The 55,934-nt window shown below is 37.0% G+C and overlaps 8 protein-coding genes and 1 non-coding gene across 14 annotated transcripts; 4 read left to right on the forward strand and 5 right to left on the reverse strand.

Annotated features, from left to right (window-relative positions):
• Positions 1–299: 299 nt before the first annotated feature.
• EMB1138 (DEAD box RNA helicase (RH3)) lies at positions 300–5,217 on the reverse strand. The gene is made up of 10 exons (XM_011089282.3): positions 4,690–5,217; positions 4,197–4,330; positions 3,702–4,113; positions 3,309–3,407; positions 2,965–3,189; positions 2,114–2,491; positions 1,627–1,770; positions 1,437–1,532; positions 1,043–1,359; positions 300–794 (listed from the first exon to the last, which is right to left on the reverse strand). Exons 1-10 carry the CDS (start codon positions 5,116–5,118, stop codon positions 716–718), a joined length of 2,313 nt encoding a protein of 770 aa, XP_011087584.1. The 5' UTR covers positions 5,119–5,217; the 3' UTR covers positions 300–715.
• A 934-nt stretch (positions 5,218–6,151) lies between these two features.
• On the forward strand, positions 6,152–10,562 carry LOC105169413 (putative disease resistance protein At4g27220). Of its 4 annotated transcripts, none has more exons than XM_088884305.1 (3): positions 6,152–6,333; positions 6,735–6,868; positions 7,115–10,562. In XM_088884305.1, the coding sequence occupies exons 2-3, from the start codon at positions 6,866–6,868 to the stop codon at positions 10,223–10,225; spliced, it is 3,114 nt and encodes a 1,037-aa protein (XP_088740431.1). In that variant the 5' UTR covers positions 6,152–6,333; positions 6,735–6,865; the 3' UTR covers positions 10,226–10,562. The 4 variants fall into 4 exon arrangements, with proteins under 4 accessions (XP_088740431.1, XP_088740432.1, XP_088740433.1 ...); XM_088884306.1 differs by having other exon boundaries at positions 6,770–6,868; XM_088884307.1 differs by having other exon boundaries at positions 6,853–10,562.
• Positions 10,563–11,115: 553 nt separating this feature from the next.
• Positions 11,116–13,796, reverse strand: LOC105169025 (uncharacterized). The gene is made up of 3 exons (XM_011089283.3): positions 13,070–13,796; positions 12,147–12,581; positions 11,116–11,428 (listed from the first exon to the last, which is right to left on the reverse strand). Exons 1-3 carry the CDS (start codon positions 13,617–13,619, stop codon positions 11,235–11,237), a joined length of 1,179 nt encoding a protein of 392 aa, XP_011087585.2. The 5' UTR covers positions 13,620–13,796; the 3' UTR covers positions 11,116–11,234.
• Positions 13,797–15,500: 1,704 nt separating this feature from the next.
• LOC105169027 (uncharacterized) lies at positions 15,501–28,008 on the reverse strand. Of its 2 annotated transcripts, XM_011089284.3 has the most exons (14): positions 27,713–28,008; positions 27,529–27,613; positions 26,758–26,797; positions 26,419–26,667; positions 25,287–25,386; positions 25,115–25,189; positions 21,621–21,719; positions 21,333–21,449; positions 21,115–21,230; positions 20,828–20,927; positions 20,373–20,728; positions 18,373–20,128; positions 16,736–16,873; positions 15,501–16,663 (listed from the first exon to the last, which is right to left on the reverse strand). In XM_011089284.3, exons 1-14 carry the CDS (start codon positions 27,842–27,844, stop codon positions 15,878–15,880), a joined length of 4,149 nt encoding a protein of 1,382 aa, XP_011087586.2. In that variant the 5' UTR covers positions 27,845–28,008; the 3' UTR covers positions 15,501–15,877. The 2 variants fall into 2 exon arrangements, with proteins under 2 accessions (XP_011087586.2, XP_088740225.1); XM_088884099.1 differs by lacking the exon at positions 27,713–28,008 and having other exon boundaries at positions 26,419–26,657; positions 27,529–27,612.
• A 1,143-nt stretch (positions 28,009–29,151) lies between these two features.
• On the forward strand, positions 29,152–39,114 carry LOC105169414 (uncharacterized). 2 transcript variants are annotated; one of them, XM_011089806.3, is made up of 13 exons: positions 29,152–29,375; positions 29,662–29,876; positions 31,030–31,159; positions 31,241–31,343; positions 32,831–32,954; positions 33,711–33,776; positions 34,605–34,643; positions 35,012–35,092; positions 35,225–35,272; positions 36,739–36,789; positions 36,895–36,963; positions 37,939–38,178; positions 38,414–39,114. In XM_011089806.3, exons 2-13 carry the CDS (start codon positions 29,727–29,729, stop codon positions 38,660–38,662), a joined length of 1,350 nt encoding a protein of 449 aa, XP_011088108.2. In that variant the 5' UTR covers positions 29,152–29,375; positions 29,662–29,726; the 3' UTR covers positions 38,663–39,114. The 2 variants fall into 2 exon arrangements, with proteins under 2 accessions (XP_011088108.2, XP_020552138.1); XM_020696479.2 differs by having other exon boundaries at positions 29,155–29,309.
• A 1,613-nt stretch (positions 39,115–40,727) lies between these two features.
• On the forward strand, positions 40,728–43,986 carry MLO13 (Seven transmembrane MLO family protein). The gene is made up of 14 exons (XM_011089285.3): positions 40,728–40,896; positions 41,149–41,206; positions 41,310–41,500; positions 41,578–41,694; positions 41,853–41,913; positions 42,016–42,098; positions 42,178–42,252; positions 42,341–42,429; positions 42,516–42,565; positions 42,666–42,706; positions 42,802–43,008; positions 43,100–43,167; positions 43,263–43,323; positions 43,557–43,986. Exons 1-14 carry the CDS (start codon positions 40,774–40,776, stop codon positions 43,788–43,790), a joined length of 1,458 nt encoding a protein of 485 aa, XP_011087587.1. The 5' UTR covers positions 40,728–40,773; the 3' UTR covers positions 43,791–43,986.
• Positions 43,987–44,173: 187 nt separating this feature from the next.
• On the reverse strand, positions 44,174–44,247 carry TRNAV-AAC (transfer RNA valine (anticodon AAC)). The gene has a single exon. It is a non-coding gene; the product is annotated as a tRNA-Val (tRNA).
• Positions 44,248–46,455: 2,208 nt separating this feature from the next.
• LOC105169415 (endoglucanase 25) lies at positions 46,456–50,536 on the forward strand. The gene is made up of 6 exons (XM_020696347.2): positions 46,456–47,079; positions 47,732–48,042; positions 48,380–48,835; positions 49,333–49,468; positions 49,549–49,721; positions 49,807–50,536. Exons 1-6 carry the CDS (start codon positions 46,704–46,706, stop codon positions 50,206–50,208), a joined length of 1,854 nt encoding a protein of 617 aa, XP_020552006.2. The 5' UTR covers positions 46,456–46,703; the 3' UTR covers positions 50,209–50,536.
• A 207-nt stretch (positions 50,537–50,743) lies between these two features.
• FRO7 (ferric reduction oxidase 7) lies at positions 50,744–54,607 on the reverse strand. Its single transcript, XM_011089286.3, has 9 exons — positions 53,917–54,607; positions 53,728–53,821; positions 53,443–53,640; positions 53,006–53,240; positions 52,492–52,819; positions 52,129–52,405; positions 51,757–52,012; positions 51,238–51,661; positions 50,744–51,077 (listed from the first exon to the last, which is right to left on the reverse strand). Exons 1-9 carry the CDS (start codon positions 54,146–54,148, stop codon positions 50,908–50,910), a joined length of 2,214 nt encoding a protein of 737 aa, XP_011087588.1. The 5' UTR covers positions 54,149–54,607; the 3' UTR covers positions 50,744–50,907.
• Positions 54,608–55,934: the final 1,327 nt, after the last annotated feature.

A 55,934-nucleotide genomic window follows, 5' to 3' on the forward strand; every position in this document is an offset into this window, starting at 1 on the left:
GTGGCCAATACATCCGCACAGCACTTACTCTTGTCCAACGGTTGTTTGCATGTAAGATCCCTACGGGTTACCTTCTATCCAAAAAAATCTGGGAACATCAAGCATTTCATTTCAAAAGTGGTTAAAAGGAACTGGAACATCATATGCATACAATATTAGCTAAGTTTAGCGTGAAGTGTTTAGAATTGAATGGTGTGAGCATCAATTGAACCCCACAAGACAAATCAAACTTTGCCCAAAAAGAGATTAACTGGAAAGGAGAGAGTGTAAAAATGCACTGATTCTATCACACTCTGGCATGTCTTCCAAAACAACGCTTCCATAGTATTTTATATATCAATACCACAATTATCCTGGTTAGTAACAGCCGATTCTATAGGTGCTTTGTTACTCAGAAACACAAATTATTTCCAGTTACCCAAATCATCACAACCCAAGGTAATAGGCTTCTTTTGGCAAATTGGTGCAGTGATCAAAAAATTTAAATAATCAACCCGCCAGAAAGTACTAAGTGGATCATGGGTGGTACTCGGATTGTAGATGCCGCAAAAACGGGAAAGTTGGAAGCTTGTGATCCTCCATGATGCCTTTTTCACCCAATATGGACTTGGATCTGCTAGTGGAAAGAACCAATCAGCCCAAGGCTTTGTTTCTCAACCGCAAGGTTTTCACATTTTCACAAGCTGCAACAGGAGGAGGATGATCTGACGGTAAACTAGTAGTCTTTCTTGTTGGGGCATTCAGATGCACGGTGGCCAGTACGCCCACAGTTGAAGCATGCACCTCCAAAGTTTCTGCTTCAGTAATATCATCAGATTATATATGAGCTATATAGGAAAAGTATAACTTATGTGCTGCGATACACATTTATTATACCATGACAGCAAAAAGATTTGAAGTGTGATTCCCAGTTGGAACCAAGCAATTTTGTCAATTTAGATTACCAACTACTATGAAAACAAGATTCTTTAGGATAGTTATGAATAGAATGGTTTGGGTTTTTTTCTTAATTGAGTAAAGATGCATTTGAGTCAAAATATACCTGTCCCTGGACCCAAAAGATGGTGACCGACTCGATTGCCTATCACCAATCAACCAATCACTCCCACTGCTTCTCGAGTTCCTAGACCACCTGTTCTCAGTTCTGCTGCTGCGACTACCTCTCCTGGAGTTATCCTCATCGTCAATGTCATCCAACCAGTCCCTGGAAGATCTAAAACTTCTTCGGTCCCTTGAACCTCCTCTTTGGTCCCTTGAACCTCCTCTTTGGTCCCTAGAACCTCTTGGTGACCGTCTATCACTGTTTGAAAACCTGCCGTAAAAATCGCTGGGAGGCCCATCATCTTGCAAAGGAGGCAACTGCAAACAGAAAGTTGGCACATTGATTTCAGTGAGACTAAAACTAGTCTTGATAACATTGATAATAAGATTCTCACTTTAGTGATCTTGGAAATAGTGTTTCCAGGTGGTAGTTCCTTATTCAGCAACTCTTTTGCAATCTCTTCTGGAAGATCAAATACTGCTCCTTGAACCTGACAGGATATCCATTTGCTCAATTAGATCAAAACTCTCATACCAATGCAGTAACAGCACAAGGTTGAGTGGACATCAGTGATATATACTTACATTTTGATCAGCAATTAGGTGTATTTTGCCTATTTCATCTGCGGCAGCATAATAAACATCAGACAGAAATCCTGTGACAGATCTAGCAGATAGGTATCCTCGAGAATAGGCAGTCTCACGTGTCAACTGTAGTGTAACTAAACCCTGCAGTACAAGCAAACAACGCCAAAGCAAGCACAGATGATTAGAAACCTAGTTAACATTGCTTGAAAAAATTTGCAAAGTCACCAATAGTAGCAGATACGTCAACATCGTATTTAAGAAAGCATACATGGCTATGAACAACATGATGCAAGAGAATATCAAAAGACAAAATTCCAAGAACAATATCTCCTCCATGGACACTCTGTGAGCTAAGTGTAAAGCCAAAAAGTAATATAGAATTGCATTTAGGCATATTTTTCCACAACAATCAAACTTATGATAAACACTCATATTGTAGTTCTTCAAACAACCAAGTTCTCTAACTACATCTGCTATCATTTACCTGTTCATGAGTAATAAGAGAACGAGAGGATGGTGGCTGAGAAAAACCACTCAAGGCTGCTAGAGCAGAAGCAAGAGCATCAACTCCTTGTTGTTCAAAGAGTTTTTGTGCAGTTGGAGTGAAGTACTCAACAGATTCAGGATGAACACCGCTAAGGGTAGCAACTACTTGCTCAGCTGATGATTCCAAAACCTCTTGAACAGATGGTGGACTAATAAATTCAAACTTGCACCCAACATCACGCTCAAGAGATTTGACAGTCCGCCTTTGGCTACTGGTGAACATCAGAACAGCTGTACCTTCTTTTCCTGCACGTCCTGTTCGGCCGGAACGGTGCACAAATGTCTCTGGGTCATTTGGAAGTTCATAATGAACAACCTAGAGAAAAAGTGGTCCAAAAGACACATGTGAATTACGAAGTAAACAAACATCTCGTCAATCAAGCAATATTTCAACTATGCAGCCAAACTGCCAAGAATCCCATCATCAAAACAAACTCAAAGACATCAACTGAAACAACAAGTTCCCAGAGAGTACAATCAGAGCAGAGATATTGGGCTAAAGGAGATACAGTAAACAGACATGCGAAAAATGGATAGCTCCTGAAGCATTTCATGGAATAGAAAACCCAGATAAAAGCAGAACAATAGATGTCACTATCTGCTAAAAACATCAACACCCTTCACAATGTTCTCTATTAGTACATAGTCCATACAACTTATGCCTTTATCATGGGAAGCATAACATACCCTCCTTCCAATATCCATAAAAGTTGCCAATGAAAGAGCAAATACATGCTTTATATCCAGAAGAACTCTTAAGCAGCATCATGAAAATTTAATTGAACTTACAAGGTCAACATTCGGAATATCAAGCCCGCGAGCAGCAACATCAGTAGCAACAAGCACTGTAAATTTTCCTTGCCTAAAACCATTTAACGTTCTTTCCCTCTGGTGCTGAGAAATGTCGCCATGCAGTGCCTCCGAAGCAATGCTATTTGTTAATACCAACGAGACTTCATCAGCATCTCGTTTAGTCTGTGTGAAAACAATGGTTTTTCCACCCTTCGCATAGACCTGGATTTAAAAATTTGATTTAATGGTTAAATCGCTACATAGACATTTGTAAGCTTCAAACAACTCAAACTAGAGCACGGCAAAATGAAACCTCAACAGAATAAGCAATGAATACATACTGTCACGAGATCCCCAAGGATAGTCCGTTTGGATGTTGCTGTAGTTGGAATAGCATACAACTTAATTCCTTCAGCCAACTTTTCTTCTTGATCACCAACCTATAATGTAGAGGCAAAAGACATGGAGAGAGAATATCAAACTTTGTTGATATTAACTTAACAGGAGAAGAGAAAGAATCAGCTGAAACCTGAGAGTAACCATAACATGGACATATGATTCTTATATAAAAATGAAATGAAGCCAACATCATCAAAGTGAATACAAGCAGCAAATAGAATTAATAGATCATGGCAAATATATTGTTACCATTATTTTAGTATAGGAAATCAGAAGCAAGACCCACGACATACAACAAAGAACTCAGTGATACTTATTTGATGAAAATGACTTACTAGGTCAATGGTCAGAGGATTATTCAGAAATTTCCTGGCTAATTTTTTAACCCAACCAGGCATGGTTGCTGAAAAAAGCATGCTTTGCCTCTCTGAAGGAAGCTTTTCCAGAATGACTTCGACATCTTCCTCAAATCCAACAGCAAGCATTTGATCCGCTTCATCAAGAACCAAATATTGAACTTCACCCAATTTCAAGCTGTTGTTATTGATCAGGTCAATAATTCTACCAGGAGTTCCAACCACAACATCAACTCCACGGGAAAGTGCACTCTCCTGTGTGACATATGAAACCCCTCCATAAATGCAGACAGTGTTCAAATATGGAGCAGACTCTTTGAATTCCTTCTCCACTTGCTTAGCCAGTTCTCTGGTAGGTGCTAGGACCAATACCTTTGGAAGCCGTCCCCGTCTTCAAACAAACAAAATGTTGTTATTACACAGATAGAAGTAAGTAACACCATGTGAAGAGTTTACAAATCGCATGTGATATACCTCAAAGAACCTTTTTCCTGTTCAGCATCGAGTCCTTTGATTATTGGGATACCAAATGCTAATGTTTTTCCGGTCCCAGTCTTTGCGCGAGCGATAATGTCACGACCTTCCAGTGCTGGCACTAAAACAGCTCTCTACATAAGCAAACATAAGAGCAAACTCAATCAGAGTTCGTATTATTCATAAAGCCCAGTCAATCAAAAGAATATCAAGAATACCCAAAATATGTACTTCCAATGAGAATGAACCATTAGTAATTCTATTCTGGAGTTGTGTGCTATACCAGTATACTTTTATGATTAATCTCCTCGTAGACTAAACTACTCTCTTGCTGTGCTATATTTCAAGCTAATAAACCGAGAAATTCATTTCAATAATCTCCAGACATACATCTTCCACTTCCACAAATGGATAAAGTTTCTGGTAGACCAACTCTCAGTACCACTACGCAACATTATGATACAAGAAGGAACTAAGAGCGAAAAAGACAGACCTGGATAGGGAAAAGCTGAGTAATCCCACGCTTCTCGAGCGTAGCCACAAGGCGTTGAGGCAAACCAAGTTTAGAAACATCTAGTTCATCCGCACTTCCGGCCTCAATCTCCCCAAATTCCTCTTCCGACTCTTCGTACTCGCTCCCGCTAACGTCCGAGGCGCTCCTTCCGAAACCCCCAAGCCCCTTAAACGCCTCCTCGCTCAAAACAGAGGAGTTGGGAGTGACCACAGCTGAAGCAACAAAAGAATTGGACGCACCAGCAGCCGCCTTGAGGCGGCCGGCGAAAGAAAAAGCTCTGAAGGGGTTATGAGCGGCGGAGAAATGGAGAGCTAATGGCGGGGCGGAAGTGGGGCGCTTGGAGTGGTCAAGAGATGGATTGGTCTGGTATATGGAGGAAACTCCGATGATGGAGGAGGAGCAGGCCATGAGTGGCGGTGCAGGGCGGAGAGGAGGGGATAAGGGTGGAGAGGTTTATGTATGGTACAATAAACTTCCACCTCAGTGAGAGAGAGGGGGGGTACAGTGCTGGGCTGGGGGATATTTATAATTGGGGGGGTTGGATTTGATATTTTTTGGGAAAACTTATCTTCATTTATTTTACAGTAAAAAAATAATTAAATTTAGAAACTTTACAAACCAGATATTTATCTTTATCTTTTGATTTTTCTCTTCAAAATATTTAAAAAAGATATTCAAAATTTGCATCTTATCAACATAAATTCCAAAAAGAAAAAGAAAACTATATAAATTTATAGAATATCAATATCATATTTACATTCTGTATTACGTGAATTAACATCCACTGCAATATAATAAGATATATGCTATAAATAATATTATAATGAAATTAATTTTGTAGCTAATGAAAATGGACTAACAATCCATGTTCCTGTATTAAAAATGTTCGAAATAAAACGAGGTATATAGACAACGAAACAACTACACATATTACACTTTTATTGTCAATTTCTATTGCTAGTAAAAGACTTGGCTATAAAGTTTTGGAATAAATTTAAACATAAAATCTGTAAAATATCTTAATTTACAAAATTATTTTAGTTTTGAAAATGAAAATTGCTATGAAGCCTTATTTGCAATAGATAAAAAATTAATGTGTTATTGAACAATATAGAACTTTTATTTTTATATTAACGACATTGTTACAGAATTTAATAAAAGAATAATTATATTTAATATTAATAATTAATTTATAATGAATTGTTCGCTAAAGACAACAAATGTGGGTAAATTACAATTTTCATTCCTATGTTTTTGGTCGGAATATGATATTGATCCTTACCTAGACATCATAATAATTCATAAAAATAGTGAATCAACATTGTACATAAAAGAATTTAAGGACTAAAATCAATTTTCACTGAAAATATAGGGACTGATCGTGTAATTTAACCCAAGAAATGACTTCATAATCGCCAGAACTACAAAAGGTGCTAAAGCCCATGTGGATAGGTGATGATCTCGTTGACTCCCACAATTCTTCAACTCTTCTTTCACAATTCTTCAACTCTTCTTTCAGCCATTTTTACACAAACGCAGGAAGTTCAAATTTTCATTTCTGCAAAACGCGGTGATACAGTTGATTATTAATCCTTCATTTCCAATCTTCTGTTCAAGAACAGTGTAAGCGTATTACTGCAGTTTGGTAAAGCAATTATTTTTAGTCTTACATGAAACTACTTTCGTGGCTGAATGTGTGCAGTCTCTGGGATTTTTAAGATGAATGGCATTTCTTGTTTCTTGAAAATTCTGATGATTTAGACTTTGAAATTTCAATTGCTTTTCCGGGCTTACAGATTTTGCGTTGTGATCTGGATTCTGTTAGATTGCTTTTACATTGAGTAGTTGAAAATGTGTGTTAGAAGTACCTTTCATCATTCACAGAGAACGAGATTTGATTTTTACTTACTGCGTAGATGCCTAAGGGAGTTATGGACCTGTAAAAACTGAGAGAATTCAGGTTTTATTATGATATATCCTTTGTTTAGTACTTTACTATCACACAATTATGTTGGTGGATGCAGAAATGTTAGAGACTTTCTCCACAATTTTCTTGCAGAGTCTTATGGATATCATGTGATGGGAAGAACCTAATCTTTCATGCGGCGTGAATTTGCTCACAGTAGATTTTGATTATTGCAGCACTTGAAGCTGGATGGTATCCAAGTTTCATATTATCAAAGTCTTCATCCTGCTGTAGGCGAACTGAAAGTTGATCAGATTGATTGATAGTGGAGAGTTTTTTGTTTTGTTTTTTCAGACCTAAAATCTGTTACGGAGATCTGTAGTGCCATTCTCTTCCTTCACCATCTTTTAGCAACAAACATGATATTTTGGAGTTTGATAACCTCACACATTGCAGATGATTCAAACAGTTTGAAGAGTTTATTTGATTGATTTTCAGGCAGTTCTTATGGCTGAGATGTTGTCAAACATGGCTGAGAAGCTGGCAAATCTTGCTGCAGAAATGCTTCTTGACTACACTGGAATTAAAGAGAAGATGGAAACTCTAAGAAATGACATCCAAGTCTTAGAAAATCGTGCTGCGGATGTGCTTGCAGTGATAGAGGAGGAAGAAATTTATAACGGTAAGAAGCGGAAGAGAGAAGTTGAAGACTGGTTGGCCAATGTAGATAGGAAGAAAATAAAATGCGAGAGCTTGAACCAAGAAGTGCAGCAGACGAGGTTTTATAATTTTTTTTCACGTCTGCATTTGGGAAAGCTTGTCAAGAAAACTAGGTTGGAAGTGGAGAAACTTGCAGAGCGTGGTAAATTTTCTGAGGGGCTTTTTCTTGAAGTTTGTAAGACAAAGGGGAAGCCTTTGGTGACAACAGAATGGAAATCTCAACGCTCTCTAAAACAAAATCTGAAGACAGTTTGGGCATGGTTAATGAATGATATCGACTCACGAATTGGCATTTATGGTATGGGTGGAGTCGGTAAGACGACTTTGGCAATGCATATCCACAACAAACTTCTAAATGATCCTAAATGCAAGGGCCGTGTGTATTGGATTAATGTCTCACAAGATTCCAACATTCACAAGTTGCAGAATGACATTGCCAGTGTCATTAATCTAGATCTTTCAAGTGAAGATAATGAGAATCTGAGAGCTGCAGAGTTGTTTGAGGCATTGAGGAAAAGGAGAAGTTTTGTGCTCATACTGGACAATGTATGGAACAATTTTGATATTGAGAAGATAGGAATTCCTCTTGGAAGAGATGGAAGTAAGTTGCTCATAACTAGTCGATCGGTTGATGTTTGTCATAAGATGGGTTGCCAAAGAATTATAAAAGTGAATGTTCTGAATGAGGAAGAATCTTGGGAATTATTCCTAGAGAAACTTGGGTATGGGATAAAACTTCCTTCCGATACAGAAGACGTAGCAAAGGAAGTAGCAAAAAGATGTGCTGGCTTGCCACTTGGGATTATTACGATGGGTGGAAGCATGAGGGGGGTAATAGACATACATGAATGGAGAGACGCATTGGAAGAACTGAAAGAATCTTCAATGGGGCCAGATGACATGGAAAACAAGGTATTCCCGCTACTCTTATGCAGCTTTATACGCTTGAGGGATCCAAAACTGCAGCGCTGTTTTCTCTATTGCTGTTTGTATCCCGAAGACTACAGAATACCCAGAGAGGAATTAATTAGCAAGTTCATTTCTGAGGGTTTAATGGATAGAAGAAATAGTAGACAGGCCAGCTTTGATCAGGGCCACTCAATATTGAATAAGTTGGAGAATACCTCCTTACTGGAGAGAGCTGACCCTAAATATGTAAGGATGCATGATTTGATCAGAGACATGGCCCTAAGGATTGCTAGAAATGACACTGGGTTCATGGTAAAAGCTGGATTGCAGCTACATGTAATTCCAGAGGAGCAGGAATGGGAAGAGGATCTGGACAAGATATCATTGATGTGTAACAAGATATCGGATATGACTCATTGCATGTCGCCCAACTGCCCAAGGCTCTCAACCCTGATTCTGCGAAGAAATCCCCTGGAGAAAATTCCAGATGCTTTCTTTGTGAACATGCGTGGTCTCAAAGTCCTTGACTTGAGTTACACTTGGATTGAGGAGCTGCCAAATTCCGTATCTGACTTGGAGAATCTCAATGCACTGTTGCTCACATGTTGTATTGAGCTCAAATATGTGCCACCACTGACAAAACTCAAGGAATTGAAAGAACTGGACCTTAATAAGAATCAACTCAAAGAATTGCCTCAAGGCATGCAAGGTTTGGTCAATCTCAAGTCCTTGAATATAGGATTCATGAGCTGTATGGAAATGATACCGGCTGGTATACTACCGAAACTCTCCCATCTGCAACGCCTCATACTTCCCGATCATTTCCAAGTGCGAGCAGAAGAGCTGGAAGGGTTGAAAAACCTGGAAGAATTTCAAGGCTTGTTTTATGATGTACATGATCTCAATCAATTCATCACATCCCAACAGAAATACGGGAAACTTAGTTTTTACAGTATTATTGTAGGTGCTTACGATTCTTGGTCAAGGATTCATCCAGATAGCAAAAGATTAACTGATAAACTGCTGACCATAAAGGGTTACTGTTTTAGGAGAGGAAGAGGGGGAGAAGATAAAGTGTTGCTGCCCCAGGACATCCAAGACTTGAAAATTGTCAGGTGTGACGGCCTAAGTAGCTGCTTCTCAGATATGTTCCCATCACTAAATAGCTTAAGAAGCTTGAAAAGTTTCAGAATCGGTCATTGTATTGAAATAGAGTGCATTTCTACACTATCCTCCTCCAGTTATCTGATGGAAGAAAAACAAGACTCCTGCTGCTTCCCATTCCAAAGCCTCGAATATTTAATTGTCTCATGGTTGCCTAATCTCACTTCTCTCATACAGTGGGATGTAAGAGCAGCTGTACCTCCAACCGGAACCTTTTCTCATCTTAAAAAGCTGCGAATCGAATTTTGCAACAAAATCAGGAAGCTATTCACATTAAGGACGATGCAGAATCTTTACAGCCTTGAGGAGGTTTATGTCTCTGAATGTGCTGGAATGGAGGAAATTATAGGAGAAGACGAGGGTGAACTGGAATCAAACAGCAGCAGTTGCTACCCGGCACCAGTTTCCTCCAGTTACAATGATCAAGCCATTCTGACCCTACCAAAGCTGAGGGCATTATCTTTGAAATGGCTGCCTGAACTGAGAAGCATCTGCAGGGAGACGGTGGTTTGTGATTCAATTGAAACCATCGGCATGTTTCAGTGCCATAGAATAAAACGGCTGCCATTTTTCATGCCCCAGCTGAATGGACAACCATCTCCTCCCCCGACTCTCAAGCAGATTAGAATAGGTAAAGACGACAGAGAATGGTGGGAGTCACTGGAATGGAGTCACTCCAATATCAAGAACATGCTTCAACCTTTTGTTAAATATTTGGAACTAGGATTCCAGAAAGGCCTCATTAAGCCAGATTGGAAGAAGTTGGTGCTTGTTTGTTTGTTTATCAGGCGTCTCCAAGTTCAATCACGTTCCTGATGAAATGGAAGAACTGAGTTCAAGTCAGGTTCAGAAAGCTCTAATGATTATGTTCTGAACTACAGTTATCGTTTAAGATCTTCTGCGGGACAAAATAGAAGGAAAACCTCTGCGGAATACCACCAAAGACGTATGGATATATATTATTCAGAGGTGATATGACAGCCTACTGGTATTTTTTGACCTGTAAAAGTTTAATGTACGAATGTCAATGCATGTATATTTTCAAATAAATTTTCATGATTTTCCTATGTATAATTTATTTATAATCATTCGTTGTAAACTGCCTCTTCAGGCTGCCGTTAATAGTTGACTCAGTTTTCAACTTTTAGGCGTCTCTTTAATCGGCTAATTATGTCTGACATTTTTACTTCACATTTATTCAAATGTTAAATGACTAACTTTAAGTGTTATTAAGGATATATTAAGTATATTATTTAGACAAAATTTACGGGATCAGATGGCCAGGTTTTGCTACCTTCTTGTCCATTTACTCCCTCATTTATTTGTCTGTCTAGAATTGTCGGAAATTGATAACTTTGCCAGAATAATTAATTCATTAAGGAACTTACGTATTTGTTTAGGTTGTCGTTTCATTCAAATTTATAAGTTTATTATCTTAATAGAAACAAAGTTAACCCTCTGAATCAAATATATAGACTTGAGGCTTCTGAATTCGAATTATATAAATATTTTTAGGACCCTCATCATCGACATTACAGACGAAGATTAAGATCCTGAACTTACTAGCATCATCACCATGGCACTTCCCAAGTTCGGGGCGGGAGAGTTTTCTAATTCTGTAAATATATGCACTGTATTCTTGCCAAGCATACCCCTGAAAGCTGTTATACCATTTCTTGGCAAAATAAGGAAAACTGACACAATAGTTACGCAAACGCTGTTCTATTAGATTGATAAAATAGTCACAGGATGTAATCTGCCTACGCCCTAGCTAAACGACTTTAGAACATAAAGGGTGAATTTAAAAGTAGAGATACAAATTAGGCTAAGAGGTGGTGGAAGGGCTGACACTAGGGTTATCGGTTAGGTCGCCAGACTTTAGCGATGATAGATATTTACTTGTGAGTGGAATGCATGAATATGCAACGAATGAAGCCCCTATGGCAATGGACAATCCCATCAAACTCCATATCCACCTCCGGCGACTCTTCTTCCGTTCTTGTTGCCTACGTACAACCTCTGCAAAAGTTGAATCAAGAAATTGGACAGAATAAACGCAAAACAGTCCTTACATGTTTAATATTGCAGACAAACAGGTCATGGGTCAGAGTTATGTCTGAAAAGTACTCCAATGTAATAGATGCAGAAGATCAGAAAATATTTCATAACTGATTGGAAAAAAATTGGGAGTAGCATATGAGAGATTTAGAAGTGCCTGGACCTTTCCGGAATTACAAAGCCCCAACACTATACAAATATCTTACTTCCTTATGACTTACTAAATGATTTCCAATAACCCGAGGAAGCAGGATGGCAATCAAAAGAGAACCAGACACTTTATGAGGATCAGCAGATGATGATATGAGAACTATCCAAATGAAACAATTCCCTGGTCTCAACTTGAATTCAGCTTTCTTCTGTAAGGTTTTTGCTACTTGCCTAAGTGGACATCTCTCTCAATACGATACCTCTTATCACCAATATAACTACCCTGAACAGATGATAATACTTCTGTAAGGGGAAGAACCACGTTAACACCCCTCAGAAACCACAATTACAGATGAAGCGATCAATTTCGAGCAAATTAATCATAAAGGGCCCACAGACAGCATCAAGTTAGTTTTAAGTGGAGGCCAAGGTAAAAATGCAGAGAGCCAGTTCTCAATCAAGTCATCTTTTTAAGGGTTGTCATTCCAAAAATGCTGATATAATAAGGAAACACATTCAGAAAACGTACCCACAAGCTTCCTCTGTGACAATTCATGATTAACAGTTTCATAGTACTGCAGTCTATCCCGTAATCGTAATATTTCCTGGTCTTTTGAATCAATGATCGTGGCAGCAGCTTCTTCAGCTTCAGCACGTGCTTGACCCCTTCCAATTGCTTCAGCGACAAACCTGGCAACTACAACTTCCTGCGAAAACTGATCAATTGAATTGTCATCGAGCTGCATGTTATCACTAGCAGTTGGGGGTGCAGGAAATTTTAGCCCAGCCTGAGACATAAGGTTACTGATCCTCTCCCACTGACTGCGGATCAAAATAAGATTGTCTTCTACAGTCTTTCTCCTTTCAATTTCCACAAGAATACTGAGTCTTGTGGTGCGCAATTCTGATTCAACTCTAGAACCACAGGAAGGTATATTTGAAAAGGACCCATCTGAGGAGAAGCCTGTGAATAGAATTGTTAGAGGGAAAATCAATGTCGAGATCACTGACGCGAAACAGCATGCAATCTTGCTGACCAGTTGCTTAGTGCATCAAAATTTCACAAGGCGGAAAAATTGATAAAATTTAGAATCATGGCCCTGCCGCATGGACATTAAGAAGGATGTTAAACAAGAAATACCATGAAAGAAATCTTATTGGGAGACAAGAAATCCTCGAATACAGAGTACCTGATCTTTAATTCCTCAAGTAAAACAGGATGGTATTATACAAAACTTCTAAGGAAAAGAGAGACCCCCATATGCTTTTTGAACTTTTTAAGGTCTTTTTCTAGTGTTTTCGCCTCAAATTGTTCAAAATTAAGTCTCCTAAAATTGAGGAAGACGGTCCGAACAATAAATTGAGAAAATCACGCCAACAGTTGATATGTGATATACAGATTGATAAGTTGTTCCCACACACACGTGTAAAAGAAAATAAGTTCAATTTTACCATCATCTGCATCAAAAAACTCCCCCGGAGCAGAAACAAAGCTGCAGCTCTCGATTCGCCTTCCAACACCGAAATCATTCGCCTCCCCTTCAGTTCCCACGCCCATGGCTTCACTCCTTGGATCACGAAACACCTCATCATCATCGTCGCCGTCATCAACATCATCATTCGCATTTAAGTCCTCATTCACAAAATTGTCCCCCACCTCCTCCTCCACCTCCACCTCCAAACTGAACCCACCGGCCTCCTGCAACTCCTGAACTTCATCCGCACCAACTCTCCTCGTTTCATGTCCACCACGACGGCGCTTGTGGTTGACGACGTAAGGAGAAGGCGAAAGCGGGTCGGTGGAACAATACTCCGGTATAGGAGCCTGCACCGGAGTGACATACAAAGCCGGAGATATGTACAAGTGTCTCGGCCCCCCATTTCTCTGGTCGGGGTCCGGTTTTGGGTCTCCCTGGCGTGTTCTCAACAGGGGCTTTTTGAGGGAACCTCGAGCTCCGGGCTCCAGCAAATTTTCCAACGGGACAGTAGCAAAAGTGGGCATGTCTTTTTCTTGAAATGGAATGACCCAACTGGGCAGTATTCAAACAAAGGGGTTTGGGCTTACTGCTCACTGCTCTCCCTCTGCTTTCACCGCCATAGGAAGGGAGACGGAGGGTTTTAGGTGGGAAAATGCAAAGACTGTGAGCAGCGGTGACTGCGGTTCCATTTTTTTAAATTTATTATCAAATTAAATTGTCAACGTTGATTTTATAAAATAATTTTTTAAATTATTACTTTTAAAATCAAAATTAAAGGTACAATTTGATGCGGTTGCGACAGTTTGGTGGCCCAATAGTGTGGTGCAATTTAGTCTAAATTTAGAATTTTAAAAAATAAATCATAAAAAACTGTTTGATTCAATTCGATTCAAACGATTTTAAATTTTTTAGATCAACCCCTAACTGCAAGAGAGAAAAAGATAAATTTTTTTAAAGCATTTCGTTGTGACTTTGGTTTGGTATGATGAATTGATTATCATATGCGACAATTACACTCTCCTCCTCTGAAGTTTGGTGTAATTATACGTAAATCCTTTATGATTTGAAAAATTATATCTAAATCCTTATATTTGCTTTCGTCTAACGAATAAGTCTCCTAATTAGTCAAAATTCACCGAATTCGATGATATTAACAAAAATATAGAATCAAAATTGATATTTACCCTTAATTGATTAAAACTGACTTATTATAGATTAAAAAATTCTTTTCGAACGAAACTACTCTTATAACGTTGAGGTTATACCTACCCACATGTATTAACGTGTGAAAATATATGAGGATAATTTGGTCATAAAAAGATTTCTTTGACATACTATAAGTCAGTAATAAGTCAATTAGGGGTAACTATAATTTTTTTTTTAATTTTTTATTCATATTAATAAATTCAATGAATTTTGATTAACAAAAAATTTATTTGTTAGACAAAAATAAATTTTAAAAATATTAGATATAATTTTTTAAATCGTATAATTACGGCCAATATGGGAAAGCGAGAGTAATTCTCCCTTAGCATATTTATTATTATTCATATGAATGAATGCAGGTCTGATTGAAATGGTCAAGTCATGTGGCTTTCTTTGACTTGCATTACACTTCAAGAAAGTTCTTGCTCTAACCCATTGATCAAATTTTTTAGTCTATGCAATAAAAATGGAGCCCTAAATTTTGGTCGATATTAAGAAATTAATTAAATTAAATTAAAAAGATTTTTGGCTAAAAATTACTTGAAATATATTATAAGCTTATAATTTTATTAAATAATTTTAAAAATTATAAGATGTTAGATTTTATTTTAAAAATAAATTTGTGAACAGTTTGAATAAAATTATGAAACTCCTCAGCATTTAGATAAAATAAAATTATAAAACTTATAAAATCTTACTGATCATAATTTTGTAACTAATATGATAAAAAACGATGAAATTTGTTAAAAATTTTAAAAATAAGTTAAAGAGTTTTTTGCTGTTTCTAAAGGAGCCTATGAACTCCTAATATCTTATTTAAAGATTTTAGAAGTTTAATTTTGAAAAAAGAAAAGTTTTCAAATATTTTTCTACAACTTATAAATTTTCAAACAGGCATAAGATGTTTTGAAACATGAAGAAATGGTACAGTGAATGAAAGATAGTTAATGAAATATAAATTGATAATTTTTTGCATTTCAGAATCAACAAAATAATTAATGAAAATTGGAGTTCTTGACCCTTGCAACGTGTTTGGACCGTTTAGCTGCTGTGTTGGCACACCAGCCAGGCAATATTTAGGTTAATTGATGACATATTGTTTTGGTTGTTTGTTGAAATAGGCTAGATTGAGATTTTATAATACCACGATGTATGTTTAAACAGAATATACTGTTTGTCAGTTCTCTCGCAATAACATCTCAATTCTCAAAATCTACTTAATTTCAATCTCATCAGTAAAGAATGTTTAGTAGAAGCGTAGTAATGAATGATTTGGAACAAAAATCAACACGGATGTAGAAATGGAGAGAACAGGAGAAGGATATGCGGCTGCAGTCAAGCATGAAAGCTGTTGACACCACCACCCAACCGCGGCACAAGTAGGCGCCTTCAAAAATTGGGATATCAGAATGCTTCTAATTCTGGTGATGTACCATCATAATTTTAATTTCTCGAGAAGTTCATAGATATGTTGAATGTCATTCAAATGCCAAAGGAGTTAGGGAGGGCACGATTGTTGAGTGTTGAATAGATATTCGGCAGAAATTCTGTGTGCAAGTGTCAATGGAAATGCTTCTCAAGTGAAGTCGATCATAGAAAGTTCAGCACGGACTCCTGTCCCTTGATTGTTTGATTGTTGGGGACCAGTATCTGTGGTATCTGGACTACTCAAGGATGCAGGTGGGTCACTTCCTTCTGTTCCACTTCCAGTAGGCGCTGGAACACTAGATGCTGACAGTGCCTGTTCCTTATTTTCTACAGCCATATCACTCGATGGCAATGGAGCTGGATCACTTGACTCAGTAGCTGGGGGAGCAGAAACATCTTGCTTTGGTTCTGATGGTGCGCCTGATTCTGAATTTGTAGTGGCAGGCTCGGATTTAGGTGGATCGACTGGAGCCACTGATTCTGATGTGACTGGAGCCGAAGCAGCAGAGTTCTGTGGAGCACCTGATTCAGCTGGGGGCGGAGCACCTGATTCAGCTGTGGGCGGAGCACCCGACTCAGCTGTGGGCGGAGCACCCGACTCAGCAGAAGCGGATGCATTTTGGGGTGTGGCAGCGGGACCTTCCAATGCCAATGGTTTGGCAGGTTGCAACTGTGAACTCTGTAGGGGAGGCCCAGGTTTTTTGGGACCGGACTGACCAGGATTGGGACCGTATAGAGATGCCATTCCAGGTGGTAAAATTTCGATGGGAGGCTTCTTTGCTGAATCTTGCAGACTTGTGATCTTAGATTCCTCAAGGGAAGCTAAAAACGCAGTTGCAGCATCTATTTTGGTGGACGGAGTGTGCTCCAGGTCTTTCTGCAGTGTTTTGTTCCATGCCTGAACCAAGCCCCTTAATGTTGGCCGACCATGAGCCTGAAGAAAACCAGAAAGTTAGATATGCACTACCTTCAGCATTACTTTTGAATAAGACAAACCAAATCATACATGAGCATGCAGCACAGCCTCAGCAAGCATTCCAGTCTCCTGCCAAGCCTTTTCCATGAGAACGTTGTCCCCCAAGAGAGCTGCTGCAAAAGCAGCTTCTCTTCCTGAACCAACTGATACCAAATTGTTCACCAGATTCTGGAAAAAAATGGATAGTGATGATAAAATAGACAGAACTGGATAATCTATATAAATATATTGAAAGAAAAATAAGGTTTGCAATTCTTAAACAGCAGAATAAATTCAAATGTAGAAAGCAAATTAAAAGAAAAGATATATTTTAGTGCAATTGCAATTGAGGGTATGAAATCCACCATAAAGCCCCGTCAAAATTTACACCATGTTTCCCAACAACTTTTACATGGGAACTAGATTCTGAGAACAAGTTTTGTTATTTGGAATAGGATTTGACTCATAATGGACGCTTATTCCAGTTTTTCAAGAGCAATAAGAAATACATAATAACCATGTATTAATATTAACTCCTTGAAAGACAGGTTACTCAGCATATAACTGATTGTCCAAATCTTTCATGCACACTTGGAAAATGGCAAGTCAAAAGTCCAGCACTTATAATTAAGAGAAGATGTGGAACTTTGTAATACTAATATCCTGTCAGCTGCACCTGTCAATTTGGAGGTTAAATTTGGTTATGGCCATTCACATGAACACATCTCTCGTAGTAGAGAGGGACAGAGAATGCCTGTGAAAGAAGACAAAAAATTGCCCCAACTCCCAAGCATAATAGGGAAAGAGTGACTTGGTTAAGTGCATTGCCCATGCCTGTATGTCAAATTTGCGAGAAATTCCTGCATGCTTGCTTACAGTTATTCTTCTTACTCTTTGCTCACACTTCACCATTCTTCTCTATTCGGTTTCACCCATCATGAAATAATACGTACATATAACAGTACAGAGCTGGTTACACTGGTGGTTCACATTTGTAGCAGTTAACTTGATGGAGTTTATCATCCGTTTCAACTATATCTTTCAGCCAAAGTGTCATAAAGTTGTCACAACATACATAAAAATGTTCTTTTTCTTAATATTTCCAGATATTTTTCTTTCCCAAGATGTCTAGACCAGTCCAGACCATTTGAGCATGTAAAACACAACTTGCAAATTGACATCCAAGCATGAACTGTTGATATTTAAACAGCAATCTCTAATTGGCTTAAGAATATTTTATTGAGTCATCAAGAAGACCAGCAACAATCTCATAAGAGCATACAAAGAGAGTCATTGCCATTCTCATGGCATCCAAACTTGAATGATAAGGGCCCAATCAAAAGGTTTACAGGCACATTTGTTTCTGCATCATCTTGAGATGCTATAGTTCCATCATTTACTACAATGCGTTGATTAGTTTCAATGAAAGTTCGAGTAGACTAGATGGACAAAGTTTGATTTTAGGAACAAAGAAATATAGTGCTGAATTGGAGAATCCGGTTTTATATATCTAACCAGCTTGTTCAGTTAAGTGGAATGATAATGTGAACTTGTAAATTCTTCTCCAGCTAAGTTTTGACATAAGCAGAAAACTTCTCTCTAAGATATGGGGGTTAATGATTTGTAGCACACATAAGAAATGGTAACAGAAAGCATAACCATCCAACAGATAGGACATATATACATACACTGAGCCGTGTCAACTCCCCATGGTTCCCTTGGCGTAAAGCAAGCCCTCTCAACTCGTGGCCTTGCAGAGCTCCTTTGACTGAACCTGCAGCAGCTAATCTTTTAAGAGCTTCACGAGCAATGTCAGCTTGTCCAGTAGCATCTGCTGCATCAATAAGGTGAAGAAACTCCTTGGCAAATTTAGCTACTCCTTGAACAGCATCCACGACATTTTCCTTCTTTGATGACAAATTCATAATGTCATTCAAGTTTAACCCGAGAGATTCTTGCCCTATATCCCTGCTGTTGCTCATCGTTAGAAGGCACTGAAGGGCTCTTTTCAGATCATTACTCTGTGTTGCAAGGTCAAACTCCAGCCTCTTGGATATACCAGGCAAGTGAAGTGCTTCTGTGGCATACCCCATCCCAAGCATAAATTGTGCTAAATCATCATGATGTTCTCTACCAAGCCTACTTGCCCATTTTACTGCACTAACAGCATCTCCATAGGCTGCAAGACATCGACAGCGGATACCAGGATGGCTAAGTGATATTGCATGAGCACACATGTACCTGTCAATTAGCCAGAGAGCTCCATCTCTCACCCCTGCAAGAACAAGAGGTCCAACCGGCCGTTTCTGTTCTGCTGGAAATCTAGTAACAGCCGCGGCAACCCCACCGCCACCAACAGCAACTTCATTAACTTTCCTTTCTTCAAACTCCTTTGGTATAGGTGAATCATCACGGTCAACCGTAGATTGTTTAGGCAATGTCAAGAAAGGAGGTATAGAAGGAGCATGCTGAAAAGAAGCTAGTCTGACAACTTGTAACATAGGGGGCCTCAGTGTTATCCTCTCTTGTGATGTTGATTGTTGACTATCAACTGTTATGAATGCTAATTCTCCGTGTTCTGCAGCAGCTTTTAATTGTGCCTCTTTAAGCCGCATCTCTTCTTTCCTTCTCTTTGTTTCAATGTCGATAGGAGCAATACCAGCATCCACAAAGACACACTCAATCGTGGTTTGGGTAGCAACAAACAATTGTCTTCGGTGCCAAACAGCCCCAGTAGCATATGGAATTGCCACATCTCCTAAATATCGAAACTGAGGGCGCAAGGAAGATATGACGATATACAGTTGATAGCCAAAAGCACAATATTCAACAGTTCGGTCCCATGCTGTCCATTCTGGTTGAGGAAGAAGACCGCCCACTGGTTGAAAGGTTTCCCAGCTATATAATTGAAAGTTCGGTGGTGCTGCTTCAGCTGAAGATTTTTTTGAAGAATATCCATCATCTATGGAGCTCAACGAAGAATAGGAACTACTTCCATGACCTGATGGGGGTGCGGACTGGAATGTTGAGTAACCACTGGCGATGACTGGGCTTATCCTTCTAGATATCCGATAGGCAATACCAAGAAGCGCTCCCCCATCCAAACAACTAACTGGGTCACTGCGGCTACCAACTGACCTCATTAATATGTTTGATGTTCCATCATCCAGCAATATACGAACTTGAACACTAGCAGATGAAGCCATTGAAGCTGCTGTTGCAGCAGCGTGTGCAGCAGCAGCTGCAGCTTCCTTTGCTTTTCTTGATGAGATGCCCTTAGGGATTACAGGCATTCTGGGAGGTAATGCAGACTCCAGCAAGGCAAACCTATCTCTACAAGTGTCCCAAGCCAAAAGCCTTGCACTACCTGAATCAACAATTGACCAGTCACTTACCTTATAAACTGAGAAGTAAGGAATATCTGGCCACACAATGGCAAGGTACCTGCCAAATGATAAACAAGACAAAGATATCAAAACCACAGTAGACTCAGGCATTTTGATATGGGAAAAAGAGCATGATAAGAACAAACAAATCGATGGCCAAGCAAACAAATACATAATAGCTCAGATTCACTTGGAAGTTCCTGTGCTAATTTGACAATGTGATAATGCAAGACAGATTGCGGCTTGGCCCACTTTTGGGCAGTCAAAAAATTGCAAGGTAATGGAAATAAGATGTCACTTACTTCCCCGAACTGCTCACAGAAAGAACAGAGTATGAATCATGTGGAACAACACTAATATGCTTTTTAATTTGCTTCAGGTGGAGCTGTTCTGGAGTGTCTCCTCTAACTCTTCCTCCATCATTTGAGGAGCCATTGCCTCCAATTGCTGGATTTGGGGTGTTAGATAATTGAAATTGTAGGAGTTTCAATTCCCTTTTAACTACACACACAGCAGCATGTTCTCGACTTCCAGGTGCTGTCAGCAATGGAGCTACAGGAGGGAGTGATTGGGCATCAAATTCACAGACGAGGACACCAACATTGGTCCCAGTAGCAACAAGATGGGGCTGCAAAGAATGTGCAACCATGGAATACACCTACATCACATACATGAAGAACAAGGTGAATACAAATCCAATTTCCATCAATCAACTCACTGAGGACCTAACTCAACAAAAACTAATATTAAATCATACCTTAAGCTTCTTGCGAGATGCAAGTAGCTGGGGTGGGACTAATGATGAGAGTTCACATAAATGCCTTGATATAGCTGCATACATGGGATGCTCAATGGCCCTGTCAAAGATTTGATGCAAAACTAAAATTTCATGGTAACAAGATGAAGTAAAGAAAACAGCATCAAGAATCAACAATTTTGTCATTGAGTTAAAAGGATCTCATTACATGACTATAATGGAGCAACCTGAACGGCACTATATATAACTTGGAAAGTGGAGCTATCTTGGAGAAACAATTTACATACCATATATGGGAATCTTTAATACATGTCAAGATATCTAGATTTGGAGCCCGAGGGTGGCACCAAGATGCCACACTATGGCAAGCCATCTTTGAAACTGGCTTTATTCGGCGCAGTTCCTCCCAAGAGAACAAAAGGACGTTAAAACAGGCGTGGGCGGAGGGCCCCACTGTTAATTTCTTATCTTAACACATATAGCAAATGACAGTAATGATTTGAACCTTAAACGTCATTGTGTCCCAGATAGCTAATGTCTTGTCTGCACCAATTGTAATGAGCTGAGGTGGCGCACCAACCACATGAGAACGCTCAACAGCAACTACCCCACCATCGTGTGCCTTAAAATATGACAAGAACATCAAAGGCTTTTAAGCCTCAATCATAAAAATTGAAAGAAGCAGCACTAAGCAACAAATTGTATTATCTTTGCAGGCTGGCACTTAAAAATATGACTTTAGAGAGTTAAAATCATAGAAAGAAAAACACTAACTTCAGATGAAGATAACTACTTTTAAGCTTAGCTTTGGAACAAGTTCCCTTGAATCATGAGTGTAGTCTGCACTCCAAACCACAAGCAAGCCATCGCTACCACCAGAAACCAAAAGGGCCTGATTCATATGCATAACACCAGATAAGAGGCTAATGAATGATAAACAAAACCAAGAAAGGAAACAAGAAAATTTAAATCCAGAATGCACAGACAAAAAGGAAAACAGGTTAAGGATGGAAATTTCACCATAATTGAGACAGAAATGAAATTGCAAGTGCCTAGGTAGTAAGATTTAGAAAAGATCATATTCTCATTATCCTTCTAAGCAAAGGAATCACTTGTTATTTTGCTTGGCACTAATCCCTCTCAGAAAACTAGTGAGATGTTATTTTGAAATCCAGCAAATCATCAAGGTCAAAAGATTTAAAGGGGCAAAGTACAATTGAACCAAAATTAGGGAAAAACAACAACGAGTGGGTCATTAAGTTCTCATGCATGCACGCAAGTATATTGCACATGCTTAATAAAATCATCTAAAGAGCAGTGTGTAATAAATAAATGATTTGACTTATGCAACTACTAAGTTATAAGTAATATTGATATATTGTCAAGCTATGTATGAAATTTCTTTTGAAACAAAACTCCTGCAGCCTCGACTTACACTAGTAAGTAGCCAAATTAAATTCAGATTTCGCAGTATAAGGGGTCCATCAGAATTCTGAATCCCTCTGCTTAAGTTCAGTTTGATCCCTTTGAATAATTTAATATTGCTGGACCAAGTTATTGATTAACTTAATCTGAAAAAGATGAGACTAATCACCTTAAAAACAAATTTTAGCCAAATGATTGTTCCTTTTGAGCATTTATATAACTTATATTATTATTCTATTGAAACTAGATGTTTGTTCAGCCTGTTGTGTCTCAGTCTTATACATAGAAATGCGACAAAAATTTGTCGTTTCCCTGTAAGATTAAAGGAAACCATAGAAAGGAAGAATGAACTTTGTTGGTCCTCGACTGCAACACCTACAGAACAGATCCCCCACCCTCCAAACACCTCAAAAATCACGAGTATATCACTCAAACAGGCAAACCAATTATTCTGAAGCACTCAAATGATAACAAACGTATGTTTTGAAATGACGGCATATAGAAATGCAACTAACTAACATTATCTACTTCAATATTGGAAACTTTTTCCTAAGTCAGCAAGATAATATGGTTAACAATCAATTTTCCATCTGTTTTTTGTTTTAGGTTAGACATTATATAGCTAGCATCAAAGATTTGAAAGTCCTATGGTCGCTCAAAACACAGTCTACCCCCCATCTTACCCTCAAAGAATACCAAGAAAACTTTAAGACCTTGTTTGGTTCGGACAAAAAATGAATGTATAAGAAAAGGAGAGATAAAAGGAAATCTAAAAAAAGATGTGTCAAGTTTGTTTGGTGAGAATAAATTGACGGGATATAAAATTGGATGTATATGAATCCCCTCTGGAGTCCAGTTTTGTTTTCATCCAAAATTGGGAGGAAAAGTGGAAGCATAAAACAAAAAAGACAAAAAGATACCTGTTGTAATTTTTTTTATTATATACCTATAGATATGATTTCTCTCCAATTCCTTTATCCTTCTCCCGCTAATACGTGCATATTCTCTTTCTTCATGTAGTATCTTTGAGTTTTTTGATAGTCGTTTTTATTTGAATCAAACATAATACTTTAAAATAAAAAACATTCCTTTTATTTGATATATTGGCCTCTAAAATTATTTCATTCTTATTCTTGTTTGGTGTGTATTGTTATTAATAAGTTCCAAGGTTTAATTCTTAAATTTTTTAGTAATTTAAAATTATTTTAGTATAGTCTTAGCTTGTTTATTTTCTAATCCAAATTAAAGAGAAAGGCTTAATTTGTAAAAGTTCAAAAATTAGTTCTCCTTCCCATTTTATATTTTCATTACCAAACAAGAGTAAGTATTTGAAGTTTACTCCTATTTCATACAAGAAAACTTAAAGGAAAAGTATTATTTATTCCCCTCCCCCTCGCCCTTTCACTTCCCGTTCCCATTTCACATCCCTTTCCTCGTATTGAACCAAATGAAGCCTAAGACCTTCATACTACCAAGTAATAACAATCATATTCACCTTTTCTAGCCTTCCTAATTTTCCTTTGTAGCCCCACATTTATCTTCCCTTTCATAAGCTTTCGCAGTGGGCACAATGGAGAACTTCGCACTTTCTCAATCACAAAAACATTGGAACTATCCAGTTCAATAGTTATATTGCATTAAAAGTAGGGATACCTCCCATGAGGTTTGGTGTAATTACACATAGAACTCCTGTGGTTGGGTAATTACATCTAACACCCCTGAGGTTTGCTTCCATCTGACAAAAATATATTGTTATGACCAAATTACCCTCATACGTCTTCACGCGTTAATGCATGAGATGAGGTATATCTTCACCGTTATAAGGGTAGTTTCGTCGATTTTTTGACCTGCAATAAGTTAATTGAGAGTATATATCAATTTTATTCAATTTTTTTTTATTAATATCAGCAAATTTGATAACTTTTGACTGATTGAGGGACTTATTCTTTAAACGGAAGCTAACCTGAGGGGTGCTAGATATAACTTCCCAAACTATAGGGGATCTACGTATAATTACACCAAATCTCAGGGGAGGGGAGTGCAATTATCCAATAATAATATATTGTTCCAATCACAAAAGAGAGTTATATAATACAATTAGGTACTTGAAACACCAAAAACTTAATGCACTATCACCAAATCAAGCAATCATGTACTTTTTTGCCACTTTGAAATTTGAACTATCAATACTATCGTCAATAAAGTACGCAAATATTATCTCGGTAATAAGAGATACGGAAAAAGATTTAAACAAAGACTTCCAAACAAGTTGGCTATTTTTGGTCATATAATGAAAAACGTCAACCTCCAGAGCATGGAATCTGCCTAAAAGATGAAACCACATGCATCCCACTGTCAATTTAGTAGACCCAAAATATAATTTTAGAACAAAGAAACATGTGAAAATGTGCTCTGCAGCATATAAGCATTTAGACTAATGCCAATTTTCTTTTACCAAGCAAACCTACTCAGAACACTACTTAGTGCCCCCGTAAAAGGCCCCATGAGATGATTTCTCCTACAAAAACATTTCAAACAATACGAGCCCACAGTCTAGATAGAAATAGCTCGAAGATGAACTTACTTACATTTTTGGATCATTTTCATCATTATTGCTCTCGTTCCTCATGTGTCATATTGAAACTTATCTCATTTTCTCAATGAAGAACCAAATCACCCTCGTTGCATGTGTGCAGATTTAGAACATACAAGTTACCAAATCCGGTAAAGTTTATCATGTTCCATGATATTAAATGTCCAAAAAAGTTGAGTGGATGAAACAAGATCTTGATTTTCTGAAGCCAAGAATGTACATGCTTACGCGCAAAAGAGATAATTTATATGTTACAGCTTTCAGAATACCTCGCCAGAAGAACTCATGAAAGTCATCAAACAAGAAACTGATCCTTTATGACCTCCTGTATATCTTCGAGCGAGCTGCAGCAAGATAACGTACCTTATTTCTTTTTCAGATGACATTGCAGGAGAAACTTTGGTCGAAATGTAGACTAAGAATGGTATAAACTGGACAGACCTTCCAAGTTAACATAGAAAGAACTCTAATCCCTCCATCTGATCCACCAAATACCACAAGAGGACCATCACGAGCAGCTGGTCTACAGAGGAATTCCATACTGCAAGAAAATAACATAACTTGTTAGGACAGTTGATACTTCATTGAGAGGCAACCAGCATTCAGAATATTCTCTACGCCCAAAAAGATAGCAAATAAATAAACTAGTTGCTTTCATCAAGACGACGTGAGTAATAGATGCTTCAGAAATTCTTATCATCACAGGCGATGTGCAATATAAGCAATTTCGGATAAGTTTTCGTTCTTGAGGCAGTAAGTACCGATAATTACTAGCCACAGATGCAATAAAAAATTTGAAGCTAACAAGTCCACGTGAAAGACTTACAGAGTAGAGCACATGAATGATAACAGTTGATTCTCTTTCTGTACCAAAATACCAAAAAGTAGAAAGTGTGCAATTAAGGGCTAAGAGCCTATCATGTATAATACATAAAAAGCAAATGACCAGATTCAAGCCACCAATTACTTTTTTTTTCCAACTTTACATGCAGTAGGAAACCAAGAGAAATGAAACAAGAAATTGATGAAGCCAGATAATACTTTTGAGAATCCAAGGAAGGCAGAATTGATCTTTCAAGATCACATCCAATAGTCTGTTCTGTTCATTTGACATTTACAATCACAATGGAGAAACTTACGGTAAAAGTACCATCAAAAGCATTCAAAAGTTAAGAAGGTGAGTAGTGATCAGGCACTAATGAAGCTAAGTCCAGTCAGATACCAATGTCACCAATTATTGTGATGAGCTTCTGTTCAAACTTTGCAGTCACTGTTCAATCAGTCATGGAGTTATTCCACTTTTACCACTGCAAGCCTCATATCCAAGATCAAATTGCAAGAAAGACCTTTAAGCACAATGGTATCTGATAGAATCTTCATGCCAAAGCAGTCTTTGAAGAAATTTGTAACAATCCAAACTTTTAAACATGCACTACCAGACATATGGATACATGCCTTATGAATAATTGGATCTTACAAGTTCTGTTTTACTGATATTGCACAAGGAAAAGCAACATATATGCTCAATGCATTAGAATCTGTGCAAAAGGTCAAAGATGCAACCAAGACTTGCCATAGAAGAGATTTGTTGTCTAACTCCTGCTTTGGTACATCTCGGCCTCGCATTGTCACCAAATCTAGAAAAATAGCTTTGTTCTCACAACATATTACTAGAAAATGTCGCCCTTTTGTTGAGGGGGCAGGGGAACTAAAAGGGCAAGTGATATTGTCGACAGCAGATGGAGCTTCAGCAGCAGCAGACCGATTGTGCCAAAGTTTCCAATAGTGTACATCATCATCATAAAAGCTAACCTGTTTAACACTTGAACCATATACCAACTATCAGACTCAGGTTAAACAAACAGGTAAAAAGAAGTCACTAAGGTACTACAGTGTGGGCATGGAATCTTACCTTCCACCTCGAAGGGCTTCAGCACGTTTTCCTCTAGGCTCTGATGTGTATAAAAGAAATTAAAACAGTAACCGTCACCAAATAATCCACACCAGAAAAATCGATGCATTAAAATATGTATGAATATGGTACTTTGCAGCTCAAAATCAGCTGATTTTGCAAAGTTGATGCTCTCTTAGATTTTCAAATACAAGAATTTGACTACTTGCCTCTCCTAGCAGTGGATGTCACTGTAAACAGGATATGTGATGTAATGTATTGACTATTCCTCGCCAGTTAAAGTACTATTTGGCAAATGCATTATGAAGCTAAACAAGACAGTACGCACAGCTCATTCTTCAAATCATGGCAAATCAGAGATTTTAAAATATGGTCAAATGGACACTCCCCTCCTCAACTGCAAAGTCCCATAAAATTTCATCAGCATAAATCCATGAACGCTCAAACAGAATCTCACCACCTTTATACAAGCCAGCCTATGCACCCTTCAAAAAATAAACAGAGCTCAGCCATAGTTTCTACTCTCCAAGCCATTTCCACCATGAATTAAAGACCAGTTTCTTATTATGTCCTTTAAGTCATGACAATCTCTAGATACTGAGCACCATTAACAATCAATTATCGAGCTTCTAACTACAATTAGAAAGGAAAAGGCACTGGAGCAAACAGTGTCCATAAAAAATCTTCCGATTATTACTTTGCTTTTCTCCGAGGCCAATCACCTCACCGAAAGAAACAAAAACAATAAAATTAAGCAAACGTCAACAACACCTAATTCTCCCTCGGCCAGCTTTTCCAATTTGGCACCAACCAAACGCCTCTGGTCCACACCCCCAGCTTTCAACTCATAAATCACCTAATTAAAAAAAAAACACATAAAACAACCCAAAAGTTTCATGAAGAAATGCAACAATTTCAGTTCAAACAAATCCAATAAAAACATACTAAAACAAACCTGACGGTGTTCCCAATTCCACACGGAGACATGATCCGATGCATCGGCCGTAACGAGCCAAGGGTGCGTCGGGTGCAATTGTATCTTCGCTATCTTCTCATTCGTCGGGCGCAAAGCCCTTAATCGCAGCATTTGTGTTGGCTGATTCTAATTCTGATACAGAAAATTAAAAATTTTCAAACCTCCTCCACTTGGATTCTCAGTTATGCGCTTCGCATTCGCCCGTTTTTGGTACATTCCTATGAAAATGAGCTTCCCTTCAGCCTACTGCTGTCTGTTAGTTATAACGGAGAACGAGTCCCCAGTTTCGTTCCCGCTATAATTTCTCTCTTTTCTTTCTCCAATTAAAAAAAAAAAAAAAACTTTGAAAAAAACTCAATATTTAATATACTTTAATTTTAATTTAGAATTTTAATAATTTAAATTCTTTTGAAAAATAATTTAATTTAGATTATGGACTTAAAGATAAGTTTGAAAAATATCTCATACACTTTTAAATCTTATCTTTTGATCTTATAAGCTCATTTTCTATATTATAGATACCTTGCTGTATTTATAAATTCTCAATTATCTATGGAGTGTTTTAAAAAACTTATAAATTCACTTAAACAACCTATCAATTGAATAAATATAAATAAAAATTTTAAAAATCGATAATTTTGTTTGGTTTTATTTTTATTTTTATTTACAATTTTCGGCATTTCTAATTGAGTAAAAATATTTTATTGATTTTTGAACAAAAAATAAAAAAAATATTCGGATTATATGTTTCCAAACTTAGATTTATAGGTGTGACAAATGATAATTTATTTGAATTTAATTTGTTATATATGTATTTTGTAGATGTTGTACTTTGAATATACAGTATACTATTATTTAATTTCTTAAAGATAAATCTCATGCATGTCCTGATAAGATTTATAAGGGTGATTTGAGAAGCATATTTTTAATAAACCTAAATCGCAATTTTTTATTGAAAATTGCCTTTTTTCAATAAGACTGGACAAAGTAAATAAGTTTTCAAAATGTTAAAATAGTGCAAAATTGAAAAATGACTTTTGGAGATAAAATCAAACTTCCTGTTATGAAATTAGTTATCGTTGCATGCAGTTTCTGCAAATATATAAAAAGGACATTGATGTGAGGTAATAAGAAAAATAAAATTTAAAAAAAATAAATTATGTGGAGAACTAAGATGAGAGAAAAATACAGGATAGTAGGTAATTAAGAGAAAAAAAATAATTATGAGATTATTAAAAAAATATTAAAATTACTAATTTTACTATTTAAAAAAATAAAAAATAAACTTGAGTATTTAAAATTTGGGACCTTAATTTTTTTTTAATAATAGTAAAGATAAAGATAATCAAAATTCAAAGAAGTGTATAGCGCCCAATTTAACTTGCAACTGGACTCGGGTAGGGTCGCGTTAACACGGGTATTGGGCTATTATCTGTTGACCGTTACCATTAGCGCGCCACGCTTTCCCTTTCTGCTGGAAAACGGAACCCTAATTTCATAAGTCTCTCCCAATCTCTGCTAAAGGAACGACTTTTAAGGAGTTCCACTAGCAATTAGGCTTTCTTAAATTGTTCAGGTCTAGTTTCCGTATCGAACTCAAGTTTACATTTGTGTATGCATACGTGCCGAATTGCGGTAACTGGTATGTCTACCTATGCGGAAATACGGGGTTTTAGGCATGCATACATGCTGCACTCATTTGTGTGTGTAGTCTAAGGTTTCTCTGCTAGCTTTTACGGCGCGGATTCGATTTTTTAAAATGCACCTGAAAATTAGGGTTTTTGGCGTTATATGCTGATCTAATTCCATGCTTTCTCCTAACGTTGGTGCTTGTAAACTGTTATCTTCCAAGTGATTAAGGTCATGAATGCTAATATATGCTACTGATGATTCTCCTTGTTTTTCAACTTTGAATATGGTATTTTTAGTTTAAGGAAGGTGGTGGCATATGGAGAAAAGAGTAATTGATTGTACTGGTGGATGAATTGATGATATGAGTAGGCTCTCGTTTAGGCCACGACCCCTTGACTTCAACAAGAAGATCCCCATTGTAAAGTCTGTTAAGGACTTTGAGGATGATGAGGTGCCAACTTCCACTCGTAATTCCCAGACACTCCGTCTCACTGCAGAAGCTGATAATGAGGTGCAGTATACTTTAAAGTTGAATTGTGTTTTAGTTTGATTCACAGGGTGATTAATGATTGTTATGCCAATTTTGTTGCTGGAGAAGAGCTTTGCTACTTACATAACTTCGTCTATGGTGGATGTTGTTTAACATACAGAAATTTACCTTTAAAGCACTCTCTCCCCAAAATATTTTGCTTTTCTAGTTTATTACATTTCATATAAGAATTATCAAACAAATGCAACGACGTTTGTTCTGAGCTCTCTTGGATGGTAAGGGTGGAATGGCAGATCACAGGGTTAATTTATGGTTGTTGGTTCTAACCTGCATCCACATCTGGCGGATAGTTAGTATGGTATTATATGGAGGCCATGTCTAACAGGGGCCCTGTGGATTAAGTGAGCACACCAGAATCTAACTTCTTCTACATCTGTAATGAGGTTCTTTTACCAATTCAGGTGAGTGGTACTGATTCGTTGATTAGAAAAGCCTGAGTTTGAACTTGTAGTTTAGAGGTCTTAGTTTAAGTTTTCAACCAGCTCTTTTCCCGAATCCCCTGAGGCCAATAGCAGTGCTCCCAAAAGGAAAAGGGTTTTAGGTCATAAGATGTCAGCCTGCCACTATGTGATCATTCGTATTCTCATAAGTGCAAAAGGTAAAAAAGGTTCTCTACAGGGCCTTAGGTAGCAATTTGCTTACCCCCTCCCCATGTTGCTATTCCATATAATGAACATCTGGATATGGCTTTATCAAGGATAAAGAGCATTTGAAGATGGCCTTCTAAAGTAGCGACACTGCCTGGAAAATTATATTATTCTTGTATCATTATATTTTTTTTCTCAAAAATATGAACCAATAGTTGAGCAGAGGAGGTAAAATAATTTCTATGTCAGCTAGAATATTATCTTGTTCTTGACGATTACCTTCTGGTTTCTAATAAGATATTAAGATGTGAAAGAACACCTTTTCAGATGGTCATACTTTGTGTTAGATTGCTGCTCAGGAGTTTGGGCAGTGCTTTTCCATTAGACTAGTAACAAATTTTGCGAAGTAAGATGTATTTGTCTGCTTTTCCTTTAATCAAACTGCAAGGAAAATCTATAGACACACATGAACTGGGTTTCTCCTGAATATGTTTATAATAACTAAGCCATAGTTGTAAATCTTACAGGTGCAACAATCATCTGCCAAGAAAGTTGCTTCAGAAATACCCACTCCTCAGTTTGTGGTTGTGGATACATATGAAAGGGACTACTCCCCTACATTCACTCAACCGACATCATATCTACGCGCCAGGGGAGGTTGGCAACTACACTGGCTGCTGATGGTTGTAAGAGTTTTTGGTTGCTGCTTTCATTATAACTGTGTTATTTTACTGGCAGCTAGAGCTGAAATTGGAGAATTTGTTGAGTATGATCTTGATAATGAGGATGAAGATTGGCTTCAGGAGTTCAACAAAGAAAGAAAAACTCTCGCAGCTGAAAAGTAATAATATTTCCATCTTATTTAATCGTTGTATAGAAAGTATTATATGTCTTTATTTCCATTTTTCATCCTTGCTTGCCACTTCTTTATCAACCATATATTAAATCCTTCTCATGCTACTACCAATGGAGGCAAGACGGGCTAGGACCCATTGCTTCGAACTAATCCAACTAGTTTTGGGTTGGGTTGAGGTTTAAGACATCTTGAATTGGGTTTGAAATGGATCTGAAATTGAGTCCATCTTGTCCAACCAGAAAAACTTTGAAATTTAAAAGTATTTGAAAAAGAATATATACTTTTCGGTTTTTTCTATAAAGTTTGATGTGTTTCTCACATCTGTTATGTGTATAAAATAAGCAAAATTATTAAAGTATATTTCAAAATTATAAAAAAAACAAATAAGCATTAAAATCACTAAATATCCTTAAATGACTAAACAAATATGAGCATCCTAAAACATGTGATGCGATAAGTATGTGCAAAATTGCTAAAACACAATAAAAGTGGAAATCGTCAAGAATTCCGAGGATGACTAAACAACAAATGGACATGTTAGGTAAATTAAACACCTCGAAAGAAAAAAAAATGACATACCAATATAGGCAATGACTGAAGTACCTCTAGAAGCTAAATAATACATAAAACATGAAAAAGAACTAACAAAGGTATCCAGTACATGTCTAGATGATCAAAGTAATATGTGAAAGTTATAAAATTATTTCACATTTATAGATATTAAAATAACAAAAAAATGACTATACTATTTTAGTGGGTTGAAAATTTACCATTATGAATATATATAGTCTAAAAAGTGTGTGGTTAGTTGTTACTAGCATCTTTTACATTAAATAATTTGTATAAGCAAAACTTTATTTTTTCAATTTTTTTTCCATTAAACCATTTAACCCTATGCAATTTCGGCCCAACCCATTTCTGACCCAATTTATTCAGAGCCAATCCAAGCATTTACCACCCAGTTTCTGGAAATGAATTTCCAGCTTTCTAGAGTTCGTTATTCTTTGGGACTGTAGAAAGAAAATTTCTAATAGACATAGTGAGCTTCTGCAAGAGATGTGATATTTGATATGTGGAACTTATATCGGTGGAAAGTAATGTCATAAGTTATGGAAGCTTTTATAACTAATCTGCATGATGTGAAGTTGGACAATTAGCACTTTACTATTCCCGATTTAGAAGTCCTAGAGTTTGTTTCGAATCCAAATGCAACTTCAGGCTGCTTTAGAATTTTGAGATGATTTGTTTATTCAGTTACAAATACTAGGCACTTTTCTTCCCAATTCCATCTAACATTGAAGAGTCTTTTGTACAATTGTTGCTGCTACTTCTCGTATTGTAGTTGTCATATTCAGGGAATAAGAGATCATTGGGTGGGGGCATTGAAAGCAAGGGGTTTTGAAGACAATTGAATCTGATTCATATGTCTTTATGAACTTGTTTTGGGCTCAGGTCATTCATTTGTGATGCAGATTTGAGACAATCATTTTTAAGTTGGAGGTTTTAGATCACAAGGCTCGTGAAAGAGCTGGAGTTATTACTCCAACACTTGGCTCACCTATTCCGGTGCTTTTAACTTTTGATGCTGCTGTCGAGGTGAATTGCTATTTCTTTCGCTTTTTACAAATTTTTTCTATTGTCTCTCTGTTATGTAATTCGCACTTCATGTAACTTTCTTATACCTTTTCCTTGTGTGGGTTGTAACTCCATCCTTTGCTGTCTGAAACATTTTGCAAGTTGTACTTCATCCAGCTGCCTGTAAATTAAAGCTTTTGACTTTTTTAATGGTATGGATTCAAGTTGGAGGATTTATCTCTTTGATGTTTCTAGTATAGCTTGGATAAGTCTAATATTGAGTCTTATGGTTAATATCTGTCGAATATTCTTACTTTCTTGCTTTTCCTTGTACCTGACTAGTATGTCATTTGAGGTGGAGCAAGAGCCCTATATTTGAGAAGTATTGTAGTTGAATCGATGGAACCAAGATACGAGCGTGCTCATTGAATTCTGAACCTTAGTATCTCTTAATTCTAGGGCCTCAGGGAAAATGAGTGATGAGTTCAAGGGAGATTTCTGAAATGCTCATGTCATGATCCTGGTTTGGGCTGTTTGGGTTTTTATTCATGTTCATGTCATGAAATTATCATGGCAGTTGTGCTTTCCTGCTTTAGTATCATAGTTATATACATTTGAGTAATGGAATGCACATTTTGGGTTAATATTGGAGTCATTATTGTGCTTAAATTTCTTTCCCTATTCTCCCTTTTCTTTCCTTTTTATTTTTTTCTTGATTATTGTCTTGCTGTGCCACTTATTCTAAAAGTTTCCTAATATCTGTCAATCACATGCTAGGCGTTGCAAGCTCTCTCCATCAAGTACGGACTTTTCCAGTCTATTTATAATTACTGGAAAGAAAAGGTATGCATCATCCTGTTTGATTTTTATGATTTTGGTGTATTTGGTCAGGGTAATTTCACTAAAACGAAATGCATGCTGAAGATTCTATCTTCTTACAGAGGTTTTGACAACTTTAGCTATTATCACTCCCTCCCCTGTTTTTTGGTGAATTCTAAGCTGTAGTATGTCATCTATGTAAAATGGTGTCTTGCTGAAAAATGGGTCAGATCTCAAGGCTTCAGGTGCTACAATTTTTGAAAAACTTGCGGCATCATGGCATTGGTACTACGATTTGCAGAGTGACACTTTCAGTCTCTTGTCTACCTTGGTAGAAATTGGACTTTGATCGTCTCTTGTTGTCAATTTGCTTTTGGAAAGGGAAACTTCAGATTAGCACAACATTTTTCTGGATGTTTCTACTTGGTCTTACATTGTAAAGTGCAAGCTATTATAATTAGTGATGCATATAAGTTAATATTTGCTCATATACTAAGCAATGTTTGTTGCATCTCTGTAATTTCTTTGTACCAGTACTGCAGGCTGTCATGCTTGTAGGATGATTGATATATGTGACCTATAGTTGCAATATATTCCTTTTAAAGCTAACATATGTTGAACAAATACGACATTTTCAATTAATGGGATGACTCGTAACCTTTTATTGTTTGACATGGACACATGTAACCTATAAGTACATAAAATATGTTGATTCACAACCAACTTTTAATTCATAACTATAATTTTAATTTGAAATAAGTTCTCATGTTACTTTTTCTTCATATTTCTGTGTTGCTTTGAAATAAGTTCCAGTGTAACTTCTGACTGTCTGTCTGCCTTCATCTTTGCCAGCGTGAACGGTGGCAAAAACCTATCCTTCGACGTTTGCAGGTTAGTTTTTTCATTTGGTATTGCTGTTGAATATTTTGGTAAGCTAGAACTGATTATAAGGAAAATCTTGGCAAGGGATCATATATTTCCTAATAAATAATCATGGCCATTCTTGTTACTTTCTCCAAATACAACTCAAGAAAAGCGGTACTGTAACTGTTCTCTTTTGGCCTCTTATCCTTTAGCCTTAAGCACTAACAGAATACAGTAACTTTGAAGCACCAGTGACTTTTTCCTTTCTAATCTTGCACCATATTAGTCCTTCGAGCTGCACGGTACAACTTGTGCTAGCATTGTGTCATAAAGTCTTATATTCTAAGACTCTGTTTTTAGCTGCTAACAACCTGCATCTTGCACTCACCGAGCAGCCGCCGCCTCCAGTCAGTGATACCAATCCATACAATGTGTTCAGACCAAGGGAAAAAGCTCATAAGCTTCACACAAGAAGAGTACGTCAGACTTGGTCTATGAGTGCTATCACTACTTTTTAAGTCGTTAATTTGTTCCAGTGATATTATTATGCGATAACTGTTTGAATAACATTGGGTATTTACTGTTCTCATGTATGCCTCGCTGAACAGATGCAAAGGAGGGAAAACAATGTGCAATCTTTTGAAAAGCTCCGCCAGGTGAATAATGCATCCAACCACCCTCTGAATCAATTTGTTCTCTAATATTATGTGCTTATGCAGATATAAACTTTTGATCAAGTGTTAATAGATTTTCAAGCATGGAATTAGGAAAAAGAAAGCGTTTAGTTCTCTGAATAGCTGCAACGTGAACATTCCTTCCCTTAAATCATGTGTACTCTGGTCTTGCTTGGACTACAAAGTGCAAATAAGCTGAGTAATAATTATTTTAAAGCTTTAAGATACTTAAATTTCTTTGCGCGTTTTTCTGCTTGTTGACATGAAAGATATTGAGTCTTTGTCTTTGTCAGAAGATTTCTAATATGGCTTCCGTTTACTTAGACCTCATAAGAAAAATGATGTCGGCTTTTAGTTTTTGCTTCTTCATTGAGTTTTCAATAATTCCTTTGTGTTAAGCAGTGAATGCACTTTTTTTGGGAAGATATTTCATGGTATCACATTGTTTAACATCTAAAAAGTTCTATAAAGATTACATGTCTTATAGTTCGATTTCAATAGTGATAAGATACACGGAACTAAAAACTGAGTTACTGCTGGTGGACACAGTTAAAATTGTTTGATGTGCCTGCTACTGGCCTTGAGTGGACTGAAGTTGGCTTGTAGCAGAGTGCATGTTACATGCATTATCATCTTGTATTTGGGATGAGTGCTTTCATTCATGCCATAGTTTGATGCTTTACTCCTAAGTTTAAGACGATATAGGTCCGTTGTTTTTTCCATACATTCTGCCGATATATATCTACATACATATATATATATATTATCAGAAGAAGAATTGAAAAGCTTACTCAATCATGTGACCTTGATTTTCTCTTTGCTAGTACAGCAGAGTTGTCATAATCGTAATTAGGTGATCATGTATGCTTTTGATTTAATAGTAATTTTGGTTGTTATCTAAATATTGTCTGTAAAACATGTTGGGTATATGGCATCTAATACTTTATGAGCATGCATCTAGTCTTTCATAGAGTCTTCATGGGCCTCAGATTCAAATGCCCAGATTTGGTTATGTAGAACAAATGTGCTACTGAATCACTATCTGCAGCATAATTCATGTTTGTTTGACATTGTTTTCCCCATTCGGAATTTGGGTCAAAGACATTAGTTTTCATCTTGAACCCCTGATCTTGGTCATTCACTTCAATTTGACCTCATTTTTCCTTTTCTGGCCATTAATCTATTTGAAACGTAACATTGGATATGCTGACAGTTAAGGAGTTTGGAGGCTAAAACAGAAATACTTCCCTTTGTAATTCTGAATGTCCGCACTTTTAAGTGGGAGCTCTTCCTGATTTGTTTCCCTGCAGTTGGGATACTTGGATGTTGGTCCCTTTTCGCTTTAACTTGCCCAACTTTGGATATATGCAGAGTTTCCGACCCCAGAATCTTTATTTGTGTATTCATGAGTAATACAATTGTTGTTTGCTTTGATTCTTTTTTCTCAGGTCAGGCGCAACCTCGATCAGGCAAAAACCATTGTTGAGGCTCTTATCAAGGTAGGTGGTTATGGTTTGTCGCCAGTGATAAGCTCCTGTTTCATTTGGCTGTACAAACTTTTGCATGATGATCATCGATCATTGCTTCATCACCCTTTTATGTAGAGAGAAGAGAAAAAACGAGAACTTCTGGGGAGTGAGATCACCCTTCAAAGAATTCAAATGAATTACAAGGTTTGCATCATTACTTGTTCTAGTATTTACCATTCCAAAAGTTTCCTATTCTCTTTCAATAGCTGAAAACTTTAGTAGACAGGTCATGAACTCTAATACAATAAAGTTTGACTTGAATTCTGGAATTTCTGTAGCAGTCTTCATTTATTTGCACTGGTAGTTGATTCAAAAACCAACTTTTCCTGTTGTTATTCCTTCTTTCTGTCTGAAAAGTTTCTAGTTATCCTTTGTGTTCTCTATCAACTTACTGTTGTGCTGAGTAATATGTAGTCTATCATGTTTCCATTGACACGGAACACGTTGAAGTTAAATAAATTAAGATCCTTTATGCTAAAGCTGAATCCATCAGTACCTATAGTTACTGAACAATTGGAAGGTTTTAATATATTCATAATTCATTACCTTTACATTACATCGGATTGCAGACAAAAGAATCACAGAGAATATTAAATGACTGAATTTAATGGAATTAACATAAACACCACCAAAAATAATAAAGATTGTATTAGATGATATAAGAGGAACCATATTTCTTTATTTAGTTTGTCATAGATTTGGACGTATGACTAACTGAATATGCAGAATGACAGTAGAACAATTAGGAGCCCTGTGCCTGAGAATTAAGCACAGATCATATTGTCCAGTTGAAGAGAAAATTCTCCATAACATTTTTGAGATTGACAATTTTCTCCCAATTCTTTTAGGGCATGGCGCAATAGCCTCTATATCTCAAGTAATTCTGCTACAAAGGAACAAAATGGTTTCAGCGGAAATTGAATAAAACTCAATGTCTTCAAGCACTAGGCTTCCAAAAGCAGTGCTTCCATGGTCTGGTTCATAAGATGATATTTTAAGACAATTTGCTTTTAGGAACACAATGGTTAAGTTGGATATTTAAATTCTATTAGTCCTGCTACATTGATTCAAGGTTGCCTTTCAGCAACTGATGCTCATCTCTGTTTATATATATTTCAGCATGAAACTCATCTCCTTGAGGAATCTCTGGCTTTATGTGGATTGCCATCATTTCCCAGCAAGCTTGGATCAAGCGAAGAGGACTTTGATTCTGATGATGTGGCAAGCAGCCGTCCCCACAGGCAACCTCCTGTGGTGCAAAATCCACCTTTCACAGAATCAAAGCGGGTTATGGTTCCCGCAGGAAATGTGAAGAGAGAGACCAGAAGACGCGTTCCTTATACTTGGCTTCATAAACTGGTGCGAACCAATTCCTTTGTTGAAATTAGTTCTTTACTATACTCAGTTCACTCTATAGAGCCAAGAGAAACCAATGTACGCATTTTACCTAATAGTTCTTAGTATGATACATTCCACGGATAACAGTTTCCGATTGGATAAGTTTGTTAGATGATGGTGCAGAAGCATTATTCGACTAGATATTTAGCATCATTCATCTAATCATCTAGCTTTATACTGGTTTGTGTATATGCAGGATCCTACTGAGCCTGTTTTGCTGTTTACAAAGCCGCTACTTGCAGATAAATTAGCAGCTTCAGGCATCATACCTCCATTAGATCCTTCAAACCCGAAAGGCACATCTCCTCGGTCATTTATCCGTGGACGGATTGGCCGAGGGGGCAGAATAGTGTTTGATAGATGGAACCCTCTTATGCATACCCCAATTGACCATGGGGAGACCAGATATGTACCACCAAAATCTCGGCATTCAGCATATCATTGATCCAGGATAACTTTGTCTGAGCTTGTATTCCTCAAAAAATTTACGCATAGTGTTCCGTGGTGGTTGGCCACAAGAAAACCAGAGATGGCAATATTTCTGTGCATATTTATGGGAAGTGACTAATATACAAGAGAGCTACTACCACGAGTTTGGTGCAGGTAATAGCATAACATTCGCGGGGCAAATCGTGGGTGTAGGAGTAGAACCTGATGCTCACTCCACTCCACTTTTCTATGAATATATATGTTTGTGCAGCAGGATGGACAGGACGGAGAGATAGCTTGGCCTGCCATTGTGCAGTACGTTTAAACGTATGAAAATGCCAGGTTAGTAGCCAGTCAGAGTGTATTGTATGCTTCTGTTGTAAATGGAAGTATGCAGCGACCGACTCTTCTGCTATAAAGTATATTGGAAAATTGATATATATATATATATATAGTGTTCTTGTTCGACATTTGCTGTTAATCGTAAAGTCTCAAAGTCAGGTCTATCTACAGTTCCCCCCCAAAAAAAATTAAAAATTATATTTGCATCATTTCTGAAAATGCTCCATTTGTTAAGTCGGAAAGAAGTGGCGAAGATTTTATTTAATTTTTTTTATTGAAAATGTTTAAAAATAATTAAATAATAACTTACTAATATTGAAAAAAATAATAAATCGGTTTCTACCATGATTACGATATTAAAGGTACATTACACTGACAATGGGCGTATCGAAAGAATAGAAAGAATACAAATTATTCCTAAAGAATTCAGTAATAATAGATGTATTTATTCTATTTTTGTTATTTATCCGTAAATTTCTGTTACAAAATTAAATACTTTTTAATTTATTAAATTATATATTGGATACATTACCCATTATTTTAATTTATACTAATATATAAAAGAAAAGTCATTTACCCTCACCCTGCACCAATTTATAAACAAGACAATTACCTCTAATTATACAATTTTAAAAATTAATTGTAATTACTTTTTTGTAATAATGGTGACTTCAATTCACATCAACACAACTATACTCTGTTTTTGATAGTATGGATAATACCTTAAGTTGATTTTTTTTTTTGTTTTGTTTTGTTTTTTATTTTAAATGTAATTTATTAGTTTTAGATTTTACTTTTATTTATAATTATTTTAATAATATATAAAAAGTATTTATTACATGCGTAACACGACGGTTAATATATATTTTAATATAAAGCTAACAACACCCGTGAGACCTGTATGCTCTGCTGCTGAAGTAAAGCGCTTGCGCTTTCTTTTGTGAACTTAGTATACAATGTTAATAAAACGTGTAAGAAAGAAACAAAGCAGGGGGAGATATTGTCAGCGAAATTACGAAATGAAGCAAGTAATATACCACTGGAGTCTGAATTGTTCCTACTTTAAATTTATACTAATCCTAATCTAATCTAAATGAAATTGAAAAATATGCAATTTATTTAATTAAATTGAGAATAAAAATCTATGAACTTACACTCAACAATAACAATAAAAGGTGGTGTGAAAGAAATGCAATAGCTATAAAGCACCAAGGTATTTTGATTTCAATTGATTTACAAAAGATTAAATAAAAAAGGGATCAGAAAGAACTGAATCTTGGTAAGAAGTTGTAATAATAAAATAAAATTAAAAACATCTCATTTAAGGTTATACAAGAAGTGAAAGCACTTTTCAGTCAGATGCAAGAAAGCTAAACCAATCCCACAGTTTTTACTTCAAATATTTACGAAATACTTATAAACATGTTGGCGTATTCAAATCGAAATATAAGATATTTAGAATTAAGGGTTCGTAACAGTTTCTACTTCAGATATTCGTATAAGTAAAGACTAAGAACATGCAGGTGTGCATGTAAAAAATGAAATCAGATGAAATATGAATTTAGAGTAAAGGGTTGGTTGGTACTAAAGTTTCCAACCATACTAGCTAACATTGTTCTTTACTTGGCCAAACCTTGTTTTCTCATATATACTTTCCCTTCAATCCACAATATTCTTTTCCTTTCCTATACCATTCTCCCTTTCATTTCTGCATTATAATAAGACTTCATCTCCTTTTAACCTGCACTGTAACATGATCTTGCTTTATTCATAGCAACTCCAACAATGGCAGGGGGAGAATCAGGGCGTTCGTTCGAGTACACGCCTACTTGGGTCGTGGCTGTTGTCTGTTTTATCATTGTTTTCATCTCAGTTTTGGCCGAGCGCGGTCTTCATAAACTTGGAAAGGTACTTATCCATGAAAAATGTTTGTTTTTCGTATTTTTGTTAAAAAGTTTCCGGCTTTGCTTCTTTCTCATAGCTGAAGATGCAAAATCTTTACCACTTTTCTGTCTCTTTGATCACATGTCATGCAAAATTCATGCACAAGTTTCTCTCTCTCTCTCTCTCTCTCTCACACACACACACACACACACGCACACGCTCGAGAAGGATACAAGATGCATTATGTTGTCTAACCCTTGATTTAATGTTAATCAGTGTTTCCTGCATAAGAACCAGGAAGCTTTGTTTGAGGCTTTGCAAAAAGTGAAGGAAGGTTTGTGCTGGATTTTTCTTACATCTGCTGGTAACTTGTAACAATCTTTACTATAAAGAGCAGTCTACTTCAACTGATGATCTTCTCTTTGTTGAATTTTCAGAGCTGATGCTTCTGGGATTTATCTCCCTCCTCTTGACGGTCTTTCAAGGTACAATAAGCGATTTTTGCATCCCTGATGATGTAGCAAATATCATGCTCCCATGCAAACTCAAAAGTACTACTGCTGAGCATCTGACTGCCAAGAATGTAAGGAGGCTTTTAGCTGAAGGAGCTTCACAGCACTGTTCAGAGGTATGCATGCATGATCCACAATCTTAGGTACTTAATATCGATTTCAATGGTGTCGGCTCATTTCTTGTTCCACACAGGGACATGTCCCGTTTCTGTCTTTGGAAGCGTTGCATCAGCTGCACATATTCATATTTGTTTTGGCTGTAGTTTATGTCGTCTCCTGTGCCTCAACCATGGTTCTTGGAGGAATCAAGGTATGCATTGTTGCCTGAAAAACTTCAACATCGGGCAACAAAATCAATTAGCTATAGAGAATTTTCCTTAGTGACTTACTGAAGCAATGTTGACACAATTCATGATATATAAGCAATGTGCCTAAATTCATAATGTCTAAGCTAGACCTTGTTTGCAGATAAGGGAATGGAGACATTGGGAACACTCAATTAGAAATGAAGCATCAAGATTTCACAGAGGTAAAAACCACCGGAATTCTTTCCTTTTCTTCTTCTTCTTCCTTAGAGAAATTCGTTAAAACATATATTCTATTTTCAATGCCATGATATTCTTGTGCGTAGTCCATGCTCCTCATCTTCACTTACAAGAGTTCATGGGACGGACGGGCCGATACTGGAGAAAATTTCACGTAGTAAGCTGGATGGTAAGTTACCGACAAACGTTAATTTGATCCAACTTCCCTAAATTCTTGAATACTATATATCTTCTTATCCTTTCTGTAGGCTGCATTCTTCAAACAATTTTACGGCTCCGTAACTAAGTCCGACTACATAGCACTGCGCTCGGGATTTATACGTGTAAAGTTCCTCAATACTAGATACTGTCGACGTCTAATTACTGCCATCAATCCTTCTAAAGTTGTTGACTGAGCTTCACTTGGTACAGGAACATTGTCCTAGCAACCCGAATTACGATTTCCACAAGTACATGCTAAGGACCTTGGAACAAGATTTCAAGAAGATCATAGGAATAAGGTGAAAAAATTGAGTAATATTTCAGATTCACAAATTAATGAACTTGGATTTATGCTGACCGCACTGGTGAATGATCTTGCACACAGCTGGTACTTATGGCTGTTTGTTGTGATCTTCTTGCTTCTAAATATAGCAGGTACTATTTCTTATCAACTATCATGACTTCTTCAGCATTTAATTATGCAACTCTCATTCTTTTTATTAACTTTTTGGTGCTTACGGGCGAAAAATCACAGGATGGCATGCATACTTCTGGCTATCATTTCTGCCTCTAGTAGTGAGTTAACCGATCTAACTACTATCATATATAACTGAGAGGATGAAAATTGAAAGACGTAGGTGCCTGAACGTGTCTTTGGGTGTATATCTCAGTTACTTCTAATAGTCGGAGCTAAACTGGAGCACATCATAACTGAACTAGCCCAGGATGCTGCAGAAAGGGCGGGAGATGCTGAAGGAACCCCGGTCAGGCCTTCTGACGAACTGTTTTGGTTTCACCGTCCAGCCATTGTGCTTTACTTGATTCACTTCATTCTGTTCCAAAACTCATTCGAGATTGCATTCTTCTTCTGGATTTGGGTGAGTATTAAGCAGATACATCATATCATAATCCAAGAAAATCATTCACATTTCCTGATCAACTTTGACTCTTTTCTTCTTCACTGTCCAGGCCACATACGGCTTCAGATCATGCATCATGGAGGGTCTGCATTTCATCATTCCAAGACTTGTGATTGGGTATGTATTATTTACTAATCACAGAAATAAGAACAGCTTCTCAACTTGAATTTCAAGGTGTTATTTGATCATTTTGCGTAAAACTCTATTTGCAGGGTCATTGTGCAAGTCCTTTGCAGCTACAGCACTTTACCTTTATATGCTTTAGTCACTCAGGTACATGAACATACACGGGTTAATTCTGTTCTATCTGCTTGTGAAAACACTAACAGGCAAAAATATTCCTCCTAAACGTAAGAAACGGCAACACTAATCCTTGAACTTTCAAAAAAGAAGCTCACTGTTTCAGCCCGCGTTGCTCTTTCAGCATCTCTACCCATCAGCAATCTTGGAACAAGTTCGGCATACGTATACTAATGGTTTTTCAATGTTTTGCATCTGAAATGCAGATGGGGAGCATGTTTAAACAAACCGTTTTCGACGAGTTCACTCAGGAACTGATACGAACATGGGCTAAAGATAGTAAGCCTGGTTCATCTACAGGCAGAAGAACTACCAGTAGACTGACAACTGAACCAACTGATACCATTTCCATTTCTCAAGAATCAGTGGTTGATGGTCAGATTGCAGCATCTGAAGTTGAACTTTCTACTTCTCACATGCCATCCTCTTGGAACAATTAACATTTGTTTAGAAATTAGTATCATTCTTTCAGTTTGTGGCATATTCTTAGATCATATTTACCAATGGAACTTCTGGTGATTTTTCTGTCTGCACGGTGAAAATCATGTCAAGTCGATAAAATGTGGCTGGTATGAATATTACAACATTACTTATACACTTTTTTACGTAAAAATATACATATAATATTTTGTATAATACGATGATATTTACTTATATTCATAAAATACAACATAAAATATAATATAATTTTAAATTAATTAGAAGAAACTTGGATTAAATTTTAGCTGGGCACTCTAGTCTAAATGCCTTGAAGCAAATCATTGAGGATACTTTTTCTTTTTTTTCCAAAAACACAAAATTATATAAGAAATGAACAATAAAATGGCGTCGCCCAGACTCGAACTGGAGACCTTCAGTGTGTTAGACTGACGTGATAACCAACTACACCACGACACCTTCTTGTTTGATTCCAATATAGTGATTATTTATATGTTCATTTACATTATCTAATAAAAAAAATCATTATGAGAAAATGCCATGCAATTATAAATTGTGCCATATTTATTAAATTAATAATATATAATAAATTAACTCTCGACCACTATTTCTAAAAATAATTAAAATAAAAATACATAAATATACACTTTTCAAGATTTATTAGTACATAATCATCTATACTTATGTAAAAAAGAAAAAGTCTCCTTACTTACAAATCATCATAAAAAATTATCATTCACCTGATAAAATAACTAATTTGTTCAATTTTTTAAATTTTATATTAACTTACCTGGTCAATTAATATATGCACGTAGAAACAACGTATCATATCATGACGACTTATTATTTAAACAATAATTGTAATAATGTCTTCTTTTTTTCTTTTCTTTTTTTTTTGGTTATAGCCTCTAAACCTATTTTGGTACGTCAAAAACATGAAACTTAGTCAGACTTAATTATTTTCTTTGAATTTCAGAATGATAATTGGTAGACTGAAACATTAATTTAGTGAGATTAATAGTGATATTTTATCTACAAAAAACATACATACTTTAAATAATTAAGCAAATAAATGAAAAATAATATGCTTTTTTAAATAATTTTGATAAAAATTATCAAATATCAGCTGCCACCGACGCCTGACCTTCGTCACCCCACATTATATACTTGTTGATTTAGCCGTTGAGATTAAGGGGTCTCTTAAAATAAATACTTATTAATTTATTCTTAAAAATAATTTAATAATAGTGCATTTTATTCATAATTTTTATATTTAACTGATTTAAATTAAATTAATTAAACCAAAATTTATAAACAGCTCCCTGTCAACTATGTAGCTTATTCATAAGATTTTAAATATTAAATTAATTGTCTAAATACTCTGACTTTCCTTTTTTTTTATTATTATTGAAAATTTTCAATTCATACTGCTACTTAACTTACAATTTATTCCTACAGTAAAAGAAAATTTTTGAGGGCAAGTCATGTAGGATTTGGTTTCATTTATAGAAATTTATATTTTTGTATTTTTAATAATAATTGGTCATTAATAAATGATTAGGTTAGATTACTAGTTAATGTAATTAATTATCTCAAAAGGCAATAAATTAAGTTGAATTTGTCCTTTATTTCTTTATTTTCTTGCTGTTGTATTTTTCTGAAATGTGGGGCCCAATTTAGTGGAAAATCAGTGTGCATATGAGAGGCAGTAGCACCAACATCTCTTATTCCCTGTCGGTGGACAAAAGAAGCTTCCTTCCCATCATTAAATAATAATAATAATATTTATAGTAATAATCTCAATTATCATCACAACCCAATATTAAGAAAGAAAAAAAAACACCTTTATTAAACTAACTAATAATTTGTTCACAAAATGATGGTTTCATTTAAAAATTTAAATTATTAGAAAAAATAGTTAATCTTAATACACTTTTTATCAGTAATAAATATTAATTAATTCTGAGAATGGCATCAAGATTAAGTAGTTAGGTGCAAATTTGCAGTGTGAAATAAGCAAAGTAGGTATCAGAGACAAAAGCTGAAGCAATCAATATCTGTTTGGACACTCCAACTCCCACATTTTACTTTAATTTTAGGGTAAAAAAAGCAAACATGGTCCGGCTAAGGACTGTTAACTTAACTGTTTTATAGCATGTTTTGCAAAATTATTAGGACAAGAAAAATGTGCCTTTTATGTCATAACTTAATTGTCTATACTTCATAAAACATTTTAAAAGTTTTATAAACACATTACTATACTGTATTGAAGATAAAATTAATTATGTTTGGAACGAGAATGAAAAAGTTAAAACCTTCACTTTCAATTTAACATGATTTTAAAGTTTTAAATTTTAATATATTTTTTTTAAATCCAACTCGCTTATTGCTGAATCGATGAACCAACGGGCAATGTTGGATTCTTATTATGCCTAAATTGTGGTGCCGACAACACAAGTGATAGTGATTAGTAGTGATAAATATTAAGGTTGAAGAAATTCACATGGTGGAGAGAATTAGACAGACTGTCTTTGTTGGGTGGTGGTGGGGTGGTCACTTTCATCAACCAATTTCTATAATTATTCATCAACAATTACTCAATTTATCTATCACCAATAAAAATCAAAATCAAAATATATACAGACAGAATACAGCAACCCCACAGCCCAAATCCCATCCATTATTATTGCAAAGTTGAGTCCACCACAGTCCCATCTTTCACACACACACCAAAAGCTCCCAAATTCTCCCCACCCCATTACTCCACTTTACTCTTTTTCTTTACCCAAGAGGCCAAGAATCGAGCTTGCATTTCCCAGTTAATGATCGGTTGATCTCAAGAAGATCTTAGATCAGAAGCCAGCTTTGTTGGGTGCGCTGTTCTTGGAGGTTTCTCTTCTGGGGAGGAGAGGAGAATGAGTATGTATGGTAGGGATCCGTGGGGTGGGCCGCTGGAGATAGCGGCGGACTCGGCCACGGACGATGACCGGAGCAGGAACTTGCAGGACTACGACAGGGCGGCACTGTCGCGGCCGCTGGATGAGACGCAGCAGAGCTGGCTGCTGGGGCCCGGGGAGCAGAAGAAGAAGAAGTATGTAGATCTGGGCTGCATCATTGTCAGCAGGAAGATCTTTGTGTGGACAGTGGGGACTATTCTGGCTGCTGGGTTCTTGGCGGGATTTATCACCTTGATCGTTAAGACGGTGCCTCGTCACCACCACCGCCCGCCGCCGCCGGATAATTACACACTGGCGCTGAACAAGGCCCTCATGTTCTTTAATGCCCAGCGATGTAAGTGAACTGATATACAGTCTTTAAATGCGACTTATAAATTTTGCTTGGTTTTACTGGATCTGATGAATTTGGGTATCAGGTGGATACGAAGAAAATTAGATGACATATTTGAGAATTACTTTTATGTTTTTGTGAATGTTACTTTAGATAGTTATTGAAATATGGAGGGGGGATGTAGATATTTCTTTGAAATTTTAGCTTTTCATTTGTATGTTTTCCTCATGCAATTTTATATCTGGAGATGTTGAATAGATTTGAAATGTGGGAGACAGTTGAAGACTATGCTTGCATGAGTAGGTTGTTGGCGAGCTTGAACTTGTGTTTGATAATGTTTCTTTTTCAGTGAGAATCAGTCAATTATGACGAAAACCTTCAATTTCTGAAGGTTATTATATTATTGTCAACATCTTTGGGTTGTGATAATTGATTGGTTGATCCGTGGATAGACGACCACATTGACCTTCGATCCAAATGAAGACTCTATCTGGATTGCATCACAAAAATGAAAATTGGAACACATATTTGGATGACGGTGTGATTTTAGTCAAACTGGCTGCAAGCCTGGAGCTGTTGGCTAAATTCATTAATTTACTGTATTTTATTTATCAACTAATGCTCTTAGTCTGATGCCTGATGCTCCAATTTACAGCTGGGAAACTACCAAAGCACAATAATGTATCATGGAGGGGAAACTCGTGTTTAAATGATGGGGAGTCTGATTCTTCAACTTTGTTTAAAGATTTGACTGGTGGCTACTATGATGCTGGAGACGCAATCAAATTCAATTTCCCTCAATCTTTTGCCATGACTATGTTGAGTTGGAGTGTGATAGAATACAGTGCAAAGTATGAGGCAGCTGGAGAGCTTAACCATGTCAAAGATATTATCAAGTGGGGGACAGATTACTTCCTCAAGACTTTTAATCACACTGCTGATACAATAGATCGAATTGTGGCACAGGTAACTTTGCAGATATATTGTCTAACATTCAAAGATAAACACCAATGCCGTTTCAAACCATGTTTAGATTATTTCATTTTCCACATCTCTGCTGTTGTTTTCTTTTAGTTTGTTAGTGTGTTGTCTCTATGCAGCTATTTGTTGAATGCAAGAAAAATTAAACCTTTTGACTTGATATCAAATCACTTGCTTCCACAAGACTGCCGGTCTTGTGAACAGGAGTTCTTGATTGATGTGCTAAGTTTACTCCTTCAGTCCATTTTCATGGGCTTAAGTTTAAAGGGCAAATTCCGTGGTCATGCACAAGTATTAAGCCTCCGTCCTTTCTTATCGGCAGGTTGGAAAAGGTGATACCTCAGGAGGGCCCGAACCCAATGATCACTACTGTTGGATGCGTCCGGAGGACATTGATTATGATAGACCTGTTACTGAATGTCATAGTTGCTCGGATCTTGCTGCTGAGATGGCTGCCGCTTTGGCTTCTGCATCAATTGTTTTCAAGGACAACAAGGCCTACTCACAAAAGCTTGTCCATGGTGCCAAGACTCTCTTTAAATTCTCTAGGGATCAGCGTGGTAGATACAGTACTGGTACCGAGGCTGCAATTTTCTATAATTCCACAAGTTACTGGGATGAGTTTGTGTGGGGTGCTACTTGGTTGTATTATGCTACGGGGAACAATTCCTATCTTCAGCTTGCTACAACTCCTGGTATTGCCAAGCATGCTGGTGCTTTCTGGGGTGGCCCGTATTATGGTGTACTAAGTTGGGACAATAAGCTTGCCGGAGCTCAAGTAAGTAAAATAAATCTGCTCGTGTTTGTTTCTCCATTGTGACTGACTTGGGATTTTAGCTACAAGTTCCTTTTTGTGATTGTTTATATAACTAGCTTTATTACATTAAATTGATTTCAGACGACATTGTTGATCAGTTTCTTTTTAACCAAATTGAATTAAGAGGTTTTCCCAAAATGCCAATCTTCTTCTTCATTTCTTGCCTAGTACTTGTCCGTTTGGGATGAGGTCATTATGCCTAATGTCACGTTTTCTGTTCCTTCATCTTGAAAATTAAGTGCTTCCCCTCCATGAGATTTGATATTAGGCACATTGAAATAAATCTATGATCATTGTCATGGAAATGAATATGCCACTTCTGCAAAATACAATAGCTGATACAATGAATCTAGACTTGATAAGTTCTGCCAAAGATGAGCAATTCCTTTCGTTTCATCTTTTGGTGTGAAAGAACTTTTACTAATTGTTGGTGAAACAACCTTTGGTTTTCTATTCAGGTGCTGCTGAGTCGAATGAGACTATTCCTGAGCCCTGGCTATCCTTATGAAGAAATTTTGAGAACATTCCACAACCAGACTAGTATATTCATGTGCTCGTTCCTACCATATTATTCATCATTTAACAGAACAAGAGGTAGTCAATGTTATATTGCAATGTGCAGATAATAAGTAGGTTATCCAGTCGAGTTTAAACATTTTGCTGAACCTGAACAGGAGGCATGATCCAGTTAAATCATGGAGCACCTCAGCCTCTTCAGTATGTAGTCAATGCAGCTTTCCTGGCTACAGTTTTCAGTGACTATATGAAAGCTGCCGATACACCTGGTTGGTACTGTGGGCCGCATTTCTACTCAGCCGATGTCCTTCGGGAATTTGCACAGACCCAGGTACCAGACACTCTCTTATGTTCGAAGAGTTCCGGCTGTTAATGTGATTGTTTTCTATAACCAGTTTCTTTTGTTCACCTTTCAGATCAATTACATCCTTGGGAAAAATCCTAGAAAGATGAGTTATGTTGTGGGCTTTGGCAATCATTATCCGAAGCGTGTCCACCACAGAGGTGCCTCTATTCCCAAGAACAAGGTCAAGTATAACTGCAAGGGAGGATGGAAATGGAGGGACTCGTCCAAGCCAAATCCTAATACTATTGTCGGAGCTATGGTTGCTGGCCCAGACAGGCACGATGGTTTCCATGACGTCCGTACAAACTACAACTATACAGAGCCAACACTTGCAGGCAATGCAGGCCTGGTTGCAGCTCTTGTTGCTCTATCTGGCGACTCGAGCGTGGGGATTGACAAGAACACAATTTTCTCTGCTGTGCCACCCATGTTTCCAACACCACCACCTCCACCAGCTCCTTGGCGGCCATGAGTCTACTCCTTGCCTTTCCTTTCTGCTGTGTGACTGTGGATAAAGTTTCTTGATGTGTTAGCTAATTTTGGGAAGATCTTTAAGGACAATGGAAAGATACATAGGACTAGGTGGATGAAGAGCACCTGGACAACAGATGGGCCAATCTACGGCTGGAAAAGTTGGACTGTCTTGAAGAAGTAAACGGGGCCAACCCCATTTGTTCTGAAGTTGTGATATAGTATGTATGTACGTATTAAAACCAACATATATTCTTTGGACAATAGAGTTTGAATGTGAACTGTCACTATGCGTCTTAATAAACTCTCACAATGTCTGACTTGGCTCAGCATAGTCTCGTTTTCTTTATTCTCATACGTCTTAAGATTCGTTAGTTGCATGTTTCAAGTTTTGGTTCAAATGTAAATCTTTTATATCTGAGAATTTTATTGGAATTATAGGCTTCCACTTGTCCTGGGTGAATTCCACCTCAAATGGTCCATGTTCCAGGGTTGTTTAATCCTAAAATTGTCAGCCCGGGCACGACACAGGGTGCTACAGGCAATACAATATTCATTAATCATTATATGTATCATATACATCGTATTGTACATAACTATATGCGGTTTGAGCTACTATGAACCTATAATCTATTACAATAAGTTTGGATCTATCATCCCATTGGAAGTAGAAGGCACTTAGGAAGTACTTCAGAGGAAGCTACAGATCAAAACTGTGGCTGTTGAAATGAAAGATAGCCTGATTGCCTCGACGCTTCAGGTTCTGTGTCCTGCACTCCTTAGCAACAGTAGTCTGAAGAGCTGGAGGCCCACAGAGTATAACACCTATATCGACGTTGCCCCATCGGTCTGACATTGTCTCAAAAATTCCTGCAGCAAAAGAGGGAGAAGCAGAGTCTAAATTCACCCTGGAAGTCTTGAAAGAAATTACTGAAGAAATATAGCAACTTGTCATGTCTTTAACAGACTAAATCATTCACTGTTCAACCCCAGAAAATAAGAAATGAAGAAGACTTAAACTTGAACATACCTCTGAAGTCCGGTCTCTGACCATACCGAGTAGCGCTAATGTATTGTTCCTTGCTGGAATCCTTGTGCATCTTCGGCTCATTCTGTTTCACAGTGCCGTTCTCTATGGATTTCTTACCTTCATGCGAGGACGTTTTTCTTTCCCAGTGATGCCATAAACCAATTACCAGACCTCCAAAAATGAGAACACTCACGGACATGCATGCAGTGAACAGAAGTCCCTTGTACCACCAGGCAGACACATGATAAGGGTTTATGTAAAAGACATCTAGCAAAGCCAATGTAATCACCAAACCAACTGTAGACACGATCACGTATATCCCGGACCATATTATGTTTCCAGTGCCGACCAACACAGACATTCCACATCCCTTGGAGGCGGGGAAAACAGCAGAGTTGACGGGCTCTATTACTTTACCCTCTTCCTGCAGTTGACAGTTCGTTCGTCAAGATTGTACAAGTAGAAGTTGCAAATATGATTTATAGTTGATTAAGGAACTGAAAGATCAAGGTTTGTTACCAGAGAAGGTTGTGATTCTCGAGTGACATAAGTTTGAATTTCTAGGTTCAAAGAATTGGAGAAATTTGGAAGGATGGATTCCATGCCGACTGTGTGAAGAAGAGGAAGCTCATCAGACGTTTTGATTGCCCACACTATCAGTATATTTTTCGGCATACAAGGTTTTCCATCCTTGAGACGGTGGAGAACATCGCTCAAGATTGCCAGGAAAGGTGAAATTCCAATTCCACCTGCGACTAATATGAGGTTCTCATACCTAAGAGTAGGAATCATGTGTATAACAAACTGATCAGCAAAGATACACTAAATTGTTCGGAACTTGAAAACTCAGTATCTGAATATAGTATATATAACAATAGCAAGAGAACGCACGTCAAGTGATATGCCGATGCATGACCATAAGGTCCCTCCACGGAAGCTGTTATTTTTGGATAACGTTGCAAGAGATGCTCCGTCTCAGTTCCCTTCTCAGAAGCACTCGAGACAAGTCTGTCCAGCTTTCCGGTCCAGTCACCAAGAACCTTTATAAGGACAGCAAGATGATGTTTTCCATCAAGAGGACTAGACGAGACACTAAAAGGATGCCATTGAAGCCAAGATAATTCACGAACTTGAAGAAAAATCCATCCCAGAGCATTGTAGTGCAGATCTGCATAGCAGAAGGGAAACAATAACATGATTTTTGCAATAAAGCATTCTAAAAAATCCAGCTAATTTTTGAAGAGATGAAATTACTTGCTGGTTTGGAAAGAACTAGTTCCAGAGTTCCGCATGGGAAGCTTCTAGCAGAGAGTATATTAACTGTCCTCCGGGACTGGCAGAATCTGAGAAATCGATCGAGCATGAACAGAAATATTCCTCCAGCAGCAAAACAGAAGAGGAAATCACCGACGTGCAAGGCCAAGAAGACAACGAAAACTACATATAATTGGTGGGTATAGAAGAACAACTCAAAGTTGATTCGTCGCACTCCAGGAAGTGATGTCACCCACATCAGTAGACCAGCTAGAAGGCTGATAACTCCTGGAAGATTAGCTATACCTATGTTTTTCCAGTCCATCAGCTGCATGAAACCATAAGGGGAAAAGATTAGCATCTTTGTCATCTTTTATTTCAAAATAGTATAACTCTGTCATGCAAACATGATCCATGACGATGCTTTCCAGCATTAGTTACGGCGATCTTCTTAGGAGTTGGTTACAAAATCTCCACATAATGAGGCCAGTTAAAATATGGTAAGAAGACTCACTTCTCGGGCGAGGCGGCCCTCAATTGCCCATCCAATCACATAGAAAAGGCCATGGAGAGTAAACAGCAACATTGTCAGATGTCCCAGCCAAACATGATATCTTGTAGCATGCTCAAAGGGGATATCTATAAGCCGGAGAAGAACTGATCCCCTTGCAACGGGCAAGAACAAGAAGGCGGTGCAAAATAGCCCGATCATCCCCAATCGAAGACCTGCTAGTTCCAGCATCAAGATGCTACAATAGCCCATGGTACAATAGGGTACTAGTCAGAAAAGCATATCTACCACGTATCGAGAATTAGCTTATCTGAGCAGCTAAAGCACTCGAGCACGACACAGTATTTCAGTGTTTAAGCTCATTATCACCATCATCATCATTGTTATTAGTGTTATTATTTCGCAAAATACATAAACAAAAACATAGGTAAGATTATTACCTCCTCTCTTTTGAGGGCACATGAAACCAGGACACAAGCTCACTGTTCTTCACAGTATAGGCAGCAAAGGCCCAGACAACGTATGCAGTAAAGAGCACGATCCCGATCATCTCTGCAGCCGAGACTACTCCGAAAGGTCCATCCACAAGAACCGGGAATGTCCACAACCGAAAGCGTGGAAACTTTGAACTTTTTTTCCTGTTGACACAATTCCAAATTCAAGCATTCATACAGTGATCACATAACAGCAATGATCAAACAAGAATTTCCCAGAAAGTTACATACTCATGAATTTCCTCTTCTCCAACGAGAACAATATATGCAGAGCCAAGAATAGCAATGAGGAGAATTGGGCCACTGAAAAGCAGAAACACACTTCCTGCAGCAAAAAATAACTTTTTGAGCTAAAAAAGAGATTCAACATACACTTAAATGACAACACAAGAATTCAAGAATTTCGAGCTGCCATCCAACCTGTGATCCCAAACAGAGTTCCTTCCGTTGCTTGACGCCATTTGTGGTACAACTCCGTCACAAAATCAGATGGATACAGGAAAATAAAAGCAGCCCATGTAATGAAAATCACCCACATTACCACTCTCAGAATCACTTTCGCTGATGAAACCCAAAAGGACCTCTTCTTGCCGCAGCCGACAACATCCTCTTTCCTCGACAGAAGAGGTTCTTGCCCCGATTTCACATCCATCAGGCCGAACGCAACAGCAAGAGAAACCTGAGGTAGGAGCAGTAAAAAGGTGTTTTCTTGAACTCTATGACCCCCCTTTACACTCTACCATCTCAGTGACTGATACCCATCAATATATACACTAAGGTTTACGCAAAAATCAAATCAATCAACATTGATTCATTTATATTCAGAAAATCGTTGAAACTTGAACTGAATAAAACATGGACCACTCATTCTCCTACATTTATGAATATGCGTTTTTTTAAAATCTGATTCTTTTTATTTTTCTCTGGTAACTGCAATTTACCATTGCAGCTTTGTTTCTCTCGAGATATTAATCAAGAAAGGAAACCCACAAAAAAAAAAATAAAGTAATAAAAGGATCAAATGGGCGGGGCCAATCTGCTTTCTTGATTATTGATGCATCAATTACATCATCGTAGAAAATCAAATTTTAGGTTTACGTGGAATGCTTGCTGTATGAATTGAGGGGTTCAATAATTCCGGGTGGCGAGTGTATTTCCGTCATGACTGAGATGGGACAACTGGGTATCGGACATTCACACAAACTGTACGATGTACAGGTACTGACGTGCAAAATCTGCCCCCACCAACACCATTTGCATTTCCTGAGGTCCATCAAAGTTCATGCACCGCGGGCGGGTTGTGTTATAATTATGTGGGGGTTATTGGTGTTAATAGGTTTCGACTACTGACTGACTGACACCAGACGACAACCTTGTATATAAAGTCAGGAAACAGTTGTTAAAAACTGAATGAAATAATTTATTATTTAATTAGGAGGAAGAGATAGAATTGAAGCAAAATTCAATGCATATCAAATTTCTTTTGGGTTCAATTTTGTTTCTATTTAACATTAGATGAAAAAAATGAAAGTATAAGTCTAAAAAAAAAAGTATGATTTTTATTTTTTATTTATTTATTACCCGTATAAATCTATATATATTTTTCTCCAATTAAATAATTTAGAATAAATAAATAATTCTTATTTTGATAAATATTTTTATTAATAAAATTTTTTATTCTTATTTAATCAACATTTTTATTAATAAGGTTTTTAAAATATTGATATATTAAAATTATATTAGTATAATATTTATTTATTTATAATATAAAATAAAGAGAAGAGTTATTCGATATAGTTATAAAAACTAGTCTTTTCTTGTCGATCTATTTTTCTCGTACCAAATAAGAAGTATTTGAGATTTACTATCCTCCCAATCATAAAAAATAACTTGAAGGAAAACTATTGTTCTTTCCCTCCGCTTCCTCCTTCCACTTCCCTTCCTTCTTCCACTCATTTTTTTTTCTTCTCATTTGAACCGACCGGACCTTCAAATTCTAGTTTTGAGATTCAACAATTAGAGTTTGTTTAGTTTGGGTGAAAAATGGGAGTATAAGAGAAGTAAAAATAAAGATAAATGTATAATAGATAATTTGGTGTTTGTTTAGGGAGAAAAGATAGAGGTGAAGTAAAACTCAATGTATATGAAACTCTCCGGAGTCCAATTTTGTTTCCGTCCAAAATTAAGCGAAAAAGTGAAAGTATAAGATAAAAAAAAGTACAATTTTTAATTTTATTTACTCTATTATCCATATATATCTTATGTACATATATATATATATAATTTTCCTCTAAGGTTATTTTTAGTACCAATAACTTGGCCTGATTAATAACTAGAAAACTAATATATTTATAATTTTGTAAAGAGTATGAAATGTTTGTATAACTGAAAGCATTTCACAGGTCATGTCAGTATTGTTTTTTTCACATGACTTACAT

This window comes from Sesamum indicum, linkage group LG8 (genome assembly GCF_026168435.1).
Source record: "Sesamum indicum cultivar Baizhima isolate 11 linkage group LG8, ASM2616843v1, whole genome shotgun sequence".
In the NCBI taxonomy this organism is placed as follows: domain Eukaryota; kingdom Viridiplantae; phylum Streptophyta; class Magnoliopsida; order Lamiales; family Pedaliaceae; genus Sesamum; species Sesamum indicum.

What these genes read in the sequence shown, in the direction of transcription:
- EMB1138 (XM_011089282.3), bottom strand. Translation starts at nt 5,118, where the DNA reads ATGGCCTGCTCCTCCTCCATCATCGGAGTTTCCTCCATATACCAGACC. An exon ending in ATCCTCTGACCATTGACCTA is followed by an intron (nt 3,408 to 3,701) that starts GTAAGTCATTTT and finishes TCTACATTATAG; the next exon opens with GTTGGTGATCAAGAAGAAAA. An exon ending in TCTTTTGGGTCCAGGGACAG is followed by an intron (nt 795 to 1,042) that starts GTATATTTTGAC and finishes TTACTGAAGCAG; the next exon opens with AAACTTTGGAGGTGCATGCT.
- LOC105169025 (XM_011089283.3), bottom strand. Translation starts at nt 13,619, where the DNA reads ATGCCCACTTTTGCTACTGTCCCGTTGGAAAATTTGCTGGAGCCCGGA. An exon ending in GTTTTTTGATGCAGATGATG is followed by an intron (nt 12,582 to 13,069) that starts GTAAAATTGAAC and finishes TTCTATTCACAG; the next exon opens with GCTTCTCCTCAGATGGGTCC. An exon ending in GTCACAGAGGAAGCTTGTGG is followed by an intron (nt 11,429 to 12,146) that starts GTACGTTTTCTG and finishes CAACTTTTGCAG; the next exon opens with AGGTTGTACGTAGGCAACAA.
- LOC105169027 (XM_011089284.3), bottom strand. Translation starts at nt 27,844, where the DNA reads ATGCTGCGATTAAGGGCTTTGCGCCCGACGAATGAGAAGATAGCGAAG. An exon ending in GGAATTGGGAACACCGTCAG is followed by an intron (nt 27,614 to 27,712) that starts GTTTGTTTTAGT and finishes TTTTTTAATTAG; the next exon opens with GTGATTTATGAGTTGAAAGC. An exon ending in GAAGCCCTTCGAGGTGGAAG is followed by an intron (nt 26,668 to 26,757) that starts GTAAGATTCCAT and finishes ATATGGTTCAAG; the next exon opens with TGTTAAACAGGTTAGCTTTT.
- LOC105169414 (XM_011089806.3), top strand. Translation starts at nt 29,727, where the DNA reads ATGAGTAGGCTCTCGTTTAGGCCACGACCCCTTGACTTCAACAAGAAG. An exon ending in CTGCAGAAGCTGATAATGAG is followed by an intron (nt 29,877 to 31,029) that starts GTGCAGTATACT and finishes TAAATCTTACAG; the next exon opens with GTGCAACAATCATCTGCCAA. An exon ending in GAATTCAAATGAATTACAAG is followed by an intron (nt 36,964 to 37,938) that starts GTTTGCATCATT and finishes TATATATTTCAG; the next exon opens with CATGAAACTCATCTCCTTGA.
- MLO13 (XM_011089285.3), top strand. Translation starts at nt 40,774, where the DNA reads ATGGCAGGGGGAGAATCAGGGCGTTCGTTCGAGTACACGCCTACTTGG. An exon ending in TGCGCTCGGGATTTATACGT is followed by an intron (nt 42,253 to 42,340) that starts GTAAAGTTCCTC and finishes CACTTGGTACAG; the next exon opens with GAACATTGTCCTAGCAACCC. An exon ending in TATCATTTCTGCCTCTAGTA is followed by an intron (nt 42,707 to 42,801) that starts GTGAGTTAACCG and finishes TGTATATCTCAG; the next exon opens with TTACTTCTAATAGTCGGAGC.
- LOC105169415 (XM_020696347.2), top strand. Translation starts at nt 46,704, where the DNA reads ATGAGTATGTATGGTAGGGATCCGTGGGGTGGGCCGCTGGAGATAGCG. An exon ending in ATAAGCTTGCCGGAGCTCAA is followed by an intron (nt 48,836 to 49,332) that starts GTAAGTAAAATA and finishes TTTTCTATTCAG; the next exon opens with GTGCTGCTGAGTCGAATGAG. An exon ending in GGGAATTTGCACAGACCCAG is followed by an intron (nt 49,722 to 49,806) that starts GTACCAGACACT and finishes TTCACCTTTCAG; the next exon opens with ATCAATTACATCCTTGGGAA.
- FRO7 (XM_011089286.3), bottom strand. Translation starts at nt 54,148, where the DNA reads ATGGATGTGAAATCGGGGCAAGAACCTCTTCTGTCGAGGAAAGAGGAT. An exon ending in GGAGAAGAGGAAATTCATGA is followed by an intron (nt 53,641 to 53,727) that starts GTATGTAACTTT and finishes TTGTGTCAACAG; the next exon opens with GAAAAAAAGTTCAAAGTTTC. An exon ending in GTGCCCTCAAAAGAGAGGAG is followed by an intron (nt 53,241 to 53,442) that starts GTAATAATCTTA and finishes GGGCTATTGTAG; the next exon opens with CATCTTGATGCTGGAACTAG.